General features: G+C 39.5%; 4 protein-coding genes and 3 long non-coding RNA genes across 7 annotated transcripts in view; 2 read left to right on the top strand and 5 right to left on the bottom strand.

Annotated features, from left to right (window-relative positions):
- The window catches only part of LOC126586785 (MDIS1-interacting receptor like kinase 2-like), a 29,592-nt gene extending 18,310 nt beyond the window's left edge, over positions 1-11,282 (bottom strand). Inside the window, exon 1 of the mRNA XM_050251737.1 lies at positions 9,452-11,282. Within this exon, the coding sequence (XP_050107694.1) occupies positions 9,452-11,252 (1,801 nt within the window). The 5' untranslated portion in view covers positions 11,253-11,282. The remainder of the gene's footprint in view (positions 1-9,451) is intronic.
- A 7,126-nt stretch (positions 11,283-18,408) lies between these two features.
- Positions 18,409-19,207, bottom strand: LOC126586793 (uncharacterized). The gene is made up of 2 exons (XR_007610900.1): positions 18,854-19,207; positions 18,409-18,727 (listed from the first exon to the last, which is right to left on the bottom strand). It is a non-coding gene; the product is annotated as an uncharacterized LOC126586793 (long non-coding RNA).
- A 1,458-nt stretch (positions 19,208-20,665) lies between these two features.
- Positions 20,666-22,778, top strand: LOC126584486 (uncharacterized). The gene is made up of 5 exons (XM_050248846.1): positions 20,666-20,702; positions 20,815-20,971; positions 21,107-21,227; positions 21,641-21,707; positions 22,518-22,778. The coding sequence occupies exons 1-5, from the start codon at positions 20,666-20,668 to the stop codon at positions 22,595-22,597; spliced, it is 462 nt and encodes a 153-aa protein (XP_050104803.1). The 3' UTR covers positions 22,598-22,778.
- Positions 22,779-55,905: 33,127 nt separating this feature from the next.
- On the top strand, positions 55,906-56,500 carry LOC126586797 (uncharacterized). The gene is made up of 2 exons (XR_007610904.1): positions 55,906-56,192; positions 56,296-56,500. It is a non-coding gene; the product is annotated as an uncharacterized LOC126586797 (long non-coding RNA).
- On the bottom strand, positions 56,074-58,321 carry LOC126586795 (uncharacterized). The gene is made up of 3 exons (XR_007610902.1): positions 58,240-58,321; positions 56,688-56,754; positions 56,074-56,368 (listed from the first exon to the last, which is right to left on the bottom strand). It is a non-coding gene; the product is annotated as an uncharacterized LOC126586795 (long non-coding RNA).
- A 6,518-nt stretch (positions 58,322-64,839) lies between these two features.
- LOC126586788 (inosine-5'-monophosphate dehydrogenase 2-like) lies at positions 64,840-68,842 on the bottom strand. The gene is made up of 4 exons (XM_050251739.1): positions 67,680-68,842; positions 67,032-67,211; positions 65,749-66,006; positions 64,840-65,252 (listed from the first exon to the last, which is right to left on the bottom strand). Exons 1-4 carry the CDS (start codon positions 68,673-68,675, stop codon positions 65,181-65,183), a joined length of 1,506 nt encoding a protein of 501 aa, XP_050107696.1. The 5' UTR covers positions 68,676-68,842; the 3' UTR covers positions 64,840-65,180.
- A 752-nt stretch (positions 68,843-69,594) lies between these two features.
- LOC126586789 (extensin-like) lies at positions 69,595-71,577 on the bottom strand. The gene is made up of 3 exons (XM_050251740.1): positions 71,172-71,577; positions 69,949-70,926; positions 69,595-69,826 (listed from the first exon to the last, which is right to left on the bottom strand). Exons 1-3 carry the CDS (start codon positions 71,251-71,253, stop codon positions 69,795-69,797), a joined length of 1,092 nt encoding a protein of 363 aa, XP_050107697.1. The 5' UTR covers positions 71,254-71,577; the 3' UTR covers positions 69,595-69,794.
- Positions 71,578-72,089: the final 512 nt, after the last annotated feature.

Here is a 72,089-nt window from a genome sequence, read left to right as displayed (position 1 = left end):
AGAATTTATAGAGCCCCATGGGATAGTTCAAAGGTCGTGAGAAGACCAAGGGGCACGGGGTTGCCTTCATCCTGTCTAGAAAACACGAAGTTCCAAAAGATTGAGATGCACTCATGCGGATATTCAATCAATGATGGCGCCTGGGATTCCAACCTTAGCATTGATTGAATGGGGCACTGTTTGGATTAAAAGTTAACTTTGGGCTCAAGAAAGAAGTTGGCCCAAAAGAAGGCCCGAAAGGGAAGATAGCCGAAGCCCAGTCGAAACCCAGAAGGCAGAAATGGCCTCTTCTGACTTGGTGCAGCTCATGAAGACCATTTGCTTACCTACCCAAAGGCCAAGTGGTATAGACTGATCAGCTACACAGCCCATAAAGTACTTTATGATGGCAGTCCATGTAAAAAAGCCGATGAGTCATCACCCTCAAACCGCATTCGAGCAAGGCTGCTGCTACGAGAAGCCAAGCCAAGTTGTCTATATAAGAAGAAGGAGAAACCAGGAATAGGGACACTCAATCAAACAAACAAATGCAAGCACAAACTCTGCCCAAAGCCAGATTTGCCTTCAAAACAAAGTTGTAGTCAGCCTTCATCCCTTTCGGGACAAACCTTCATCCCCCTCGGATAACCCTCTCTTCAACCCTTTGTAATAGCTCTGCTACCTTGTTCAACCTTACTGTAGTATCGATTCATCTTTTGTAATCTTTCTCTCTCCCTCTAAGCTTTCAGACCTTTGACAAAACTACAAAGATAGGAACCTACAAGACGAGCAACCTTACCCGATAAGGTTTAACCTTGCCCGAACTTCTTTGCTTTGTTTTTGTCTTTTCAATATGTTGTATACTTCCAGTTATATGCAAGTTATTTCTAGCAATATGACTATTAAAAGGCTTTCTTAGTACTTGAATCCGATTTGAATATATCGTCAGTGTTCAAACCAGATCCAAGTCCTAAACCCTCGGGCATGTAAATCTGATCAGTTAAAAGTCATTGGCCTCAAGGCATAAAAAAGAACCTTATGTGGACTTAACCCATCCACGACAGTCCTTGATAAACGAGAAGTCCGAAGTTACTTGGGGCGCAAGTAATCAACCTACCCTCTAGTTTTCTTTCTATTATATCATGATTACCATAGAACGCTTGAGCATGGAATGGATTCTAATGGAAAGCCTCAAGGCCTACACCTAAGGCCCCACAAAGGCATCTATTTGGATTCATTCCGTTCAGCGATCTAAATAGTCTAAGTATAAGAATGAACTCTGATGGGAAGCCTCAAGGCCTACACCTAAGGCCCCACAAAGGCACCTATTTGGGTTCATTCTACTTCTTGGACTCGGGTAATCAGAAGTATAATAGTTAGAAAACTCTGACAATCACGAGAACAAATATGATGTGTTCAAGCATCGATTTAGTTATTGATGGGAAGCCTCAAGGCCTACACCTAAGGCCCTACAAATGCACCTGTTATAACTAACACGGTTTCTTGGATACATACATATATGCAACTAAAGCGATATCCATTTTACATCTGCCATGCTAAAGATGGCAGTGGCACGCCTGAGCACCTAAATGTTAACCTTGATTGTGAACCTCAAGGCCTACACCTAAGGCCCCACAAAGGCACATCTCAAAGTTAACGATGTCCTTCTCTTTCAGCCTTGCCCGAAGAGCCTTGCCCGAAGAGTCTTGCCCGACGAGACTTGCCCGACAACGCCCGACAGCGAATTAGAAGCCCGACAGCAGCCATCAACCGACGCCAACCTCCAGGGGAGTTGTGTGCTCGTCGGCCAGGAGACATCCCCGACGGAAATTCCTGACGCGAACAACTGCATCCACCCCTGCCTTCACCAACTCCTCCAATCTCTCCTTATCCGACTCCCTTGTGCCGATCACCGCCCCGACCCGCCACGTCCCGTCCGGACCCACCGTCCCAACCCCCAACTTGGGGTACCCCTTGATCCTCTCCACCTCCTCCTTCGCCACCACATCCACAACCTCATTGTCCCTCACAGTCGCCACCACATCTCGCTTTTTCTCCTCCATGTACTCCCCAATCGCCCCCAAATCGTAACTCCACGGCACCGTGAAGTCCGTACAATTCACCATGTAATATTAAATCTTCACCTCCTTGTCCCCCAATTTCACCCAATCCTTGCCCGCCACGTACCCCAAAAGCTTCGAATTGGGGTTGCCACTCTCAGTAACCAGGACATAGGGATTCGAAGCGTCAAAAACGTCATCAGATTGGATTCGATCGCTTGGGGATTTGAAGACGGGGCTTGAAAGAAGAGGGACCTGGCGGGACTTACGGACCGGACCATGTGAGCTTGCTCGGACGACGTCAAGTTGGAGTGGATGATGCCTATGCCGCCGAGTGCGGCCATCGAAATGGCCATGTGGGACTCGGTGACTGTGTCCATCGGGGACGAGACGCAGGGAATCGAGAGAGGGACGCGGCGGCTGAGGTTGGAGGCTAGATGGACGGAGTCGGTGGGAAAATCGATGTAGTGAGGGAGGTAGATGTCGTCATCATACGTGTAGGAATAACCCTGGTTGAAGAGCCGGTCGGAGGAGAACCCGTCTTCGAAGATTGAGGCCGACATTCTGGTGGCTGTAGTGGGCGTTGAGGGTGGCGGCGCCGCCTAGAGAGGGAGAAATGGTTGGGAGGGAGGCGGAGGGTTCAGGGTTTTTGCGTGAGTTGTTTTGCTTGCTTCGGAGTATGGGAAGGAAGCGAAGTGGTGGACTTCTGCCAGTGAGTGAGGCGGGTAAGGTGGAGGGAAACGTCCAAATTTATTGGTTGGGTGCGGGCGGGTGCATAAGACCTAGCTCTATTGCTCTTTCTTTCACACTCTTTTATGCTCTTTTGTTTTCTAGTTTTTATCAGTTTTTGTTGAGTTCTTAACTAAATTTAGTATGATAATTATAAGACACAAACAAGTTCTCTAAAGATATTCAATGAGTACAAAGCCCGGTGGTGATCATCAATCTAAATATGCTGCTAACCTGACTTTATCTTAATTACTTGTTTCGGTTTCACCATGTCAAATATTATTAGTTGAAGTTTTTCTTTTTATTAAGTGGGGGCATAGATATGGATAATAATCCATAGGGAGTCATATCCTAGTAGATCAACCACATTAGAACATTATCATAATACTAAAAGATGTTTCCAGATCTTAGGATAATAATCCATGTTAATTAATAAGTGGATTGCAGCTGTTTGGCACTAACAAAAGCACATTTGTCATGATCAGTTGAGTCATTGGCTTTGAACCTAACAAAGTTTGCATAAAATACCAAAAAAAAAAAAAAAACAATTTATAACATGAGAAATTATTGAAGTTTGTATTCATGATTGAACAAGAAGTTATCTCTACATTGTACTTACAAAATTCCTGTTCAAATTAGGGTTAAATACATTGAAATTTTGTACTTTTCTTGTCGAAAAGTTGAAAAGAAAAAGAAAAAGAAAGAAAAAAGGATTTGCATTGTCATTGTGATTGAGTCTATTTTGATATCAATAATAAACAAATCGACATCGATCATAACCTGTAAAGATGTGACTAAGATAATGGATCAGTTTTTTATATAAACTAAAATGCAATACGGAAAAGTATTGGGACTAAACAAGAAATGAGTGTGAGTGAAATTATTGAAATATATACTCTCTTACTTGGATGAACAGTAACTAGCATGACAGTTCCTCCATAAGAACAGGTGCCACCAGCAACCTTAGTCCTTCGCCAGTGACCATTGAAGGCATAAGAAGCATGGGCAAACAATGTGTCGGGCATGAAGCATGACCCATTGGGTTGGATGGAAGCGCAATCCGCTCCCGACCCACATTCATAATTCATAGCTTCTTGGATGATGGGGTCGGGCACAAATGGCTTAGCTACGCACCACAAGGCCGCCGTCGGGCCTCGTCTTGGACTCGGCAGTGTAGTGGGCGGAAGGGAACACAATGGGAGGTAGGAACACCGGCGGGCTTGGTTGAAACCCAATAAGGGATGGAACCGAAGAAGGCGGGCTAGGCTCGAAATAAGGTGGGCTTGGGATGTAGATAGTGGGACTAGGTATAAAGCCCGGTGGGCTTGGAACACTTTCGGGCGGGCTTGGGACACTTTCGGGCGGGTTGGGAGTGGGGATGGATTGTGGTATGCCGGGTACCAAGCCCGTTGGGCTTGGGATGGTTTCGATGGATTAGGGGTGGAGATAGATTGTGGTGAACCTGGGACAATTCTTGTTGGGCTTGGAGGTGGACTTTGGATAGGAAGGGCTGGGGGAACGTAAACGAAAGGTGATGAGGGACTTGGTGGTGACAACACAATAGGTGTTGGGGCAAGGCCGGTCCAAACATTTTGTATACCCTGGGCAAAAATGAAAAAGGGCCCATAAACCCACAATACGCACAAGAACATTTATGTTTTCATGTGATTTTTTTCTCCTTTTCGATTAGGTATTTGAAGGTTTTTAAAAATTTTGAATAAGTATTTTTCTTTGTCGGACAATAAGTTCGTCATACATAAAAAAAAGTTCCACCATAATACTTGGTCAATTGGTCATAAAGAAAAGAACATTGTCATATCTAAAAGGTTTTTTATTCAAAATGGTCCATGAGATTTGCATCATTCATAATTTTTGTCCTTGAGATTTAAAATCAATAGAATTAGTCCCTGAGATTGTCCACCATCCATGATTTTGGTCATTCCGTTAAAAACTCCGTTAAGTGTCCCGGAGCTCTTGGCCGGAAGTTTGAGCAATTTTCAAAGCTTCGTAACTCAATCGGTTCTTAACCAAATTCGACCCATAATATATCAAAATGAAGATAGGAAAGTGTAGAATAAGATTATACCTATTTGGAAGCCCAATGATTGCCGGAGATGGCCGAAACATAGTCTGAAATGTGACTGGTCCGCGGGAAAACTGGAAAACTCGCCGGAAATTGGGTAAACTTTAAACATTCATAACTTCTTTAATACTCAATGAAATCAAGTGATTCAAAAACGAAAATCATACTTGTTGACAAGACGAAGATAATGATACCTTTTTGAAAGGCTAACTCGCCTTGGTTTGGGAGAAAAACGGCTCAAAAGTGGCTAACCATTTTCGAGTTAGTTACTTTCGAGCCGTTTTCCGGCCAAACCATGATTATTTAGCAGTCATGAAAGATACCATTCTCTTTGTCTCTTCAAGATGTATGATTTTCGTTTTTGAATCACTCAATTTCGTTGAGTATTGAAGAAGTTATGAACGTTTAAAGTTTACCCAATTTCCGACGAGTTTTCCAATTTTCCCGCGGACCAGTCACCTTTCAGGCTATTTTCCGGCCATCTACGGAAATTATTGGGCTTCAAAATAGGTATAATCTTATTCTACACTTTCTTATCTTCATTTTGATATATTATGGGTCGAATTTGGTTAAGAAACGATTGAGGTACGAAGCTTTCAAAATTGCCCAAACTTCCGGCCAAGAGTTCCGGGACACTTAACGGAGTTTTTAACGGAATGACCAAAATCATGGATGGTGGTCAATCTCAGAGACTACTTCTATTGATTTTAAATCTCAGAGACCAAAATTATGGATGATGCAAATCTCAGGGACTATTTTGAATAAAAAGCCTATCTAAAAAGTACTAGTCTTTCTGTTAATTCGTGTGATCGTCTTTTCCCACCTCTAAAAGAAGGTATAAATAAATTATATTCTTCATCCTTAATATTATTTCCAAAGATTATTTTATGTGTGAGTAACTTTTTCTTTCTCTTCCTTCACACAAAAAGAAAAAGCAAACCAGCAATCCAAGTAGGCAAAACACATAGCAACGAAACATAAACAAGCCACATAATAGATGCGTATCTGCATCGTTCTCTTCTTTTTTTGCTTCTTATTTTTCTTCTACATCTTCGTCTTCTTCCTCTACCTCTGTTGGTTGTGGTGTTCAAGTTCTAAATCACTTAGGAGTAATCCATCTCGAGAAATCCTAAACTCAATCGAGCAATACTTGATGTCTAAAGTGTCTTAGCATGAGACTTCGACAATGCAATTTTATGAGCAAAAGTCTTGTAGATTTGGTAGAGAAAGTTCCAATTTTTGCAGTTGCCTAAAAGTGATCTTATTTTCTGAATAATCTCTATACTGTGAAATATATTGCAGAAATATATCAATTATTTATATGATCAAATATATCAAATCAAATGTATAATTACTATCAGACTTATGAAATTTAAATTAGGAAAAAAGAATAAGAATATCTGGCATGTGAACCAAAGAGAGGCGCGATGTCGTTGCCCTAAAACTGTAGATGCCTCCCTACGTGTAGGTTATGACGGTGCCTACAACTCCAATATACAACCCAAAGCCTCACAGGATATCCGATCCGATATGCACGCCAATAGTAGACGGGATTGCCAATTAGTAATTGCCCAAGAATTATGAAGTAGGAATGTAAATAGACTAACAGAGATGTGAGAATTGAGGGAGACAGAAAAGTTTTAAGCGTATATATTTTATGTCTAAGGTTTCTTATTTAAAGAACTTCTCATACCCTTTTAGAAAAGGATTATGACTCTTCATATAAAACACAACTCTTAAATATTAAAATAAACAAAATAAAATAATAATAAGTTTTGAATCTTTAAAAATAAAATATTATTAAAATAATTAAAATAACCAACATATACTTGCCAAATTGAATTAGTAAAGACATACATACATTATTTTGTTGAAGGTTAAAGTTGAATTGGAATGAATATCAAAAACCTAGGCCGTTAGTTAACCTTCTTGATAAATAAACTAAATTTTAGTAGTTAATCAAAGGTAAAAGAAATTAACAATCAAACAAAAATTAGTAAAAAATTGGAAAGAAAAAGGCGTAGGGACTAGCTCGAACATGGGACCTCGTTATTACTGGCAACAAAGGAACCAACGTCTCCAGTTAACCTTCTTGATCAACCAACCAAATTCTAGTTATCATAATCAGATAAAAGAAATTAACAATCTAACAAAAATTAGTAAAAAAATTGAAAATAAAAAGATGCTGATAATAGTTCGACCACGGGACCTCATTATTACTAGAAAATAACACCACTAGCACCTCTAGTTAACATTCTTGATTAATTAACCAAACTCTTTAATTTATATGCTTATAGAATCATATATGAATACAATACTATAATAATTTTTGTGCCCCATTTTTGGGGCCCTAGACGGTCACCCAGCTGGTACTGGGTCAAGACCGGCCCTACCAATTTGGTTTTCAAAATAGGAATGTCAATTAGGCTACTGATCAGTCTTTAAATTTATGTAATGGAACTAAATTAGTTGTTATTCCATTATTCACTAAGATTATTGATCACACCTCTTCTGCTAAATCATTAAAACTTACATGTATTCTAACTTAAATTATGTCTTTCTCACAAACATACTTGATCAGAATTCCGGTTGTACATTTTACACTGCACAAACTTTTTTCTTTTAAAAGCATGAACTATTTGTTGTGATAGGAGGGAAGGTAGGTACAAAGTGATCAAATTGCTGAGAAAAGTTCCTCTCCAACTGATAGAAAACCAAATTCCTTTCCACCAATAAAACGCGAAGTAACCATACTTTACCATACCTTATCATTATTTTTTATATAATATAAATCGGTTGATGTCAAAATTCTTTGCAAGTATTTTAGTAATTAATTTTTTTTCCTTGCCTAGGCTGTTTTTTTTTTTTTGCAACGAGAGTATTGCTGGGAAATTTTTGGTGTTCCAATGAACAACTTTTGTCATATTTTATTAATGTAAATGAAACAATATTTCTTAATATTTTTGTTATGTAAATAGTCCCAACGTTTCATAATCTTTTGTATATCTCCATCTATTCGTTTTTTGCATGTAGATAGAAAAAATCTATGATCTTCTGTATGTAGACTGTATAATCTTTTGTATGTAAAAATCTTCATAACGTTTTCAATATAAATAGTATTAAATGACATAGTTTTTATTATATCTTTCAACATAATTTTTCATACAATTTTTAATCATGCAGCAATGCGCGTGCATCAATTTCTAGTAAATACTAAATAGGATATTTTGGTCTAACCATTTAAGTGATACTACATTTGGGACTTGCTGTTGAGCGAGTCCAGCTAGCACTCCTCTCTTATTCTCAATTTAACTACAAATATTACAGAGTACATATATGATACATTTAAACAAGACGATCTGAATTTCGTGCCAACTCAAACAATATCAAACGCAATTTAAATCTTAATGAGTTGTTCAAGTGTGATGTCTGGTCCTCCAGTGGAAGCTGCAGTTTGGAATGATAACGACTGAGAAACCATGTGCATTGTTGGCCTCGATTGCGGTCGCGAATCCCTGCATGTGATTGTTACCCTTGCAATGGTTATCAGTTCATCTTCAACTTCAAGTGTAGGAGGTGGAAGCCGTTGGTCCAATACGTCCTTCAGCAATTTGTTTTCACACGCAGATGGAGACGAAAAGGACGAGATTAAATCACCTAGTCTTTTTCCCGTGATCACTTCCAATGCCAGCACTCCGAAGCTATAAACGTCACATTTCTCAGTTACCTTCCTTGTGTAGGCCAACTCTGCATAAAAATTAAGGGAGAGCAAGCCATGAGTATATGTTTAAATTTATATTATCAAATTTCAACATTTTATATTTTAACTGTTTTACTTTACCTGGTGCTACATATCCATATGTGCCTGCAAGTGAGCTCCAATTCGATGAGTCTGGATTCAAAAGCTTAGCAGTACCGAAGTCTGAAACACAAGGCTCGTAGTCATAATCCAGCAAAATGTTGCTGCTTGATAAGTCTCGGTGTACAATTGGCGGCACGCAATCATGATGCAGGTAAGACAGTGCATGAGCTACGCCTTTTACAATTCTCACCCTCCTACTCCAATCCAATTCTTGTGCTTCGTCTTCTTTGCTCAAGATTGAAGCCAGACTACCCTTTTCTAGGTATTCATAGACCAGAAAGGAGTGCTGTGAATTCGAACAAAAACCACAAAGTTTCACAATGTTTCGATGTCGTATATTGATTAGTGCACTTATTTCGTTGTGGAACTCCTTCTGTAATGTCTCCTCGCCGTCAAGTTTTTGATGGAGTTTCTTCACTGCAACTATGCTGCCTGATGGTAGCTTTGCCTTGTAGACACTTCCAGATCCTCCCTTCCCAATGCAAAATATGGAGTCAAAACCATTGGTTGCTCTTATGATCTCTCAATACAATTTTTTTCCATCTAAAAGAGAGATTGAAAAAATTTCATCATGGATATCACTCTTTTCTGTTCCCGGCTTTTTCTTTCTTCTTGTTTTGATGAAGACAATTGCAAGGAGAGCAAGTAAAACTGTTCCCAAGATGGGGAAAACGATTGCAAACAAGAGTTTTCTTTTGGTTTTTCTTTTTGAGACATGCTTATTGCAGGATTCTAGACCTACAACATTTCCACACAATCCTTCATTCCCTTCAAAGCTGTGAGCATCTTGAAATGCTTTGTTGTTGGGGATGGGACCCTGCAAGTGATTGTAGGATACGTCTATGTACGACAAGCCACGCATTCCATCAAAAGTTGCTGGAATGAGACCGGAAAGATTATTGTGGGAAAGATTCAGCCCCTCCAAGCTCTGCATATTGCTGATTTCTGATGGTATCTTTCCGTCAAGTGAGTTACGACTTAAATCTAACTGTGACAGGTGAAATAACTTCCCCAACTGAAATGGAATTTCTTGACTGAAATTGTTGTTGCTCAAATTCAAGTAGTTTAAACCGATCAATTCGTCAAAAATGCTTGGAATTGAGCCATTCAACTTGTTGGTGGACAAGTCAAGATATTCGAGTTGAGTGAATGCTCCAAATTCTGAGGGTATAGAACCCAAAAGTTGATTGCCATTCAACTTTAGATTCACCAAAGTACTCAATCTCCCCAAATCCTTGGGAACCACCCCAACCAGATGATTCGAAGAAAAATCGAGATACTGAATTTTAGTTGCATTGGCAATCTCAGATGGTATGCTACCAGAAAGGTTGTTCCCCGCAAAACGTAGGGCTGTTAAGTTTGGACACTGCCCCCAGATGTCTGAGATTTCCCCATATAAGTTGTTGTTGCTTATGTCTACAAACCGAAGATTCGGATAGACACCGAAGTCTTCAGATATGTTGCTTTTGAGTTGGTTCCCTTGAAGACGAACTCTGACTAAGCTCTTGCAATCCTTCAAGCTTTTCGGGATTGGACCTGTAAATTCGTTGTTTTCTGCAGTAAACCTTTGTAGCAGTCCACCACTACAAATATCTCGAGGCAAATAACCAGAAAATCGGTTAGCAGCCAGGTGTACATCCTCAACAAATTTCAAGTTTCCAATCTCTTCGGGAATAGTGCCGGAAAGTTTATTACCGAAGACAGAGAGATAAACAAGGTTTGTCAAATTGCCAAAAGAAGTTGGGATAGAACCAGAAAGGGTATTGTTGTACAACATCATGATGGTTAGACTTTTCAAGTTTCCGAAACTCAGAGGGATTGGACCTGATAAATAGTTGTCAAACAGGTAAAGTTCAACCAATTTCGAAAGGTTTCCAATTTCGGGAGGAACAGAACCCGAAAGTTGGTTTCGGTGGAGAATCAAAGAAGTCAATTGGCTCAAATTACCCAAAGAAGCTGGAATTGAACCCTCTAAATTGTTAAAGTTTAGAGCTAGCTCATAGACAAATTTAAGTTGGCCTATTTCTTGAGGAATTGAGCCGTTGAACTTATTTGCATTTAGGTGAAGGACCTGAAGATTTGTTAAAAGACAGATTTCAGGTGGGATTTTTCCAGACATTTGATTGTAGGATACATCAAAATAGATAAGTTTGGTGAGGGAACTGATCTCAGGTGGGATTTGATCAAAAAGTTCATTGTAGCTTAGATCAACATATGCAAGATTGGGCAAGGACATGAATGGAAATTCAAGTAGAGTACCTTGTATACCAGAGTTGGTGAGGTTTAATCTGTTGACGCTTCCAGCTGAGTTGCATGAAACTCCAATCCAAGTATTGCATGGGGCTTCATTTGCATTCATCCATGAGGTCAGGTTGTTTTGGGTTTGGTTTTGAAAGCTAGCTTTCCATTTGAGAAGTGCTTCTGCTTCAGTGGAATTGGCAGAAGCAAAAGCACTTTTTTGTGATGAAGCTAGCTGAAGATACAAGATCAGGCAAGCTAGAAAGCATAGTTTATCACAATAAATTGAAACTCTAGTCATGGTTTTTGTGTATACCTTTTTCTTAAGCAATTCATGGCTTTATTGATAGTGAGATGTATTACTAATTTGCATCCAAATGGTTAATTTAAAATTACAACCCGATGATGTTTTTAAGTTTTTATTACTAAAGTTAAGGAAAACGGGAGAACCTTGAACTTTCTAGTGATTTTTAAGGGGTTTTTTTTTTATAATAAAAATATGTCAAATTTTAAGGTAAAAGATACAACCACGTAAATTAAAAAGTAGGATTAATTTCAATTTACTTTTCTAACACTTCTTGATTTTCAATATTGGTACAATAAGTTTTTTTTTCATTACAGAGTGGTACATGAAGTCGTAATTGCATATATTTATTAAGATTATTGTTAAATCAGCAGTCAACTGATGACGTGGCGCCTATGTGGAGAATTACTGAGGGTTATGTGTATATTAAAAACTAAAAACATTAAAATTAAGAAAAATTAAAATTTAAAAAAAAATCTGGCCTCTTCTAATCCCCTTCGGCCATCTTCCTTCTTCCCCTCGCTTTCTTCCTATCCACCATCCTCTACCTAGCTTTCCTTGATTTCTACACCATCCCCTTCTCAGTAACTCTATCAATTAAGTAAGGACTGTTTTTACAATCCTTCCTTCTTTTTCTCCTTATCTCCTTTCTCTGTGCAGTCGGGCTATCACCCACAACGCATATTACGGATTCCATGATTGGTCCATGGCAATTAACTCGGCGGCCAAGTCGGATCTAGCTTCCTTCTTTCATGGGTACTAAGCTTGTCAATTTCTGACACGACCCAATAACCCAACACGACACGAAATTAACAGGTTTTCGGATCGACACGATAACGAATTGGGTTGTTATCGGATAAGTCAATAAGCACATGTTAAGATAACGGGTTGGTTCAGGTATACGTGTGAGTAACTTATTACACGATAAGAAAAATATTGATTTAATAATTTTATACTACTAAAAAGAATCTGGGTTTTCTGGTTGTGGGAAGCAGGGAAGAAGGAAATGTGAAGGGCAAAGTAGAGCACAGGTAGTAGTGGAAGAGGTCAAGGAGGACGAAGCCTGAAGTCCTTGCCGTCGAAAATTAAGGTCTAGGAGGAAAGAGCCCAATCGGAGGGCACGACCGATGAGCTTGGTCGGATTAGAGGTGAATCAGATGACAAAGCTCGTGAGTTCTCAGATTGAAGTTCGAGTGGAAGTCTTTGTTCATGATTCAGAGTTGGGGACGAGGAGAGAGGGAGAGAACACGAGCAGAGAGGAGAATAGAGGACACGAGCAAAGGGCGATCGAAGGGATTAGCTAGTCTCATGGTTCGCGATGTCTCTTGCTAAGGCCATCTAGCACGGTCCTTAGTTGAGGTGAGTCCGGCTTACTCCCACTAAAGCTAGTCCTGTGAAGTAACAAACATGGGACTGGACTAACTATTAGTCTAGTCCAGTCCAATGATGGCTAGCGAAGGGAAACAAACACACCCTAATTATTTCTAGAATTGAACATTGACTATTTTTAGAACTCAACACAGACTATTTCTTAAACTAAACATTGATACTATTACTATTTGTTAAATTGAACACTGATTATTTTTAAAAATTAAACATTGGCACTTTCACTATTTCTTAAACTGAACACTAGAACTATTACTATTTCAAACTGAACATTGCTACTATTACTATTTTAAACTAAACACTGATTATTTCTAAAATTGAACACTTACACTATCATTATTTCTTAAACTGAAAACTGACTATTTTTTAAACTGAACAATACTACTACCAGCGCATATTTGTATTTACAAGTGGCAATTAAACTAAAAAACTAGGCAACTTGAAATAAATAAGACAAACACAAGTTTGATAATACTAAAATCAATAAATTAACCTACAATTAGCATTTCTCTTACATAGTTATCACTTTGGACTTTTTGACATTGAAAACCTCAACCATAATATAAGGAAGAAATTTTAATAATTGAGAAATGCTGAGGAGACTCTCTATAGATTTTTCGTCACCATTTCATGTTTTTTGGCACAATTCTTGTTTCAACATTATAAAATATCGTACAAAAAACATAAGATGCCGAAGTTCCACTTTAAAAGAGTCTCCTTAGCATTTCTCTCCACACTTTCATCAACACTTTGATTTTTCTCAAAATTGTGTGATGCAAGCGCAAGTCGTTTGGACATAAATTTGAGTGGGGTCGTTTATGGATGACTTAATAGGACATGCAAAAACCTTAAACCAATGTTTGAAATTTCTTCAATGTGATGAATATTTCTGTGAAAATATCCATATGATCAAATAAAGATATAGAAATGGGGTGAAGTTATATCGGAGAAACTCTTAACTTTCGACTGTCGATATTTCTCACATCGGTTAAATATCAGATAATTCTTATATTTCATCTAAAAATTTGTTTGACATTCCTTAAAGTTTTATTTTAATTTTTTTTTTTAAATTTTCATCATTTCCATAAAAAACAGCCGATATCAATATCGATACATCCACTGATATTCTCACAAATTTGCATGTTGACATTTTACTATGCCGATATTTTGAACACTATCTTGAACTAACCATAACATGCAATAATCAATTCCATGTCAAATAAAGATTAATAAAAATTGGATAAAACGCGCACAGATATGTGGTGTAGGTCTCATTATATTTATTCGTGATAAATATCACACAGTGTGTTTAAAAAAAAAAATTAAATACAGTTTTAATTGAATGAAAAATAAAATAAAAAGGTAATGAGTAGGAAATAGGGGAGAGAAAATGGAAGAGAAAAATTATGTTTATATGTGGAAGGAAAAAACAGTAATTTTTTAGGTTACAAAATAATGCAGTTTCAATTGTTTACCACATAATTTTTTTTTCTTTTCCTTTTTTTAATATAGGTTTTTACCTTTACATGACCACATAGAAAAGAGAGAAGCGAAAACAGCTGATGAATATTTGACTTTACAACAAGGAGATTGATTTATTAAATATATAAAAGACTACAAAATGGAGTAGTATGTGAAAGAGAAGTGAATGTGAAAATCACCTTTTAATAAGTAATCTACCAAGCTTATAAGTGTATTTTTTATAAGTAAAAGATGTGCAACTTGAAATTAGTATATAATATTAATCTTGAAGCTTTATAAGTAGTGTGTTCAATATTCAAGCAGTTATTTTATTATTATAAAATAAATAGAATGATATAAAAAAGAGGACTTTAACGAAAAGCTCTCGTTACTGTTTACTTTAACGAAAAACCACATTTTTATACTAAAAAGTCAATCCTGGTACTATTCACTTTACCATTTATTTTGTCCTTATCATTAAAACTCAAAGTTTTCAAACCCTTTTCATTAGTTTTCCTTATAAAAAATATATTATTTTCTCTACTTGTACTATTACATGAAGAGTACCACTCGAATAAGCTATTGAACAGTATTCATTAGGAATTGGTAAGTTGGGGTTGGAAGATTCAAAGTATGACATTAACAGGCTCTTATTTTCTGGTCCAATCAGACTTTTATTTTCTTCCATGCTATAGCCAAGGAAGAAAATATCGGTAATATCGGAAATATCGATAGTCCGAAAACACGGAAATATCAATGGAAATATCGGGATAATATTGATATCGATAAAAATTACATGGAAACCACAGAAATTGTAAGAAAAACTTGGAAATTTTTATTGAAACTTTGCAGGATGTTTATTTAGTCAATTATCTATTAGTTTATCACAAAAAATTGGAAGTAAATGCATTGCATGATGAATTTAACATTATCAAGTTGATTGTATAGCGAGCTGACAAACATTGTGCGTGTAGAAAACATGTAGTAATTAATGAAAGAAGTCTAAACACACCATAATCATTTATATATAATGAATTAGTACAATATTTTACACTTTATATATTGCATGGTAAGATACATGAGTGACTTAGTACCACATAGAGTTCCTATAGGTTCAAAATTTTCACCATCTTTATCATCTCTATGTGTAGAGTGAGTGTATTGTGAAGAGTAGTTATTAAATAATCCTAATATAAAACATGGTGATGAATAATAATCCAATTTGATAATAATCCAATATAATGAATAATAATCTAATTTGATAATAATCTAATTTAATGAATAATAATCCAATTTAATGAATAATATTTCAATTTGTTAATAATTTAATTTAATGAATAATATTCTAATTTGATAATAAAAAAAACTTAATATTAATGAATAATAATCCAATTTAATGTCAATCTTTTTTTCACACACACCCGGTTTTGAACTTTGGTAGTATGATACCACTCCACCTTTTTGTCTTGTCAATCTTTTTTTCACACACACACACACGGTTTTGAACTTTGGTAGTATGAAACCACTCTACCTTTTTGTCTTGTCAATCTTTTTTTCACACACACACGGTTTTGAACTTTGGTAGTATGAAACCACTCTACCTTTTTGTCTTGTCAATCTTTTTTTCACACACACACGGTTTTGAACTTTGGTAGTATGAAACCACTTCACCTTTTTGTCTTGTCAGTATGAAACCACTCTACCTTTTTGTCTTGTCAATCTTTTTTTCACACACACACGGTTTTGAACTTTGGTAGTATGAAACCACTTCACCTTTTTGTCTTGTCAATCTTTTTTTCACACACACACACGGTTTTGAACTTTGGTAGTATGAAACCACTTCACCTTTTTGTCTTGTCAATCTTTTTTTCACACACACACACACGGTTTTGAACTTTGGTAGTATCAATCTTTTTTTCACACACACACACGGTTTTGAACTTTGGTAGTATGAAACCACTCCACCTTTTTGTCTTGTCAATCTTTTTTTCACACACACACACCCGGTTTTGAACTTTGGTAGTATGAAACCACTCCACCTATCTTTTTTTCACACACACACACGGTTTTGAACTTTGGTAGTATGAAACCACTTCACCTTTTTCTCTTGTCAATTTTTTTTTCACACACACACAGTTTTGATAGTAAGAAACCACTCCACCATTACTTTTTATCTTGTCAGTGTTTTTTTCACACACACACCTTTTTCTCTCGGATAGATAACACACACACAGGCAACACACTTTTTGTCTTGTCAATGTTTTTTTTCACACACACACACACCTTTTTTCTCACACACGCAACACACACACACGCAGACCCTCAGTCTATCCTTCTCCCTCAGTCTCTCCACCCTCAGTCTCTCGGTCGATCCTTCTCCATCCTTCTTCCCTAAGTCTCTCCTTGTTTCTTCTTCGGTTCTTCCCCCCATCTCTTCTCTGCAACTCACCTTCCCAGAGCCTATCCTTCTCCCTCAGTCTCTCGATCGATCCTTCTCCATCCTTCTCCCTCAGTCTCTCCTTGTTTCTTCTTCGGTTCTCCCCCTATCTCTTCTCTGCAACTCACCTTCTCCCTCAGTCTCTCCTTGTTTCTTCTTCGGTTCTCACCCCCCCATTTCTTCTTCGGCTGCCGTTGCGATGACGACGGAGGATCCTCGGCGATATTATGGCTAATATCGATAATATTGATAATATCGCGATATTATTACGATAATTAAGTGTAAACGTTGAAAATATCGTTATGTAAAAATAACGATATTATCGGCGATATTTCACCAATAATATCGATATTTTCTTCCATTCTATAGCAGACATTGACATAGTGATCACTTTAGACATTTCGACATTGAAAACCTCACACATAATAACAAAGAAGATATTTCGTTTTGCATAATTTCGTCAGCAGGTGACTTTGACAGTTTTATTTTATTATCTCGAAATTATGTGCAAGTCCTTTCGATATAAATTTGAGTGGGAGGCGTTTATGGATGACTAAATGGGCATGCAGAAATCTTGACCTACCCCTAACATGCATAATCAGTTCCATGCCAAATAAGTATCAATAAAAATAAAACACGTTTAGATTTGTAGTGTAGGTAGCATACAGATATATATATATATATATATATGTGTGTGTATTATATTTATCAAGGAGGGTTTTTTTTTTTTTTTTTTTTTTAAGTCAATATTATTTACATTAAGGAAAATGGGATGAATTTAGTCTCAAAATAGACTAGCAATAATGTAGTTCAAATCCGTTTTTAGGGAGAGTCGAACCTAAAATCTCTCACTTACAAATGAAGAGGAATGCTACTCAATATATAAAAAAACTACAAAACGGAGGAGTATGTAAAATAGATAAGTTAATAAAATCACCTCTAAATAAGTAATCTACCAAACTTGTAATTGTATTTTCTACTAGTGATATGTGCGACTAGAAACTAGTATATGATATTAATCTTTAAACTTTATCTAGTATTCAAGTAGTTGCTCTACGGTTATAAAGTAAGCAAAAGGACACTAAAAATATATTATTTCTCTACTTGTATTATGATAGCTAATCGCTTGAATAAGTTATTGAACAGCCAATAGGATCCTTTCCGGATTCTTTTGGTGAGGATTCTAGGGATTCGTGAATTGTGTCCGTTCAACGTACATCTTGCGGTCAGTTTTTATCAGGTATTGTTTGTGTTTAATTTTAAATAAAAATATATAAAATAATAAGGTAAAAGACTATTTACTACCCTCATGTTTTGTGATTTTCAACATTTAGTACATCAAGTTTTTTTATCTCAGATTCATACCTAAAGTGTAAATTTTGGGACAGTCTCATACATCTGTGTACATTTTGGGACAGTCTCATACATCTGTTAATCAAACTATTAAATCTACCGTTAATTGTGACGTAGCGCCCATGTGAACAATGACTGGGGACCATGTGTCATCCACATTTTTTTTTTCACTTCTTCTTCTTCCTCCGAATCTAGGGAAGATGAAGGTTTTTTTTTTTTTTTTTTTTGTGAGGAAGATGAAGATGAAGAAGGAAGAAGGAGAAGAAGGAGAAGAAGAAGGAGGAAGAAGAAGGAGAAGAAGACGGAGGAAGGAGGAAGAAGAAGAAGAAAGAAAAAAAAAAGTTGCAGTCGGAGGAAGAAGACTTTCTTTGCCTGAATAATTTCCATTTGCAGACGCGACCGATGACCTTCTCTGGTTCATCTTCTTTGTTTTTCGTCTGGTGAAAGGTTTTTTTTTATTGAATAATGATTTAATTGTACACTTTGAAAGAAAAAAAAATGATAAACAAACTGATATCGAACAAGAGCAGATTGATCTAAAATGATCGAATCCATTATATGATTCTTATTCATAGACACAAGGTAAAGAAGAAGACTACAAATTGCAAACGACTATAATCCAAAAGATCACATCTTGCTAAAAACTTCGAAATTACAAAAGGTATATTTATAAATTATCCCAACATAAAAAGAAACCAAATTACTACCTAGTTATTGTCTTTAGCTTACGGAAGAACAGGACCAGGCGAACCACCTCCTATTGGTACCCCTACTTTCTTTCCCCGAAAAATCTCCTTTTGCAGACGCGACCTCCTCATCATCTTCTCTGCATCATCTGCAATGACAAGATCAGGAACCTCATCATTAGTAACCAGACATACATATACATATACACACGAGAGAGAGAGAGAGAGAGAGAGAGAGAGATTTAATGTATACATTAGCCACCAAAATTACGTACTGTGTTTTGGATTTTCAGAAGCATTGGCATAGACTATTTCGGATGAAAACAATAGCAATATAATTATGAGAATCATGTAAGCAACGCTGGCCTTGCGAACCATATTGTATCAGATCGATATACAAATCTCCTTCGTTCCCATATAACTACTAATATATATATCATGTCTAAGATGCATTTTATAGGTTCAATTCTCGTCAAAAACGAATTCGAATCACATTATTGCAAGTTCATTGTAAGAATTAGCTCACTCCCGCTAATGTAGATAAAATCGTTTGTTCAAAAAAAGAAAAAGAAAAAAACGCATTTTAGGTGTTTTTTTTTGTACAATTAGGTATTTGACTAACAACTGAGTATTGCATGCTAAGTCAAGGGTTGCCCATTAATTAATTATCATTTTATGAGAGTCTTCCATTGTTCCATGTGAAATTTCTTATATGTGTGTGATCCCAGGCCATGTCAAAGATGTGTGCGAAATTTGTTATGTTATAACTCCCCATCTCAATTTAATTATCCATTATATTGATGGTGATGTGTAGACTGGATATTCGGGTCGTGTTTTTCGTGTTTGTATCGTTTTTGTGTCATATTTGACATCTGAACGGGTTGTGTCGTGTAACACTCATTAAAATGAACGGATAATATGACCCGACTCGAATTCGACTCATTATTATTAATACGTAATATGATCCGACCTGTTATTATTAATAAGTAATACGATTCAACCCATTACTTGTTAAAGAAAATATATTTTAACCAATAAATAATCAAATGAAAAACACAATACTAAAATAGTATATACATAGCACATTGTCACATAAATATTACTCCAAAACATAAAAACACATTTGTATCTCAAGTATCAAATAAATATTAATATAGAAGTGTGAAAAATATAAAAATATATATAAATGCTCGTAATGACAAGCTTTACAACTTCTTCGAGGGGCTCAACTTCGAAATTTGCTACTATAATCACATAAACTATAGATCAAAATTTATTGTTGATTACATTTGCGCTCCATTCTTCTTACCAAAATTTTTTTTCTTCAGATTTTCTTTTTAGAAAACATGATTTTTTAGATGATGCAAGAAGATGAATGCCTAAGATTGTTGATGTTACGTACAGACTTTACCGTTGGTGAACATATTGCTCATAGTTTATATAGTCTTTAGAAACTATATGACATCGCCTCATATTTCAATTAACCGTAAATATCAAAACGTGATATCAATGATCTGAATCGTTCATTTTTCTACATCCGCTAAAATATCATGTTTTCAAAAAAGAAAATCTGAAAAAACGAAATTTGGTGAGAAAAATAAAGCGTAAACGACAATCGACATTTGAATATAAATCTAAGGTTTATGGATTATGATGTCAGATTTCGGAGTTGTTCCCTTCATGAAAGTTGTAAAGCTTGTCATTGTATATTTTCTATTACATTTTTTTCACACTTCTATAATAATCATTATGAATTTTATTAATTTTGCACTCAAATAAAAAATAGGTTAAAGCACAGGACTAAAGGCACCAAAGGTGATAGTGATTCGAACTCACTCCCAAATGGCATAGGAAATTACAAAAAGAACAGAAGAAAGGATTTTGGCTTATCATTAACAACAAGTATTGAGCCCTTAGGCCATCTCCAACCGAATGGTCCAGAGGGCCAGAGGGCCGAAAATAGCCCTAAAATCGTCTCCAACCGAGGGCTAGGCCAAAGGGCTCTGGAATCTGGAAGGGCCCCACGGGATCGGAGAGGGCTGGAGTGTCACAGCCCGTCCCGGAGGTACTGTTGACGGGAATGTGAAATGACGGAAGTGCCCTTGGCGTTATTAAGGTGCGTATGTTTGTGGCGTTATTTTGGTCCAAATATTAATTTAGCTAGAAGAAATATTAGTGAGTTGGAAATATTGAAGGTTTGATTTCTTTTGTTATGTATGGCTAGGATGAAATGGAGGGTGTGGGTTAATCTGGACCACACAAGACCTTTCCTTCCCTCTCCTTCCCCCGTGCCTTCCCTGTCTCTCCCTCTCCCTCACGAACTCACGCACACACACCCATTGTACGGCACACACCCAAAATCCTTCAAAACTCGACGGATCGAGGCAAATAAGGTATGTATCTTCATCCTTTTGACGTCCTGAGTTCATTGGTGCTAGTTTTAGGAAGTGAAACCTTCGATTTCACGTGGAATCCGAAACCTCCATTTTTGGGTACTGTTCATGCGAACGTAAAATGTTGTGTTTCAGGGGAATTCAAGCTTATAGCAAGCTTAGTGAGGTCCTAAGGAAGCTCGGGGACGTTCGTTTGAAGGATTTGGACGTCGGGATCGTGGGTTTCAAAGTTGGCCGAATTCTTGGATTTTGCTCGGTGAGATTTCTTGATTTTTAGACCCTAAGACTAGTCCAACGTGATAGTGCACTCTTAGGGCTTCAATTTGGTATAAAATACGAAGAAATTGGGTGAAAAACGAAGGAGAACAAGAAGTTTGAAAACTGGCCGGAATTGGGTCGCCGGAAAAACCAGTCCGGCGAACCCTGGGGAAGACGATGACACGTGCCGCGCGTGGCTGCGCGTGGCCTGCGCGTAGGGCCGAGCCCTAGCCGGCGCGTGAGGGCGCGTGGGGAGTCCAAATCAGTTTCTAAAAATTTCTCGACGCTCGTGACGTCGAGTAGGTCGATGTGGTATATTCATATACCCAAATTGAGCATCTTATGAGAAGTTATTTCGAAATATTGGTGATGTGTTTAAAATTAACGTTTTTATAGTTATTTCGCATATAGGTGAGACGTATCCCGAGGATGACCGCATCCAGGGACGCCACGGGGGTTACGACCCGTCGACTTACCAGTGAGTGGGCAGTTTTGTTTTCGTATTACCTTTATACTATTAATTTTTCCCAGAAAATTGAATTTATACGAATTTATGTTTTAAAAATGCCATGCATAGAATTATTTGATAAATATGAATTTCACATGAGATATATGATTGATATATGATGCATACATGTTGCATGGTGCTGTGGAGGCACAGGTAAGTCAGGTGAGTTCATTTATTCATTGAATTGTTGTTGTTGAGATGTTTTGAGCTCATAACCTGCACCCTAGGTGTTAGTGCTTATATTATTCACCACACCGCACGCTCGCCTTGGATCCAAGTAGGTGGATGTCGTATAGACCATGTGAGGGTTCCGACATGCTAGTCGTATAGATCACTAGGCGTGATTCCGACTAGTGGGTGATCTTAGTTATGCGCGCTGATGATATGATGAGAGAAGCACTAGAGCGTATTTTTACACCTTTCATCGTATAGACTACCTTACGTAGTTCCGAGTGATGTGCAGAGTAGGGACGTACAGGTCACTGTGGTGACTCCGGCTTAGTGGGATTTTGAGCTATTGAATTAATCGTATAGGACCAACTGCAGGGTCTCCGATTGATTCCTCATTTCACCTGATTTATATTTTGATTTATGGCATGGCATGTTTTCTTGAAAATGTTAAAGATTTGGGATTTAAGTTTTGAGATTTTATATGGTTATATATATATTTCTGGGAAAGTATACAGGTTTTTACGGCGAGGGGATATAATTGTTTTAATGAACTGTTTGGAAAACTAATTTGTTTTACTGACCCACTCATTTTGTTTTGCGCCCCTCCAGGTTCTAGTTTAGCGGTGGTTGGCTCACGAGGTCCTTTTTCCGGCTTTCTGACAGACCTTGGACATGTAGGACTCACCTGAAGGTGATGTATTCTTATTTTAGTCCTACTTGACTGCAGTTAACCTATGCTCTGAACTTATGTGTTTACTTGTCAACTCGTATGGTTATGTTCGTAGGTGGTTATGTTTGAATTTGGTTTGAAATTCTGCTGATTTATGTTGCTTTTCCGCTTCCGTGTCGTGCTTATGGCTACGTCACGCCCACGTGACGGCCAGCACACCTGGATCCTCCGGATCGGGGTGTGTCATGGAGGGCTGGAGGACTGGCTGCTTTCGGCCAGCCAGCCAGCCCCGGGCTGGCTATTTTTTTTTTAATGTTTTCCTATTGCTGTCGGTTATAACCGACAACATTAAAGAGTTTTTTTATTTTTTTAATAGTTCTACTATTAGTGTCGGTTATAACCGACACTAATAGTTTGAATGTTTTTTAATATAACGGCTAGTAGCCGTTGTATTATTAGGCCTTTTTTTTTAATGAATTTAAACTTTTTTTTTCCCTTTTTTTTTCCTTTTCATATGAATCAAATTTTATTTCATATTTTATTTCAATTCTATTTTACAAAATTTTGTTTCATATTTTTTTTTAAATTCTATTTTTTTCCTATAACTTCTATTTTACAAAATTTGATTCATATTTTTTTTCTTATAACTTCTATTTCACAAAATTAGTTTCATAATTTTTTTTCAATTCTATTTTTTTCCTAGGCCATTTATACAACATTAAATTAAATTAAGTAACATGAAACAACATTAAACAATATGAAATAACATTAAATAACATTAACCAACATACAAATTATACAACATAAAAAAACATTTAACAACATGAAACTTAAACAACATTTTTAAAAACATTTAACAACATAAAACTTAAAAGCTGAGGTGCTTTACCTTCCGTCAAGTTATTGAAGAGGGGTGAACGCCCAAGAACTGTAATGTCATTTTGGGATCCAGGGACTCCAAAGAAAGCATGCCAGATCCATGTGTCATATGAGGCAACTGCCTCTAACACAACAGTTGGCTTTCTCGACCTTCCGCTAAAGCTTCCTTGCCATCCAGTGGGACAGTTCCTCCAATCCCAATGCATGCAGTCTAATGACCCTATCATGCCCAGAAACCCACAGTCTTCAGCTTTGTGAAGGAGCCGATTCAGATCTTCTTGATTTGGCTCTCGGACTCGTCTTTGTAAACCTGAACAATTGTGTTACAAAATTCTTCAAGAGTATCAAGGCATGTAGACTCAGACATACCATGGGTTTCATCCATCGAATCAGCTGAGGAGCCATATGCCATCATTCGGAGTGCAACAGTAACCTTCTGATAAGGTGAGAAACCAGGGCGGCCTGCTCTGTCCCGCTTCTGTCGAAAGTATGGATTGACCTGCTGGACATCATGAAGTAAACGCTCGAAGACATGACGCCTCATCCGGAAGCGACGTCTGAAATCCTCTTCTGTGTACACCGAGTCGGGGTTGAAGTAGTTGTTCATCAGATTGGCATGGGCCATCGCTCTGTTTCGTGGTTTGTAAGAGCGACCAGCAATAGAGCCACCCCATTGAGGTTGTTCCTCAGTTGGCTGACACACCATGGCCGTAGCCATGGCTGCTGCCATGTTTTGTGTGTTGCGCCTTACTTGAACTTCTTCATCTGACTCCTCATCTTCTCGTCTCATTTGCGCCCATTTTGCTTCCAATTTGGAATTGGATAAGGACCCCCAATTGGAATTGGATGAAGATCCAAAGTTGGAATTCATTGCAAACTTGAATTGAAAGAGATTGAATTGCAAGAGATTGAATTGAAATAGATTGAATTTAAAGTTGTGTGAATTATAGCCCAATATCCACCCTATTTATAGCAAAAAAAATTCAAATCCAACGGCTAGCTGACGTCAGCATGATGTCAGCTACCAACGGCTAGCTGACATCATGTTGACGTCACCTAGCCGTTAGATTTGAATTTAAATTGTAGTTTTTAAATAATAAATTATGTTTGGCCCTATGGCCCTTTGGCCCTCGGTTGGAGACGGTTTTTTGTGACAGGGCTAAAACGAGCCATTTGGCCCTCTGGCCCTCGGTTGGAGACGGAGGCAAATATGGCCCTGTACTGTTCATTAAAATATTAATATCTTGAGGAATCTTGGAGGGCTAGAGGGCTCAAACGAGCCCTCTGGCCAGCCCTCGGTTGGAGATGGCCTTATCTCCCATGATCAATCCAAAAGAGCATAATGATGAAAATAAGTCATTTAAAGCTATGTCTGCACCGGCCTCTAGAAGCACACAAATAACTACTATTCATGAGCATTTGAAGGGTATTAAAAATTTAAACAAGGATGGAAGCAACGTCTACACGTGGGGGATGCAATCGCGACTGTTTATAGATTCTTTCACATTTTTCACACTTGTACATTAATTATTATGATTTTTTTAAATATTGAACTGCCTTATAAATACTATTCATGAGATTTTGTAGCTCTTTAAAAAATTTAATGATGATGTACCCATCTCAAAACTTAAAGGATGTGATCACAAGCATTTGCATATTTTTTTACATTTTTTCGCACTTGTAAATTAATTATTATAATTTTTTTAATGTGTTTAGTATTTTTATTTTTTAATGTGTTTTATTATGTTTTATCTTACTTTTAAGAGGATAAAACATTTATGAGTATGACTGTATGACATAGAGTAAAAAACTTTCTTAGATCGTTAACTTTAAAATTGAAAATCTATCATTTTGTCTATACAATTATTATACTAGTTGATTTGAATTTTGAACAACATGCCAATTAAAATTTATCCTAGTAATGATAATAAGAAACTCTGATAATAGAAATACATAAATAAACAAAAATTAAAATTTTTTAATTATACTATAAAATACAATAATACACATTTAATAGACAATATATATATAATATAGCTACGGTATTTATAGTAATTTTTTTATAGTTCAACTTTAAAATTATCAAAATAATTTTTTTCTTAACGGATTGAAATAGGTTACTCACGGGTTATCCGTGCGTAAACCCGTTAATGTGCTCTTAACGGGTGATCATATAACGACTCGATTAGTTATCGTATTGCCTCGAAACTCTTTATTTTTATGTCGTATTAACAAGTCGTGTAAGAAAGTGTCAAATTTAATGATGAGTAATGACTATATAATTAAATATAGTTTAACGTGTTCCACAAATAACCCTCTTTTATGAAATCTCAATCATAGTTAAGAATTCGAAAATTTCATAATTTAACCGAAAATAAAAGTATTCAGTAAAAAAATAAAAACTTTACTATTTAATCATATATCAATGACCTTTTTTTAGGCCTGATTAATGATATGTTTTTATTAATTAGGAATATATGAATGATGAATGCTATCCACTTAGTACTACGGTCTAATGGTATTCCTCTTCACTTGTAAGTGAAATGTCTTAAGTTCGATTCTCACCAAAGACGAATTTAAAATCGCATTATTGCTAGCTCATTACATTTTCCTCAGTATAAATAATATCGACTATTAAAAAAAAAACTCATTTATAAATATATATATACTTTGAATATTCCAAACCCCACTTAACCCATTCCTAATGAATGCTTTCCTAATGAATGCTGTTCAACAACTTATTCGACCGAGGTCCGAGACTCTACATGTAATAATACAAATAGAAAACATGAAATATTTTTCGTGTCATTTTATTTATTTCATAATAGTAGAGTAACTGCTCGAATACTGAACACTCTACTTTCAAAGTTTAAAAACTAATATCATGTATTAATTTTGAATCGTATCTCTCATTTATAGAAAATACACTTACAAGTTTTGTAGAAACTCTGAACTTAGTCGAAAGTTCAGAGTTTCTCCGATATAACTTCACCACCCCCCCTTTCTATATCTTTATCTGGTCATATGGATATTTTCACAGAAATATTGATCGCATCAAAAAAAATTCAAACACTAGTTTAAGGTTTCTGCATGTCCTCTCAAATTTATGTCCAAACAACTTGCATTTGCACCATACAATTTCGAGAAAAATCAAAGTGTTGATGAAAGAATAGAGAGAAATGCTAAGCAGATTCTCTTAAAGTTGGATTCTCTATAGAACTCTCTGTTATCTCATGTTCTTTGTATGATATTTTATAATGTTGACACATGAATTGTGCAAAAAACTTGAAATGGGGGTGGAAAATCTATAAAGAATCTCACTTTTTGAGAAAGTCTCCTTAACATTTTCAAATTATGCAAATTTCTTCTTGTTATTATGGTTGAGGTTTTCAATGTCGAAATGTCCAAAGTGATGATAACTATTTAAGAGAAATGGTAATTGTAGGTTTGATTGATTTAGTATTATTAAACTTATGTTTGTCTTACTTATTTCAAGGTGCCTAGTTTTTTAGTTTATTTGCCACTTGTAAGTATAAATATCATATGTGTTGGTAGTAGTAATATTCAGTTTAAGAAATTGTCAGTGTTTATTTTTAAAATAGTCTGTGTTTAGTTTAAGAAATATTGATAGTACATGTGTTCACCAAAAACGCTTTCAGTTATTTTAAAATTACATCCAAACGAGCTCTAAAATAGTAATAGTATTAGTGTCCAGTTTAAAACGGTAATAGTACCAGTGTTCAGTTTAAGAAATGGTGAGGGTACAAGTGTCACATCCTGGCCTGGGCCCCCACCACATCCCGGGCTCGACTTCACCGTAGCACGATATTGTCCGCTTTGGGCCCCCACCACACCCTCACGGTTTTGTTTCTGGGAACTCACACGAGAACTTCCCAATGGGTCACCCATTCTGGGATTGCTCTCACGCGAACTCGCTTAACTTCAGAGTTCCAATGGAAATCAAAGCCAGTGAGCTCCTAAAAAGCCTCGTGCTAGGTAGAGATGAGAATATACATATAAGGCTTACATGATCCACTCCCCTAGGTGATGTGGGATGTTACAACAAGTGTTTAATATTTTAAAATAACTAGTGTTCAATTTAACAAATAGTAATAGTATCAGTTTTTAGTTTAAGAAATAATCGGTGTTTTGTTCTAGAAATAATCAATGTTCAGTTCTAGAAATAATCAATATTCAGTAAAAAAAATTATATAATACCAATATTCAGTTTAAAAGATAATTAGTGTTCAGAGTTTAGGAGAAGCCCCACACAAAGTGGTGTTCAATATTTATTATAGATATTGCAACAATGGAATGTAAAATGTCTTAAGGAACAACTTAATTGCTTTAATTTGTCCTTATTCCAAGCACCTGCTAATATAAGTACCATTTCTAACTATTCATATGATTGGTCACTTAGTATTACGATATGGTGATATTTTTTTTATTTGTAATGAGAGGTATTATGTTCGATTCTCGCCCAATATGAGTTTGAACCACAATATTGATAGTCCATTATGAGATGTAACCCACTTTCGCACATTCTTAGTGTAGATAATATCGTTTTCAAAAACAAAATATCCATCTAATTGCTTTAAGTAGATACATCCATTTTTAAGGATTCCTTTCCATGTTGATGATTTTTTAACAATTGGAAGAAAGAAGCATTTTTACACTTGGATCCATTTAGTTTCTGGCTCAGTAGTTATCTTCCATCCAAGTTTAGCAAAAGCAACATTATTAAAATCAAAATGATTCATTCATCATATAGACTTAATCCTTCCATGTTTTTAGATTTACCTACTCGAGACATTTTTTGCATTATTTGTGCCCCAAAAGCATTAACGAGACAATAATGATTAGACATTTTTCACCCATTACACCAGACACATATAGATATAGACACAATCAAACAAATATTTTAAGAAAATGTTAAGAAGACTCTTTTAAAGTGCAACTCTCCCTCACATCATTTTTTTCACGATAATATTGATCCGAAAATTGTATTAAAAACATAACATGACAGAAGGTTCATATAAAGTCTCATTTTCAAAAGAAATCCCTTTAGCATTCTCATATTTTAATGGAAATGTGGCCCCGACAAACTTTTCAATCAAAGCGTACGGGGAAAATTCAACTTTCTAACTCCAAGAAGTCTAGCTTAGTTCAGGCTGCATATAGGTAAGGTAATCTATAAAGTCCTACGCATGAAATAAAATTTAAAATATAAGTTTTAAAATCCTGCAAAATCATTTCTAACAATTGGGCTAAAATAAACTTTAGGAGAAAATATATCTTTGGGCAAGATTTCTTTCAGAAATTAAGGCTGGCTTAAATTATTCTAAATTCACCAAATTGTAATATTTCAAATCTTTTTTTGTTTTTCACATATAACCTGATCAAATAAGTCAAATCTAATAGTTAAAAAGAAAAAAGATTTGATGACTCAAACTAAATTTAATGTCAAATCTTATTATATTGTATTTTCTGCTTTCCATTAAATTTGAAACTCTTTACGTTAAATAAATTAAGTTATTACATGATTTTTTGTTAAACAAAACTTAATCTAAGTCATTTTCATTAAAGCTAGACCTGACAATTTCTTATACGACTTATGTTATATGACACAAAAATAACGGGTTTCAGGCCAACATAATACCTAATCGGGTAACCCGTTAATAACGGATCATTAACGGGTTTACATTCAGACAGTCTGTGGATACTCCGTTTCAATCCATTAAGAAACAAATTATTTGATTATTTTAAAGTTAAACTAACTTACTATAAAATATAATAGTCATAATGTATGTAATGTGTATTAAATATGTATTATTATTCTATATAAGTTAAAATTTTAAGTTTTATTCATTTATTTATTTTATTATGAGAGTTTCTTCTTATCATTACTGATATAAATTTTACTTGACAAGCTGTCCAAAATTTAAATCAACTAGTATAGTATTACTGTATGCAAAAAAAACAAACATTCCACAGTCAACAACGTAACAAAGTTCTTTACTCTCTCTCGTACAGTCATACTCATGAATGTTTTATCCTCTTAAAAGTGAAATTAATACATTATAAAACACATTAAAAAAAATGAAAGTATGAAAGTTGTTGATGCACAAAATCAGTGAGGACTTTGGTACAACAGAAAGTGTTAAGTTTGTGACATTTGCTAGATTGATCCGGTCACTAGTGTGGATAAGTATGTAAATGATAGAGACAGGGAAGCAAACACAAGATGTACGTGGTTCACCCAGATTGGGTATGTCCACGGAGTAGAGGAGTTCTCATTAATTGTGAAAGGTTTACACAAGTACATATGTTCAAGCTCTCCTTTAGTGAGTACTAGTGAATGATTTAGTACAAATGACATTAGGAAATATTGTGAGAGAATAATCTCTATTTATAGAAGAGAGTTTCTAGTTTCATTTTGACATTGACACGTGTCGTGTTGTGATTGGTTTATAATGTTGACACGTGTCGCGCTATGATTGGCTTCTGATGTCGACACGTGTCGCGTTGTGATTGGCCTCCTGGTTGGAGGGAAACTCTTCTGGGTCCTTAACGGTATAACGTTGATCGGTGCTCAGTAGTTTTGGGATTGGTCAAGCATGGTATAAACAAAAGTAATTTAAATATCCAAACACACTAAAAAATTATAATAATTAATTAACAATTGCAAAAAAATGTGAAAAAAATATGCAAATGCTCATGATCACATCCTTTACGCTTTGAGACAAGTACATCGTTGTTTGAATTTTTAAAACCCTACAAAACCTCGTGTATAGTATTTTAGGGGAGTTCAAAATAAATAAAATTTCATAATTATCAATGTCCAAGTGTAAAAAATGTGAAATAATACATAAACACTCGTGATTCATCCTCCACGCATAGACGATAGTTACATCGTTGTTCAGATTTTTAAAACCCTCCAAACCCTCATGGATAATGTTTTTATAGTGAAAAACTAATAATAATTATTGTAGAAGTGTGAAAAAATGTAAAAACAAAATTATAATCAATTGTAATGACATGCTTTACAACTTTTTTGAAGAAGTCAACTCCGAAATCAGATACCATACTCCATAAACCTTAGATTTATATTTAATCATCGATTGTCGTTTACGTTTTATTATTTTCACCGAATTTCGTTTCTCAAATTTTCTTTTTTGAAAATATTATCTTTTAGCAGACGTAGAAAATGAAAATTCATTCTCTTAAAAGCTTCTTATATAATATATATATATATAATGTGACCTACACCAAATATCTAAACGCGTTTTATCTTTATTTATACTTATTTCTGCATGCCCATTTAGTCATCCATAAAACCCCCACTCAAATTTATACTGAAACCACTTGCACATAATTTCGAGATATTAAAATAAAACTGTCAGAATCACCTGCTGACGACATTATGCATGACGAAATATCTTCTCTGTTATTATGGATTCTTTTCGAATTTCTTCCTCCTAATTCATCAAGTTTAGAGATTCAGAATATTGAAATTTGATCCGCCAATTAAAGTTATTATATTTTTAAAATAAACCTCTGTTTATAACCATTGAATTAAATTTTAATAGTCCAAATTTCCGAACTAGATGGTTTAGGAGGAAAGGATCCCGGATCCCTTTTCATTTTGTATGAGGTTTTCAATGTCGAAATGTCTAAAGTGATCGCTATGTCAATGTCTGCTACAGCATGAAAGAAAATAAAAGTATGATTGAACCAGAAAATAAGAGCCTGTCAATGTCATACTTTGCATCTGCCAAACCCAACTAACTTATTATTCATAATTGATACTGTTCAATAACTTATTCAAACAGTATTTCACAGATCATAATACAAGTAAAAAAAAAGATATATTTTTGCTGTCCTTTTACTTGTTTTATAACTTTGAACACTCCACTTATAAAGTTTAAAGATTAATATCATATACTAATTTTGAGTCGCACATCTCTTACTTATAAAAAAATATACTTACAAACTTGGTAGTTTACTTATTAAAAGGTGATTTTCGCATTCGCTTATCTCTTTGACATGCTCCTGCATTTTGTAGTCTTTTATATATTAATAAATCAATTTCTTTGTTGTAATATCAAATATTCAAGGGTAAAGTACAAAAAATTATCTCAACTATTGGTGTCACGACACTTTCATACCTCATGTTTTAAAATTGACAATGTCATACCTCATCTTTAGAATTTGTGTCAATGTTATACCTTCCGTTAACTTGGCCGTTTATTTCTCAGTTAAATGCTGACGTGGTTTGATTCGAAGCCCACTTTCTATTAAAAAATTAATAAAATATTTTTTTTAAAAATTATTTAATATTTTTAAAATATTAAAACAAAGGTTAAAAAAAAAAGCCCTCACTTTGTCCCTTCCCCCCTCTCTCTTCTCCCCCATCTTCATCTTCCTGCTCAATCTTCAACAGAAAAAAAAACATTGAAAACCCATCAACCCCCCCCCCCCACCTGAAGAAGAAGAAGAACGAAAAAAAAAACGCAACCCAGAAAGAAGAAGAACAGGAAGAAGGAAAAAAAAAATCCAAACCAAACGTAGTTCATCCCCCCCAAAACCCAACCCCCTGTCAACCCCAAATCCACCACTCCCACCCCATCACGAAGGTTTCTCGATTCCACCTCAATGGGATCTGGGTTTTTTTCCTGGGTTTTTTTTTTTGGGTTGCAGGTAGTGGGTGCGGGTTTAGGGAAGACGGGAGGGGGGAAGAAAGGAAGGGGTGTCAGGGAAAATCGCGAGTGTGGGGGGGGGGGGGAAGATAAATTGGTTTTTTTTCTTCTTCTTCTTCTTCTTTTTTCTGGGTCGCAAGAAGGGCGCTGGAAGGGGAAGAAGATGAAGATGAGGGAGAAGAGAGAGAAGGGGGGGGGTGGGGAAAGGGGACGTGAGGGTTTTTTTTTTAATTTTTTAAAACTTTTGTTTTAATATTTAAAAAATATTAAATAATTTTTTTTTAGTTTTTAATAATATTTATTAATTTTTTAATAGAAAATGGATCCGGATCAAGCCACGTCAACATTTAACTGAGAAATAAACGGCCAAGCTAACGGAAGGTATAACATTGGCACAAATTCTAAAGATGAGATATGACATTGTCAATTTTAAAAGATGAGGTATGAAAGTGTCGTGACACCAATAGTTGAGGTAGTTTTTTGTACTTTACCCAATATTGAATGTCTATCTTTGCATTTTGTAGTCTTTTATATATTAATAAATCAATTTGCTTGTTGTAATATCAAATATTCTGTGTTTCTCTCTTTTCTTTTTTGTGATGTAAAGGTACAAATTTATATTTAAAAAAAAAGGATTGTGCTAAAATATGAGATTTTTTTTTGGTGGGGGGGGGGGGGGGGGGGGGAGGGGAGGGTAAGAGAGTATCTTTTGCATTTCTCAATTATGAAAATTTCTTTTTGTTATTATGGTACCAAAGTGATAAGTATGCAAGAGAAATGCTAATTTAAGTTTTATTGATTTAAGTATTATTGTCTTATTTATTTCAAGTTGCCTAGTATTTTTTTTTGGTTTAATTGTCACGTGTAAATAAAAATATGCGCTGGTAGTAGCATTGTTCAGTTTAAGAAATAGTCAGTGTGTAATTTAAGAAATAATGAAAGTATATGTGTTCAATTTTAGAAATAAATCAACGTTCAATTTAAAATAGTAATAGTAGAAGTGTTCAATTTAAGAAATAGTAAGAGTACCAGTGCTTAACTTTTTGACATAATTAGTGTTCAGTTTAAAAAATATTAATAGTATCGGTGTTCAGTTTAAGAAATAGTAATACAACATATGTTCAATTTTAGAAATAATGAGTATTCAGTTTAAAATAGTAGTAATAGTACTATTGTTTAATTTTTTGAAATTGTCTGTGTTTAGTTTAAAAAAAAAATAATGATAGTATCAATATTCAGTTTAAGAAATAGTGGTTCAGTTTTTGAAATAGTTAATATTTAGTTCTAGAAATAATTAGTATTCAATTTAAAAAATAGTATAATACTCGTGTTCAGTTTAAAGAATAATCAGTATTCAATTCTAGAATTAATATGTGTTTGTCAAGATTTCTGCATGAAACAACGTGGAACGGTCCCTCGCAAGGAGGGTTTGTGTTAGGGTTTTTGGCTGGTCCTGAGCTGCCGCAGATTTTACATATCCCCACCGACTCCGCCGAGCCCCGCGTGGACTAGTGGGATCGTCGAGCTCACTCTCCTGTAAACAAAACTGAGGCATGATGGAAAGGAGGTTTTGGGTGCGATGAAGCGTGCGGTGCGATTGCGCGGCCGGCCACGGAGGAGCCTAACTACCTCTGATTAGGAGATCGGCTAGGGTCATCTCGGAGCTTCTGGCCGGCAGGGGTGAAGGAAAGGGCATAGGGTAATCGAGAGGGTAGCTAGGGTTTGGACCTCGGGCTACGGTGGAAGTAAAAGGGTGCGACGTGGTGGCCTCCTGGTAGGGAGTGGGGGCGAGGAGTGCGGAGTGGTGAGGAGGGGTGGGCAGGGTGGTTTTTTATTAGATCTGGAATAGTAGGTTCCATCCGAGAGTTGGGCGGTCTTTTCCATGGCTGAGCGAGATGAAAAACGAGATCTAGAGGAGCTGGGAGCAAGGTTTGGCTCAAGACTAAGGCTGTCTGAAAAGGAACGGGAAGGGATAAAAATCGACAGAAAGGCAGTCGAGGGAGCTCTGGTAGGGTTCCAGTTTACCCTAATTGCGGAAGTACTAACATCCAAAGAGGTGTGTAGTGAGGTCTTCATTGACTGTTTCTCGTCGTTATGGAGGGGGCAGGAAGGAGTATCAATCCGAGATATTGGAGAGCGCAGATTCTTAGTACGATTTGCAGGATTAAGAGATCTACAAAGGGTGTTAGAGGCGGACCAGCCATGGACCTTCAAAAGCGATATGATACTGGTGGCGGACCGAACGGGAAAGGGACAGAATAGATGGGCATCGCTATCCAGCGGGGCTCTATGGGTCCAGATCCATAATGTCCCACCGCTGAGCATGACGGCGGTGGTAGCGGAAACCATTGGAGGCCTAATGGGCGTTGTTCGGAAGGTTGATGCATCGGGCAGCCGAGATTGTATCGGGAGATTCCTGCGAGTCAAAATTTGTTTTAATATGCGAGAACCACTCATGAGAGGGACATTCGTGAAGTTCCCGGATGAAGGGACTGTGTGGGTGGATTTCAAGTATGAATTCCTACCAAGATACTGCCTTATTTGTGGAATATTGGGGCATGCTACCCGGGTGTGCAAGGAACTGCAGGTGGATCGAAGACCAGATGGGGATGGTAAGGGGGACATCGATGATACCCCCGCATACCGTGGGCTGGATGCAGAAACTGATATCCGAGGAAAACCTTTGGGATCTAATTCACGTAGTAAAGCCTCAGTCGGGTCTAATGGAGGGAGGACAAGCGAAGGAAGATGGAGGAGAGAGCGGATTGACGACGGAGATGGGAACCGAAGAAGCTCTCGGTCATCCTTGGATTCAGGCACAGAAGATCTGGAAAAAACCAGGGACATGAGCATCCTAAGTGGCAAGGGCAGTGGAGCTCGGGGGGAAGAATAGGTGGTTGATACGGCATCCTCGCCAAGTAAAACACGAGCCTCCTGGACGCCAAAAGGGAGCGGGGGTAAATCTCTAGCTGGGGAAATTAGATGCCAAAGGATGAGGGCCGAGGATGCAAGAAGGGAAAGAGAGGCCGCTTTCGATGCAGGGCTAATAGGACCGGGGGGCGTAATGGCGGAGGAGGCAAGGCACATTATCCTGAAGGAATTGCCGGAATAGGAAGATAGACCATACGAGGCTAACAGACCAAAGGAATTGGGCATAGGAATTGATTTAAATGTGGAACTACAAAATGCAGATACTACCGAAGGAAACGTGGTGAACGGAAAGGGAAGGCTGAACCAACAGGGAACAGAGAAGGACGAGACCACGGCTACGGGGACTATGGATGAGGACCCTTTTGAGCTAAATCAAATTATAGAAGCTGTAATGCGGGAAACCAAAAGGACAAAAAGGCAGTTTACAGATGTGGAGCAGGAGGATACAGGGGAAGTTGGGTTTCAGAAAAGTAGAAAACAAAGATTGATTGTGCTTTCGGAGGCGGAGGAGACCAGCCGTGAGGGGTCTCCCAGGAATCCATGAAGCTAATCTGCTGGAACTGTCAGGGTATCGGGGGTGACCTGACAGTTGACAATTTAATGGAGCAAAACAAACTCCACACCCCTGACATAGTGATACTCCTAGAAACAAAAAATCGGAGTTATCGCTATGCTTACCTAAAGAAGCGACTTGGGATGGATTTCATGCACGCGGTTGAACCAAGAGGTATTGCGGGAGGTATGTGTATATTTTGGAGAACCTATGACCTGGTGATGCTTGTTAAATACTCGGAGTTTTTCATTGAGGTCGGTATCAGTGACAAGCTCAAGGATGAGGAGTGGAGGTTAGTTGCGGTCTATGCAAGCACGGATGATAAGAAAAGAAGGGACCAGTGGCACATTTTATCTCAACGGTTGGGGGTTGCGGGAGAGAAATGCGTGGTCATTGGGGACTTTAATGATATTCTGGAGGAATCGGAGAAGGAAGGGGGGAACTACCGATCGGTGGCAAGTAGGAAAGACTTTCGGGATTTCGTATCTGGCAATGAGCTGCTTGATTTGGGCTTTACAGGCTATCCTTTTACCTGGAGGAACCAAAGGGAGGATGGACCCATCCAGCAAAGGCTTGATCGGGGTTTGGCTTCTGAATGGTGGATCTCGACCTACCCGGAGGCTAAAGTCCTGTATGAAGTTGTGGAAGGATCTGACCATGCTATGCTAATCTTGGACACTGATTTTGTTTCCGTTAAGAGGCGGAAACGGTTTATATACGATTCCCGATGGAATAGGGAAAATGAGTGCCATGGTATTGTGGGCACAAACTGGAAGTACAACTTTGTGGGATCCAAAGCATTCAGAGTGGTGGAGAAGTTGAAATGGGTCCGGAAAGGGCTGCAAAAATGGAGTAGAGCAAGTGGAAGAAACTCACAACTGCGGATTGCAATTCTGAAAAATGACTTGAGGAACACCTACAAGTCGGACAAGTTTGCTAGTGAGGCTGTTAGGAATATGGAGGGGGAACTTAAACACTTGCTTAGGGAGGAAGAAAGATACTGGAAACTCAAGTCCAGAAACCAATGGATGAAAGAGGGGGATAAAAATACTAAGTTTTTTCATGCTCAAACTATGAAGCGACGCAGGTGCAATAAAATTGTGGGATTGGAGGATGAGCAGGGAAATTGGTGCACGGGACCCGGCGAGGTGGATGAGATAGCAGTGAGGTATTTCAGGAACCTATTCCGCACCTGTAACCCAAGAGGTACTAAGGAAATCACGGAATGTGTGGAAGCCCAGATCAGACCGGAAAAGGCTCATTGGCTGATGCAAACGATAACGGCGGAAGAAGTGCGGAGCTCTATGTTCCAAATTCCGGCGGATAAAGCTCCGGGGCCGGATGGGTTCACAGGGAGTTTCTACCACGAATTCTGGGATGTGGTTGGCAGCGATATTGTTGCTATGGTTCAGGCCTTTTGGGCCTCTGGAAAAATGTTGAGAAAATTAAACCATACACATCTGGTGCTTATTCCTAAAGTATCCAGTCCGAGGAATATGTCTCAGCTACGCCCAATTTCCTTATGTAATGTTGTGTATAAGGTGATTGCCAAAATTCTCACTAACCGCATGAAAACTGTCAGTCCACATCTGATCAGTGCAAACCAATCAGCCTTTATGGCAGGTCGACAAATCCAGGATAATATTTTGGTTGTGCATGAGATTCTCCACTCACTGAATCAGCAAAAAAACGGGGATGAGAATTGCGTCGCCATGAAGCTTGATATGGCAAAGGCTTACGATCGGGTTGAATGGAGCTTTCTTCTGGAAATGATGAGGGCTCTGGGGTTCCCTCATGAGTTCTGCAAGAGAATTGAGGCGTGTATAACTACGGTGTCGTACAGTGTGTTACTGAATGGCTCTGCAACTGGATTTATACAGCCAAAGCGCGGACTGCGACAAGGAGACCCCATGTCCACATTTCTATTCCTAATTTGTGCCGAGGGGTTATCAGCAGTGCTTAGGAAAAGGGAGGAGCAAGGCTCTCTACACGGGATAAGAGTCACGCCTGATGGGATGCAAATTTCCCACCTATTTTTCGCTGATGACGCTGTCATCTTCTGTAAGGCAACTGAGGTAGAGGTCAGAGGAATATTGGAGGTTTTGCAATGCTACGCTGTTGCCTCGGGACAAATCATCAATAGAGAAAAAAGCTCCCTGTATTTTGGCAACCAGTGTACACGGCAACAACGGCAGTTGATTGTGTCATGCACCAATTTTGTTGGTAAGGAGGCCTTCGGTAGGTACTTGGGCCTTAGTGCAGATTTTGGTGCGTCAAAGAAGGCTGTTTTCGAAGGAGTTCGTGAAGCACTAGAGGGAAGAATAAATGGATGGGCGGAGCAATTTTTGTCTCCGGCTGGGAAGGAAGTGATGATTAAAGCGGTGGCTATGGCTTTACCAAATTATGCGATGTCGTGTTTTAAACTCCCAGTGAACCTCTGCCAAGAAATGGAATCAACTATTGCAAAATTCTGGTGGCGGGGAAGTAAGGAGAAAAATGGGATGCATTGGCTCAGTTGGGAAAAATGAAGAGAAGGAAGAAAGTGGGAGGGCTGGGGTTCCGGGATCTTATATCCTTTAACTTGGCCTACTTGGCAAAGATTGGATGGAGGATTCTATCCAACCCCTCTAGCTTGCTGGGCAAGATTCTAAAAGAAAAGTACTTTCCTGAATGCTCCTTCATGGAGGCAAAGGTGGGGAGAAGGTCTTCGTGGGGATGGAAAGGAATTATGCAAGGCAAAATGATCTTGGAAAGAGGGAGAAGATGGAGGGTGGGTGATGGGAGCAGCATTCGAGTGCAAGATGACCCTTGGCTTCCAAGACCTCGTACCTTTCGGGTTCTCTCAAAACACCCAGATTTGCCGGTGATGGTAAAGGATCTAATCAATCCGGTGACGGGCTCTTGGATGGTTGATTTAGTTAAGGGGTGCTTTGAGAACGAGGAAAGTAATATTATCCTTGGCATCCCAACTAGTCTGGCGGGGTGCAAGGACAGAATAATATGGCACCACACCAGTAACGGTGATTACACTGTGAGGACTGGTTATGGTATTGCAATGGAAATGCAGGAAAATGGTGAGCTAGGGCGGAAAGGAACCGGGGGGTGTAGTCGGAGGGACGAACCAGACAAACGTTGGATGGAGATTTGGAGACTGGAAGTTCCAAATAAAATGAAGTATTTCATTTGGCGGTGCTGTACTTCCTCCTTGGCGGTCAGGGGTAACCTCCACCGACGAATAATGAGGGTGAATACGGCGTGTGCTCTGTGTAGGGAAACTGAGCATCACCTCTTCTTTGATTGTGAATTTAGCAGGGTATTATGGTTTAGCTGCTCCCTGCAACTAGACATAAAGCTTGCCACGGGGAGGGATTTTGGGGAATGTTGGCACAACCTTTGTAATCGATTCCGGAAGGAGAAGAACCATGAACTAATACTGCAGGAATGCGTGTTCATTCTGTGGAGAATCTGGAAATGTCGAAACGAACTGCTGTTTAAGGGTGCAGAAGCCAATCCCATGGGAAGTGTGAATGTGGTGCGAAGCCAGATTATAGAGTATAGGGCATCCCGTGTCCCTGCCCAAACGTCTACTACCGTGGGTGTGGTGGGGGAGGATATCTCTTACGCTGGGCAACCTATTCGGTGGAGAAAACCCAATTTCGGGGTGATCAAGGTAAATTGTGACGGCGCCTGGTGTGCATCAACACTCCGTGGAGGCTTTGGATGGGTGGTGCGCGACTTCGCTGGAATGCTTCTTGCGGCTGGCGGGGAGGGGGGTCTTTTGTTCAATACGGCGGCTATGGCTGAGGCTAGTGCTGTGCGTGCAGCCTTATTGGTTTGCAGGGAGCGGGGTTTTGCGGAGGTGGAAATCGAGTCTGATTCCCAGGGGCTGATTAGCATGCTCAACGAAGTGTATGTCATTGATGCAACTCTTGAATGTTTTCTCCATGATATTAGGGTCCTGGCGTCACAAGTTGGCAGGGTGAGCTTCGTGTTTGCTAAGAGGAAAGGAAATGCTGCGGCCCACGCTGTGGCCTCATATGTAACCTTAAAAAGAGGCTCATTCTGTTGGGATGCCCACGGACCTGAGTTTCTATTTAATATTCTAGCTGAAGATGTAAACATTCCTATTCGTATTTAGTTAAGTAAAATCTACCTTTGACAAAAAAAAAAAAAAAAGATTTCTGCATGCCGGTCATCCATAAACGCCCCCACGCAAATTTATATCGAAAACGACTTGCACTTAATTTCGAGGAAATAAAATAAAACTGTCAAAGTCACCTGCCGACAAAATTGTGCAAAACGAAATATCTTCTTCCCTTGTTATTTGTATGAGGTTTTCAAAGTTGAAATGTCTCAAGTGATCACTAATGTCAATGTCTGCTATATAGCATGGAAGAAAATAAACGCATGATTGGACCAGAAAATAGAAGCCTGTCAATGTCATACTTTGAATCTTCCAAACCCCCAACTAACTCATTACTAATGCATGTTCCTCGCATTATTTGTGAGGGTGTGAGGAATGTCTTAGTGAGAGAATTTTTTTAAAGGATAAGGTTAGAGAAATCAAAATTGTAAATCGAATAATGTGGTAGTGAATGATTGGATTATCACTTAAATATTTTTTTACAAACGATATTATCTACATTAAGACCATCTCCAACCTTTGGCCTAAAACCTAAAATTTTTAGCCCATAAAATTTAGGTTTTAACCCAGAAACAGCTTTTCTGCTCCAACCCTTCTGACCTAAACTTTTAGCCCCAGATTATTAAAGAATGAATTTAGGCTAATTTTTTTCTTAAAGTAATTTTTTTAAAAGAAAAAATTATGTAGAGTATCCTAATTTAATTTGATGATATTTTAACCTAAAAATATTTAGATTCTGACAAATATTGAAAAATCACAAATCGACACCATGAAACTCATTAAATACTATGAAAAAAATATGAAACACATAAAAGATTTTTTTAATTACTTTAGCTGTTAGATTTAAATTTGGACCGTTAAATATTTTTTTTTTACCGTTGATTTCATCAAGTTAGATCTTAACTATTGGATTCAATGAATTTATAAATATAAAACAAAATAAAATACACATATATGGTGGGTCAACCCCATTAATCCTGGGCTAATTTAGGTTATAAGCCCTGGAGTTGGCCTAAGACCAAACCCAACCCAGGGCTAAATGCTATTTTTTAGGTTTTATTCCCCCCCCCCCCCAAACCCAACCCATGCTAAATATATGGGCTAAAAGTTAAAAATCTAAAAAGGCCAGATTTGGCCCAGGATTAGTGGGGCTGGCCCACCATATATGTGTATTTTATTTAGTTTTATATTTATAAATTCATTGAATTCAACGGTAAAAAAAATATTTAACAATCCAAATTTAAATCTAACGGCTAAAGTAATTAAATCTAACGTCCAAATTTAAATATCGGATACTCGAAAAAAACTTCTCCTAACTAAGAAAGTTCAAAGATTAACATCAAGTACTAATTATAAGTCGCGCATTTGTCACTTATAGAGAATACACTTGCAAGCGTGGTAGACTATTGATTAAGAGGTGATTTCCTCATTAACTTTTATCTTCCACATACTCCTTTTTTTATAGTCTTTTATATATTTAATAAATCAAATCGACAAAGAGAAAACGGCAGTGCGAATATATACTACTTGTAATTAGGGGTGGTTTGGTTTAGGATAACGAACCTAAATGGTCAGTTAAAAAACTGAATCGAAATTGTTCGGAAAAAAAGGGCGAAAAACCGAAACCAAACCAATATTTTGGTTTTCTCAAAATTCAGTAATATCGAAATAGTTTCGGTTCGAGCTCGAGAATGGGCCTTCAGGTCAAATTTTTGGCTTTTGATTCAAGACCAGCAAAACCCAATTTTGCCCAAACTTTTTCAGCCCCAAATGTTAAGCTATGGGCCTATGCTCATGTGCTCTATTCCTCTCCATTTCCTGAGCAAAAATACTTGTGATTATTAGAATTACATCAATTTAATGAAAAAGTTTGTATCTTACTACCATCACATCAATTTGAAAATTCTTATAGAAAGGAAACAAATTGCTGCAATTGCATTAGTACACCATTACAGTACAGACCTCAACAATCCCTAATCTCAACAATCCCCTCAACCATTACACAAAAGGTCTAACCTCAACAATCTTATAATCTCAAATCAAAATTCGAAACCCAAATCGGAACTCTAATCCCCATTTCAAAATCTCAAATCGAAATCCTAATTTAAATATGACGAATTAAAGGGAAAACTTCTTACATTGAGCGAGACTTGACCGAGAGAGAGAGAGAGAGAGAGTTGGAGAGGAGTGGAGAGAGAGACGTGTGGTGTTGTGGGTGTGATGTGTCGGAGTTGAGATCGACCGAGAGAGAGTCGGCGGAGGTGAAACACAAAGAAAGGTCGAGAGAGAGAGGGTAGGTGGGGCCAGAGTCGAGATCAAGTGGTTTGGGCTCAAGTGGGCCGAGTTGAGAGAGACAAAAATCTGATTACCGGGTTAAGGAAGAAGAGAAGATGAACTGAAGAGAAAAGAGTCAAGAGAGAGAAACAGACCTAGGGACAAAGAGAGGAGCTTCAAAAGAGAGAGATAGTTGTGGAGGTGTTGACCCTAGAAACTACCAAGCCTACGTGGCGCGCAGGCCGAGTAATCTATAAGCTAACTACGTCCTTCGGTGAATGCGGGGCGTGCCAACTCGTCGGCCCAGCCCGGCCGAGGAGTAAATTTTGCTGATGTTGCGTTGGGTGCGCGGCTGACTTCTGCGTCTTGCGATTGCGGCCGAGAAAGGAACACGTCTCGGCCTCTTGGGCTCTTGAACCTGAAGACAAGGTTACTATTCTTACGAAGTTCAATATCAAATTCGGCTCTCAATGTGCCGAATGTAATAACTGTAACACCTCACTTTGCCGAGAAGGCTGATGAGATGACCTCGACCAATAAGGATTCAGAAATCCTTCTCGACCGAGACTTGGATAGGTAATCAACCGTCCTCACCGCAGTGCTGTTGATGCCAACGGAAGATGCTACGAGACCGACTGATTCTACGGTGACAGAGCTATCTATGCCGACTTAAGATATCACCGGTTGCTTTCACAGTGCTGTTGATGCCAACGGATGATGTGTCAGCGAAAAAGAAAGATAAAATCTCAAGTTGTTGAGTTTGCGCAGGGCAGTTTTGTATTGATTTGCAGGGGGCTTGAATGATGCGCAACCTCTTCTATTTATAGCAACGGCTCCCCCCAAGGTCGAGTTAAAATCCTACTCGGACTAGGTCTTCTTCTCCTGATCAGCACCAACTCAACCAGTCCTACTTTCACTAGGATTGTGAACCTAGTCCTTAACTAAGCCGGATTCGCTTCCGGGTCCTGCCGAGACTCCTTATTGCACTAGGACTCGACTTCTTATGTTATGACCTAGCCGACCTAGGTTTGGAGGCCCACGTATTGAACGATCCATGGTATTCTTGTCGCAAGGCCTTCCGGGCCGAGAATGATTCTATACTCGGCCCAAACTATTATTTTGGGCCCAAACATTGCCCCCTCGCTTCTGAGGTCCTCGGCCTGAATTCGTTGGCCGAGGTTCGGCCTTGAAGAAGCGAATGTAATCCTCAGAACCCTAGTGCTCTATTTCCAAGGCGTATTTATTGAGCATGATTGCACGATCTTGATCCTGCTAACCAACTCGCCACGTGGCATCTTTTAACACGACCAATCCCCAATAATGACGTCTACGGCGTGCGGCTACCTGAACCGTCGTGCCATCATGACCTTATGGCTGAACCTAGCCACTCTACCTCAATCCGCGAGCCGCTTGTCATCGTGCAGACGTCGAAACGTCTTTCGCCATCACACGTAATCATGCGCCCCCAAAACCTGAGACCCTCGGTCTTCTCAACTGCATTTCCTAAATGTTCATCATGATTAGCGATTCCTTCGGTCGATTTTGCCCTTTGTTTCGAAATCCGAACGATTGCCCTTCCTTCCAAAATCCTATAAATACTGAGAATCCCTCATTCATACTTTACGCTTTCAAAATCTCTCTGAAATTTCTTGCCCTTGTTCTCCAGCGTAGTTTTTTTTCCAGGTCTTTGTCTCCTAATCTCCCAACCCAGAAAAACCCTTTTTTCCACCGTACCTTTTAAACCTCCTATAATGGCCTCCTTCATCTCCAAGCTTTCCAGGGAATGTGATCAGTGTCAGAAGATTCTTGATCGAAGCTCAATCAAAACCATACGGTTTAAAAGTGACATGAGCACTTCTCACCAAATCTTGGGTCCTCTTTTCAAAGCGGCAGTACCGTCAGCCATTACTGGACTTTTCCAGGAGCATTGCCTATCACCCTTGCTCCAAGGGTTTGAATGGTCGAGATGGGATGCGGCGAAACCTCAAGGCTCCTGGCCTTCGACCACTACAACCTGGGCAGCTTGGGTTGTTCGAATGGAAAAGCTCTTCGGCGAGCAATAGAAGGCCCTCGGCATCTACGACGCCATCATCCTCTCATTTATGGATGTCGTTCTCGACAAGGAGCTTCTTCTAGCCGCCCTGTGCTTCTGGTGTTCGGCCACCAACACCATGGTTCTCCCCCTTGGTCCCATCGGCCCCACCATTCTTGATGTCACCGCCATCTTGGGCACCTCGGCAACTGGACTCTCCATCGATGCGGCCCTCTCCGGGTACCCGTCAAATCTTGACCTGAAGATGCTTTTTGATCGACGGGCTTTTGAGACGTTGAGCCGTGAGGGTCAAATCCCGTTGAAAAAAGACGTTCAGAAACTCCACAATAACTTCTTCAATTACAACACCCTCTATCTCCATTTCACCGGCCGAGGAGAAGAGGCCCTGCAAGAAGGGGAACATGAAGCTTTCCTCTTCTATTGGTACAACAAGTACATTTGTTGTACCAAGTCGAACAAATGCTTGGTCGAGAACATGCCGGTAGCCGAGGCCCTGGCTAGTGGTCACGTCCTGTCACTTAGCTCCAACATTCTTGCCCATCTCCTCCGCTGCCTAGCCGAGACGACCCTTCATAAGATCGACCCACACCAGAATGGTCCCCTCTGGGTCTTCCAACTCTGGCTGCAAGTTTACTTCGCCTCCCTTCGGCCGGCCATCGTCGATTTCTCGCCAACGGAAGCGCTCGGACCTCAGTTGGCCTCCCGACCGACACCCCCTCACCAAGCCGAAGAGGTATTTAAGTACTTTTTCGCCCTTGATGACCTTTCCAACGACGAATTCCTGATATGTCGTCGTCGAGACTATCCTTCCTCCATCAGGCTACCCACATCCATGTGGGGCGCGGACGAAGATGCCGACCTTCGTCAGTCCTGGGGGTCGTTCGTGCTCGCTCGCGACCTTCCTCTCAGCTGTGATGGGAAACGAGCGGGTTGGGAAGTGTACCATCCTAACTTCCTTGCTCGACAGCTCGGCTACCTCCAAGGCTACCCGATCCCCCTTCTCTCCTCCCGAACCGTCCTAAGCCGTGGACGTGAACCTGGTTCTTCGGAGAAGGAATGCAATACCGCCACGAGGGAGTTCCAAGAGCAATGCCAAAATTTCCACCTTCGACCGGCCACCCCAGAAACCTTTTGCACTGACACCTTCGGTGATTGGTGGGAGTAGTATACCCATAAGTTCTTTGGTGCTCCGGTCGAAGGTGTGTTAAACAAACTCTTTGGTGATCGACCTAGGAAGACCTCGGCCCCCCAAGCTCAAGGTAACTGTTCATTTCTCCCATTTTCTTTCAACTTTGCACATTGATTTGCCTTGCTGATTTGCTTTTACTCTCTCAGGTAGTCGGCCGTTGAGAAAGGTGGAGGTAGTTGCTGCGGCTGCGGCCGAGAAAAAATCGGTCGTTGCTAAGAAGGCTAAGACTGCTGGTCGAGCCGTACTGAACAAACGGCCTCGCCAAAAGGCCCAGTCGGCTGTCGCACCTCCGCCGCCTACCAAGCGGGTCAAAAAGCTGGCAAAGAAAGGAGCACGGGAGATCCACGTCATCTCCAGTCAAACCACGGGGGCGACGACTCCCAGTGTTTCCCCTTCTCCCGCCGTCGGCCAACCCTTGGTCAAGAAACAGCCAACTCCGACCGCAGAAAAAGTCCAAGCCCGGCCTGTTTCTGAGGTCGGGGTACCCGTTGTAGCTCCATCGGTCGAGACTGAGCCTGTCCTAGAAAAGGCAGTCCCTGCGACCGAGGGGACTTCTCCCGTACATCCAAAACCTTCGATTTTCATTCTGGAAGAGAGCGAGGGGAGCGATGAAATTCCATTGGCGAGTCGCCCTCATCTCCACCGTCGACCTCTTCCTGCGTCCAAGGCGGCCGTTCCAGTCGGTCCTTCCACGACCGATCGTGGCAAACGACCGGTCGGAGAGCCAACAACGGCGGTGGAAACGCCTGCTCCTCCGCAGGACCAGGACCTCAATCCCGCACTCGAAGCGACTGTCTCGGTCGGCCCTTCCACGACCGACCGTGGCAAGCGCCCTGCCGAGGAGCCAGAGGCGACGGCGGAAACGCCCGTTCATCCTCAGGACCAGGACCTCAATATTCCTTCCCAAGAAGCCACTTCGACCTTCGTAAGTACTTTCCACCGTATTTCCTTGATAACTTTTCTGCTTTAGAATTCTAAACGAGGAAAATACTAAATGTCAGGTGCCTATACACTCTTTTCATCGAAAATTCTATGCACCGAAAGGCGTTATCTATATTTCTTGGCCGCCTCAGTGGACATCGAACGTAGATAACCTCCATCGGCCGCGTGAACTGAGAAGCAGTCTAAGACACTGGGCTCGGCCATTGAGTTCTTTAGGTTCGAGCAACGATCCTGGAGACATGGCCGAGGTCTCCTCTCGGCAGGATTAAAAAATGAAACCTTCTTGCTATCTTTTTCATGACTTCTTTTGAGCTTAACCTGATTTGTGTGTGCAGGCTTCGTGGGAGGTCGAATTCAAAGCCCTCTTCTCCAGCATAACTGCAGGGTCTGGTCCTTCGGCAGCCGCGACTGAAGCTGCCGATTCAACTGCTCTAACTCAGTTGCGAGAAGTCTTGTCGCTTTCGGCGTCGCAAGTACTCGAGCGCAACGGTCTTGATTTGCTTGGCGCATGTCTGAACGACCTCGGAGTTGACGGCTGTCTGAGCGGAGATGCTATCGTTCGGGCATCGTCTACCTTGGAGCGGGTTCGGGAGACATTTAGTATCTTCCAGACTGCTCTAAAGGCCGAACAAAACCTGCAAGCTGCCACGGCCGTCCAAGACACTTTTCGTCTGAAAATCGACGCTTTAAAGGCAAAAGGTGAAGCATTGGCCGAGCTCGACCGTCAAATGGCCGAACTAACGAAACGTAGGTCAGCCATTGCCTTCGAGCTTGCTAAGGACTTCGAGTCGGGCGGAAAAGATTGCCTAACCGAGTATGTGGCGAACACAAAACGGGTCGAGCGGTTGAAGCTGGATAAGAGGAACCGGCAAGCTGAGGTTATCATGGGCGAGGTGCGGTGGTTGAAGTTGAAGGCCCTGCTCGGCACTCTTCTACCCTCTTCACCTTGAATGTACTTGAATGTAAACCGATTGACTTACTCATTTTGTACATGCTTATCAATCTTAATGAATTGGTTTTCTATTCCCGCATTTCCCATGTGACCGGATAGTATTTCTTTAAAAACTTCCCATTGATTGGTAATATGTGCACTACACCGGTCCGGTCTTTAAGATGATACGCCCATTTTCCGTATACTTTATGCACAACGAACGGCCCCTCCCAATTTGGCGACCACTTGCCGAACCTAGGGTCTTTTAGTCCTACGGGTAACACCATTTGCCAAACCAATTCACCCTCGCCGAATGTTTTCTGACGCACCTTTTGATTATAGGCTCGCTCGGCAATCCATTTTTGTGCCACCAGTAAGTTATAAGCGTCAAGTCGTGCTTCTTCCAAATCTTTTAATTCATGTCTCATGGACTGATTATATTCGGCGCTAAACAAACTACTTTGTTCAATTAATCGCAACGAATTTATGCTTAACTCGACTGGTAACATTGCATCGTGTCCGTAGGTTAATGCATACGGGGTTGTCGCAGTCGCCGATCGGGGCGATGTTCGATATGCCCATAATGCCTCGTTCAACTTCAAATGCCATATGTTGGGTCTTTCTTTTATTATTTTTTCGAGGATGCCGATTAACACTTTATTACTTACCTCGGCCTGCCCATTCGCTTGTGGATAATACGGTGTAAACTGTTCGAGCCGAATTTTTAAATTTGCCGTATACTCTTTAAACCTTTCGGCTGTGAAGATTGTTCCATTGTCAATTATGATCGTTTCTGGTACGCCAAATCTGGTCACAATGTGTTCCTCCACGAAGTCGCAAACTTCTTTAAACGTTAGCTCGGCATATGATTTTGCTTCGACCCACTTAGTAAAGTAATCGGTTGCGACTATTATCTATGCGTGCTTGGCAGCTCTGGAGGATGGCGTGATTTTGCCAATTACGTCCATGGCCCATCATCTAAACGGCCATGGTTTAATGACGAATGCAACGATTCGGCCGGGACCCTTTGTATAGGCCCGTGGATTTGGCACTGTACGCATCCTCGTGCAAACTCGATACAATCCTTTAGTATTCTTGGCAAAAAATAACCGTGTCGTCGAAGTAGCCATCGCATTTTTCATCCGGATTGATGAGCTCCGCAAACCCCTTCATGGACCTCTATGATCGCCCGAGCACCCTCTTGGGGGCCGAGGCATAGCAGTAGCAATCCATCCTCCCTTTTTCGGTATAACTCGTTTTGGTACGTGACATAGTTCGTGGCGTGGACTCATGTCTTGCGACTATGTTTTCCATTTGGATTGTCAAGGTACTGCATAATGGGTTTTCTCCAATCATCTGGTGTTGCCTCGACGGTACAAACCTCTATAGTATCTTGTCGGTCTAGCAACGAAGGTAAAGACATGACTCGAGTGCGTATTACATCGTCGCGCCGGAGGATTTGCTGGTTGACCAAGGCCGGGTATAATTGTCGTAACACCGGTATTTCTCGGCCTAGCTTGCCCCTCAGGAGTTGTGCACCAGAGGCAATTTGAGCCAACTCGTCTGCGTCGGTATTATGGATCCGGGAAATATGTTCGAACGTAATACCGTCGAAGGACTCGGCCAAATAGCTGGCAACCATGTGGTAGGGTGCTAGGGTACAACTCATGCAGCGGAAAGACCCATTAAGTTGGTTAATCACAAGCTCAGAGTCACCGAGGACGAGGGCACGGGTGGCCCGCAAGTCATGAAGGAGGCCAAGGCCGATGATTAGGGCTTCATATTCGGCCTGATTATTGGTGCAGTCAAAATCCAACTTAAGCGAAAAATACCAACGATCGTGATTAGGAGATTGAATGACAACTCCAACGCCGGCCGAGGATGAAGTACTGGACCCGTCAAAATACATCGTCCAACAGTTGTCGCGTGTTTCAACCATGCCGATTTCGACATCAGTGTCCCCAAAACCATAGGGGGAGGGGTGGTGAGCAAGGAAATCAACCAATGTTTGGCCTTTGACAGCTTTCTGGGGCACGTATTGCAGGCTAAACTCGGACAACGCCATCGTCCACTTCCCAATTCTCCCTTTTACGATTGGCCGGGTAAGCATGTACCGGATAACGTCGGTCTGGGCAATGACTTGTGTGACCGACGGAAGCATGTAATGCCGGAGCTTGGAGGCGGCGAAGAACACGGCAAGACAGAGCTTCTCAACGGCGGAATAATTGATCTCCGGTGGATTAAGATTTCGACTGAGGTAAAAAATAGCCTGCTCTCGCCCGGCATCATTGTCTTGGGCAAGGAGGTAGCCGATGGACTCTTCAGCCGCCGAGATATATAGTTTAAGGGGTTTACCGCGCCGAGGTGGAATAAGGACAGGTGGTGTCGTGAGGGAGACTTTGATTTGTGTAAACGCCGCCTAATGCTCGTTCGTCCACGCAAATGTATCCGAGTCCTTAAGTTTCAAAAGCGTTGAAAATGCTTTCATTTTCCCTGCCGAGTTAGCTATAAACCGGCGGAGAAAATTTATCTTGCCGAGTAAGGACTACAGCTGTTTCTTCGTAGTCGGTGGTGGAGCACTGATGATTGCACGTGCTTTATTTTCGTCCACTTCAATCCCACGGTGATGTACCAGGAAATCGAGAAAATTACCGGCCGACACACCGAATGCACATTTGGCAGGATTCATTTTGAGATTGTGTTGGCGCATACGAAGGAAAGCCTGTCGGAGATCATCCACATGAGTCCGCCGTTGTTTGGATTTAATTACAACATCGTCAATATAGACTTCGACGATGGTTCCAATTAAGTCATGAAATATGGTGTTCATTGCCCGTTGGTATGTGGTGCCGGCATTTTTGAGGCCAAATGGCATAACAACCCATTCGTAAGTGTCGAGTGCCCCCGGGCAGCGGAAAGCAGTTTTGTGCACATCGGCTTCGGCAATGAAAATTTGGTTGTACCCGGCATGTCCATCCATAAAGGATAAGATCGCATGATTCGCCGCGGCATCGATTAATAGATCTGAAATCGGCATTGTATACTCATCTTTGGGAGTTGCCAGATTCAGATTTCTGAAATCGATGCAGATACGCAGTGCACCATTCTTCTTTAAGACAGGAACGATATTCGCCAACCATTCCACATATCAAGCTGTCTGAATGAACCCGGCTTTCAAAAGTCGAACCAGTTCATCCTTGATGCCGAGTTGCACTTCGGTCGAGAATCGACGAGGTGGTTGCCGGAAAGGTTTACATCCGGGCTTAATACGTAATTCATGCTCGACAAGAGTGCGATCTAAGCCGGGCATTTCATGGTAGCTCCAAGCAAAACAATCTTTGAACTCTGTAAGCAAGGCACGAAGTTCGTCCTTCATTTGTTGGGGAAGTAATGCACTAATAAACAAAGGTCGTGGGTCGTCGGCCGTCCCAACATTAATCTCTTCCAGGGGGTCCTTAACTTGGGACTGATGATCTTCGAGCTCGGCCGGGGCGGCTCGAACTTTGTCAAGGGATAAGACAGGACCATTATTTCATTCGGCAAGGAACTCGACGAGGTTAACGCCCGAATTTGGTTGTTGAGATATAGTATACCAATGGGCCAGCAGTCGTTCCATAGTAGACGAAACCGCGGCCCTACGTTCCTCCCGATCAGTGTCAAACATCGGCTTCGGGGAGAAAGTTGGCTAATCCGAGTCTTGCCGAATCCTGATGGACAGTCTCGGCGCCAACCTCGATAGCTTTCTGAACAGAAATCTGAGTCGGCCGTCCTTCATCATTGAAGCCTTGCAAAGTAATGTAGCCGACGTGGTCATCATAGTACCGTGCTTGGATCATGTTGGTTTCGAAGGGTTGGCTATCGGTCGGGTGAACAGTGACCGATTTGCCGTCCCACAAAACGAGCACTTGATACAATGAGGAAGGAATACAGCTGGTTTGGTGAATCCAATCTCGACCGAGTAGTGCATTATACTCGGTTTTAGAATCGACCACGAAAAAGGCGGTCATGTGAATGCAACCGGTAATATTCACTGTTAGCGGAATGACACCTTTGGTTTGGGATTTGTCGCCGACGAAACTACTCATTGTGATCCCTGACGGAATAAGTTCGTCATTAGAGCGACATAAGGCCTTCATGATGTTCATAGGCATGATATTGACGGTAGCTCCACAGTCGACAAAAACTTTAGAAACTGGATATCCCTCGATATGTGCCGTCACATACAATGGCTTTAAATGATGGAGGTTGGCCGATGGTGAACGAGGAAATAATTCGGCCAAAGCTGCTTTGATATTGTCATCTTTTGTTGTAGAGTCAACTTCAGCAACAGATACGAAATCAACATGGCCGGCTTCCTCGGCGACTACATCACCATCGAGGAAATTTGGCTGAGCTGTGCTGGATTGAAAAGTAACGGGTAACACATGGACCATACTGATTTCCATGTTATCCAAGACGGATGGGCCCATCGGGTTAGGATCCTCCTTGTTAACCTCATCTCTCATCTGGTCGGTGACTACAGCTTCCGTTGTTGTCAGAGTTGGACAAAGAGACTCTTCTGCTCCTTCTTCAAGGGTTTGATCCTGTGTTGTTGCTTCGGCAGCTTGTTGGTTCTGCGTGATTGCCTCAAGTGAGGTTGAGGTCGACAGTGTGCTTGGGGTCAAGATCCGAGCCTGCTCCTGGTAGTGTATCCGGGCATCCCTGGTGTTGAGATAAGCATCCAATCGCGCAACACGTGCTATTTCATCGGTCGTAAGGCCGAAGAGAGAAACAGCCGAAAATACTTCGAAGTGATATCGTAAATACTGAAGGTCCTTCATTGAGAAAGGAAGGTCGGCTGCATCGATATCAGTGTATGGGTCGACTTCAAATCCAAGGACACGAGCTTCTCGTATGTGCTGGAATCTTGCTTTCAATCTTAGGTCTGAGGTCTTCTGAATGATTCGCTCGGCATCAGGACAAATCAGGACTAGATCAATTGTATCTTGACATGCCTTCGGCAAGCCATACAGATCATTGGCCGAATGTTTCTTATGGAATTCTCGCATGTACTCCAAAGCCTCCCCGAGGAACGGTGGGTGTAAATTTCGTCGAATTTTAATCAAAGGTTCTTGTATGGCCGGCGGGGCTAATTTGCTTTCGGCCTCTTGCCTGAAATGCTCGAGGCGTGCCTTCATCTCCCCCGGCCGAAGAAGAAGTTTGATCCCTTTATCAACCTCTTCGAACGTGGTTTCGATATCTCGGTTGACCAGCCGTTTCCCTTGAACCAACTCTATCATAATAGCTGGAGGTGGTCGTTCATCATCAGTAACAATTGTGTCCTTCGGCCGCCATTGAGGAGCCGAAGTTTCTTGGGCCGCTTGTCGGTGGGCCACAATCTATCCTTTGGTGCCGGCGTTTCTGGGATTTGGATAGTGCGGTGTAAACGCCTTTCGAAGAATGATATGTATACCAACGTTGATCGTTAGGTTTGGGAGGTTTGAAAGTTTTTTGGCTCCGCGATGACTCCGAACTGCTAGAATTACGTTTATAATAGTCCTCGTCGTAAAATGAAGCATTAAAATCAAGACGCCGCTTGACTGAGGGTGCCTCTTCCATCCTCACTTTGGGACCGAGCCTATCAAAAACCCCTTGATGTTGGCCTACGTCGGCAACCTTCTGCTGGGTTGCGGCCGTAGGTCGTTCCGTTATAAGCGAAGAGGGCTTCTCATCTGGCTCACTGCCGACCTTTGCTCTACATTTACTGCACAAAACCGTTGTCCCACTGTCTTCATCGGTGGTATAATCTATCATAGGTTTGACAATAGCGGGTCCCGTTAAAGCTGTAGGCGGTTTGTTTGAACGAAAATCGGCCATGAAACGTGGCCGAGAATTCTGATTCCGAAAGCGTTGCGTCGCAACATCTTCGGCCTTCCCTTTCCCTTTGTCTTTAGGTAGGCACACATCGACCATATTTACTGTTGCCGTGGGGAACGAGTCAGTATCAACACTCATCTTCTTCTCTGGAAATTTCAGTTTGCCATTATCAATCCAGCTTTGGACATTGTCTCGAAACACGACACAATTGTTTGTCGTGTGTTTGCTTGAATTGTGGTATTTGCAATATATCTTCCCTTTAAGCTCTTCGGCCTTGGGAATGTTGTGCCCAGGCCGAAGTTTGATGATCCTTGCTGATAATAGTTGATCAAAAATTGCATCGGCTTTTGAAATATCAAAAGTATAAACTTTCGACGGTTTCAGTGCTCCTTCAGTAGCCGAGCGGGTTTTGACTTCCTTAGAATCAACTTGAGTCAGTGCCTTGCAGACGTATGGCTTATCTATCACTATCTCAGCTGCATCCACACTAACGCATTCATCCTCGGTTGATGCATAACTGACAGTAGGATTCTTGTAAATCGTCCCCCGAGATGGAGCTTTCGAAATCTTTTCCTCGCGGAGCAAATAATCTTACTGCTCGACATGCTGGGCTAATTCGTACATATCCTGAAAGTTTGCCCCCAAGAATTTCTTTTTGTATTCGACGTCAAGACCGTTCAGAGCAAGTCTGACGAATTCAACTTCGGGGAGAGGCACTCGGCACCAATTCCTAACTGATTTGAATCTAGTAAGATAATCCATTGGTGACTCGTCGGACGCCTGAGCCATCCTTGCTAGTGAGGATACTGACATTTCCATTCCCGGCCGATAAAACTGCTCATGAAATTTCTCGACCAACTCCTCCCAACTCTGGACGGAGTTCGGTGGGAGGTTAATATACCAAGCGAACGCTGAGCCGGTCAACGAAAAATTGAAAAGTCGCAGCTTGTGAAAGTTACTATTAACGTCTCCGCACTGTGCGGTGAAACGAGCTACATGTTCCAACGAGGATAAAGATGATTCTCCGGCAAAAAGGCTAAAATCCGGGATCTTGAAACCTCTAGGGTATTCGACCTGTTCCACGTAAGCTGGATACGGGTGTATAAACTTAGGGAACTTCGGCCCTTTCTTCATGGCCGAATCGATCATCCGTTGAACTTCGGTCATATCGACGGGCGTTACTTCCGCTCTCTGGTCGGATCCGTCTGACCTACTATTCGACCCTCCTCCTCTTTCCAATTGAAGTGGCCTGAGCCGAGCAGGAATTGGCTCAGCCGGTGCACTTGATAATAGATTATTCCTCAGCGGCAAATGCTGGGCAAGATCGAAAATTCTACCATCGCTGACCTTACTAACTAGTATTTCGAGTAATCTGGTTTGTGTTTCACTGGAATTACGTATCACGTCATGAAGCTTATCGATTCCTCGACTCAATATCTGTTCAACTGTCCGAGATTGCTCGTCAAGCCGTTTTCGAAGAAACGACCTTGTGGGTGGATCGGATCCTTCGCCACCATCTTCATCACAATCTTCTATTACTCCTTCATTGAGAACGCAAGTGTTCCTGTCGGGAATTTCAAGACTGCGAACCTGACCGCCGAGATTAACTTCCCTCTCTCGGCGAGTTGCGCTCGTGGACTCAGGTGTCACGGCGCTGATGGGATTCTGCGCTTGTGGCACATGGTGTCCTGCGTTCTGATTTGGTAGATCAGCTGTCGACTTTCCCATAGCTGTTTTCTTTTTTACCGATCGTGTTTCAATTGGCATGAACTTCGTAGTCTAGCACTGGGTCCTACTGGGCGTGCCAAAATGTTGACCCTAGAAACTACCAAGCCTACGTGGCGCGCAGGCCGAGTAATGTATAAGCTAAAGGGGGTGTAATCAAATTAGGATTCGATAGGACTTGATAGTATTTTAATGGACTTTAAAATCTGGGTGTAGTCAATTAGATTTTAAAAGAGGATTTTAAAAGATTTTGAAATCATGCTGTAGTTAAATTAGGATTTTAAAGGATTTTAAAGAATATATCCAAATCCATGGGTAGTCGATTATGATTTTAAAAAGTCCACAAGAATCTAAGTGTAGTGAAAATATCAAAGATATGCTAGGATTTTAATGAACTAGGGATTTTGATGAATTTGAGAGTAGATGGTATAAATACCAAACACTTTAAACAATTCAACCTCCACCCCTAGGATTTCTTTTCTTCTCTCTGGAGAGGAAGACGAACCATCTCTCAGAAAAAAAAGAAGAGGACGAACCATCTCTCAAGAAAAGAAGACGACATACAAAGTTCCTTTATTTCTTAAAAATATATCCACCAAATCCAAATCCAAAATCTCACCACAAATTCAACCCCCACAAAATCTCCATTCCCTATTCTGCTATGTGTATATTACTTCTCTACCTTTTTTCGTCACTATTTGTTTAGTTGTGTGTTTTAACTATGTTTGGTAGCCTAGAAAATGTCGGAAACTGTGGGAAAATGGAGGGGTTGGAGGGATTGGAGTATGGGATGTTGGGGTTTTGAGTAACTTGGGTGCTGAAGTGAAAAATGGTGAGTTGGGTTGAGTTTTTCAGTTTTGGAAGCTACAACAACAAAAAGATGAGCTTTAGGATTCAATAGTATTTTTGTCTTGTACTTGGAGTTGTTAGCTACTGGAGCAAAGATTTAATTTTGTATGCTTTTGTTGGATTCGATTAGTTGGAAATTAGCTTGATCTAGATGTCACGAGAAAATATGTCCGCGCGTTGCTGCGGGAACCTATTGTTTCAGGTGTAATCGGATGAATAAAACATATTTAAGTCGAATAAATTCAACACAATTATAAACAAACAGTTTTTTTTATACATTCAAGTGAGCTGGCATATAAACACATTGTACAATGAGTGGGAAGAAACTGAACGTCTTTGATTAGAAAGAGATGGTTTCCAAAAAAGTTGTTTCTTATGAAACATTAGTTTACACAAAATTTCAGTTACCAAATCCAAAAAATAAAAAATGTGACTCTCTATATGGCTTTCTTACTACATAAAAATATCCCTTAGTTAAAGCATGCCACACATCATAACATTGCTATTATATGAAGTATATTCCTCAATGGCAAGTAATATACTCTCCTTAGCATGACCTCTCAATCCCCTCTTTTATCTCCCTAGAATCGTACAACAACCCATAAATACGGTGCCCCTTTAAAATCCAAGCATACATTAAAAATTCAACAATACAGTTACAAAATCTCTATAAATGAACATACCTCAAAAAGCCAACGGCCCAAGTGACACACTGCACACACTGCATGCACTCACATACACTGCATACACATACGCTCACACACACTGAAGAATGAACGCATTATATTCAGTTAGCACCATTCAACTTTAAAAGCAGTGAGACCTTCCAAAGGCACAACCTAACTGGCCTCAGTTCAAATAACCAAATTGAGAACAACAGTTGAATTTTGGAAAAGCTGTACAGAGGGGGAAAAAAGAAAAGAAAAAAAAGAGAAAACAATCCTATAATCACAACTGAAAAACAAAATCAAAATGAAAAGAATAAAATATCAGCAGAGCTTGAACACTAACATCCTTTGAAAACATGTAAAAACCATCCCAAATCAGCAAGAATAAAGCGAAAAGAAAAAAACACATCATATACCTTTAACACAGCAGCTTGAAAAAACCCCAACAAAAAATTACAAACTCTGAAAGGCACCGTTTCTTAACTGAAAGAAAAAAAACGTATCACCCATCCGCAACAACAAATCGACCAAACACAGAAAACTCAGTTAAAACAGCATTTAGAAGCACTATAAACCCAAATTACATAGACATCACCGTGATCAATTGTTTGTTTATGACAACTATCTATTTTTGAAGCTCTCACTAATCAGTCCTTGGTTGTAGACCAAGAAAGACACTATGGGCACACACAATTAGAAGCTCTAGGCAAACTTGAATTCAGGAGACGGTTTCTGATATTAAATTACGCCGGAGGGTGTACGAAAGTTGAACTGTGGCTTATTTGGTTCTACTTCTGAATTGCTTCTTGATTAAATTGTTTACTTAGCTGCTTTTAGGTGTCTTTACTTATGAATCAATTTTTTTAGAATGAAGTTAGAAGATGTTCTAGCACCAAAGACCATTAGAAGTTGGAAAGATATGCCGATGCAGCGGTTTGAGAACACAGTTTGGGAAACTTTGGGTAGGAAATATGCACGCAAGGAAAACCAACAATGGGTGAGCATGACTCTCAAAGCTAGTTTTAAATTAGTGAATCACCATAATAATCTTTGCTGGTTGGTTTTCACTCATGGCCTACTTTTTATTCAAGTTCCTGTAAAGAAAATTGGTCTTTTAACATGCTCTTTTCTAAATTTTAAAAAGGATCGTAATTTTGTAAATAAATTCAAATCCCAAATTGAAATTGCAATGTAACCAAGCCACATTTTATGACATGGTTTTTTATCCTAGCCATAATTAGACTAATGTGATTTATGCCTAGAGACTAATGTGGTTTTTCACATGCTTTTTTCTCTCAAAATTTATAGAAATATGAAAATGATCATCACAAATTTCAAAACCTGCATTAACCGAAATTAAAAGGAAATGGACACCATGAGTGCTTGCAAGATGAGAGAAGGGAAACAAAACGGAAATGGTGCATTTGAACAAAATGATGACAATTTAAAACTTTAATTATGAAAATGCACAATTTTCATGTGTTAAATGAATGAGTTATTTTAGGATTACAATGCCAAGTTTTCGGATTTCGAACTTGCGAAAGAAAGTCCTGAGGGTGATAAAACTCATGTTCCGACGCAAGTCATGGGAACCTATGGTTATGCAGCCCCAGAGTATGTGATGACTGGTGAGTGTGTGCGTGTGTGTTCTGTAACCATCAGTTCATCATATATCAATATAGCACACTCCAATTCAACCTATCCAATTCAAAGTAGCACATCTCTAATTCAACATATCCAATTCAAATTAGCACATATCCAAATTCCAATTCAATAAACCACATATCCAAATCAATTCAAACTAAATACCTAATATTCAATCACATATCCAATTCAAACTACATGGCTAATATTCAATAACATGTCCAATCTTTTAGCACATTTACAATACAGATTTAGAACACTATGAAGTCTACTGAGCAGCAGAACCTAAACATCAAAATCCAACACAAAGACAAAGTAGCATACCAGTTCTCTATCTTGTATGCTCTTTTCAGCTGGATCTTCTTAACTCGTTTGAAAACTTGTCCTATGTGCTCTGTTGCATCCTGCAAATTTGTTAACTCAACTTACTAAGTAACACTCTAATTCTTTTTTAGCCAAAACTAAGCCGAAAATTGTCAATCCCATAAAAAAAGCTGCATTTTTTCACTGTATTTTTCCAGACTTTAATCACAGAGAATCGGTTAAAGCGAGGGAAATTATGTTGATGTTTCATCTAATCGCCAAATACTGAATAAGGTTCTCAAGGTTTTTCATTGAAAAATTGACACAGTTTAAAGGCATTACTCTAAAGATGCTTTGCAAGTAATGAAAACCTGACCAAGTTGATATCAATCACAAATCCAAATGAATGTTAATAATGAAGCAAAACATTAAATCAAACAGGGTTTAAGAGGTTTAAAAACTGTGCGCTAAAACTAATCATGAAAAGAGAGAATGATGCGGAAAAAAAATGAAAAAATAGGTTAAAACTAAGGAAAAGCAGAAAAAAAAACAGGTAAATACGTTTGTTTTCCACGTGAGGTTTTTGGGTTGATGGAATTTTTGTGTACAGAACAATGGGATCAATTAAATTTTGGTTCCTGTGTTTTAAGACCAATCCCACCTCAAAAAATAAGAGTAAATTTGTATTGATACCACAATGACAAAAATGGATAAGTTCTATACGTGGATGGTTACAGAGTTATGGGCTGACCTAGTTCATGAAGAAAAATAAAAAAAACTTAAATATTGACAAAAAAGATGAAGTTTTGTTCTGCTATAAGTGACCATATCAATATATATTGAATAAAGGTTTTTTTTTTTTAGGAATGCAAAAGGAAAAAATGTTGAAAAAGAAATTTGAGAGTGATCAATGTTATACCTTGAAGACCGCGAATAGACCCAGTTCTTTCAGATTGATTCCAATTTGGCTGTAGGAAGATGAAACAGATTCAAATTGTAAACATTTTGCACCAAGGATTGGATATGGAGAGACACAAATACTGTTTCCAATAAATAAAAGTGAGTGCAAATATAATCGTTTCACATACGATAAGGTAGGGAAAACGACGGTCGACATATTGGGATCTGATGATCATATGTTAAGAACAATCGATAACGGTGATTAATACAAAATTGTAGCTGCTAGTGGTTGAGATTGAAACAGAGAGGTAAAACATACTGATGCTAAATTTGATTTTAAAGGTTGGTAACAATCATGGAACGATGCTGGATATGATTATAGCCCATGACAAAGTTACTTTTATAATTATTTATTGGCTGACATTGCATTCATGGTATAGTTAAAGGCTCTGTACGTTTTTAGCACCAATTAAATTTGGTTCCAATGCGTACAGAATGAAAATAAAATGTTGGGGTTAACATTGAACAGTTTAAAGATTAAATTGTTTAGAACAGTTTAAAACCAAAGATATCACTTGAGAATACATTAGGCGATCAAATTATCCAACGAAAGATTATAAACTGAGGACAATGGGTTGCACAAAAGTAAAAGAGAAGCGGATAAAAATGAAAAAAAATAGAAAAAAAAGGCAGGCAGCAACAAAAGTAACAGAAAACTAACAGCGCAAAATACTTGATACATTGAAAACTAAATGTCTAAACGGATTATATACCTTCAATAAACACCGGTGCTTCTTGAAAGTGAAGAAGAACGAAATCAGACATCGATATCAACCATCTGATTACAGAGACAAAATCCGCACGATCACAAAAAGAGAATTTAAATGTTGAATTTATCTGTAAATCAAAAACTCCAAAAAGAAAAACAATAAATAAAAAAATGAGGTGCATCAAGAAAAGAAACCTTACCAAGCTCAAAGCCCTAATGTCTAATCTAAATTAGAGAACACTAACCCAGAAGACAAAGTACTACACATTTCTTAGGAAATTACTTTGTGGTGGAGGTTATATATATAAGTGATAATTTCAGTAACCTGTTGCTGAACCTCCGTTTATCAAAACATAATAAAGTAAAGTACATAGAAAAAGCATCATTAAATCTTCCCAACTATAAAGTACCTGAACATTTTTTTCACTCACAATAGGGACACCACAAAGTAAAGGAACTAATAGCCCAACTAATTGGTTAATGTCCTGTAAACCTTCCACTTGTTGTTCATATGAGGATATGGCTGCACCAAAAATAAATATAGTTAAAATAAATTCAACCAATATGGCATGGAAACCATGGGAATTAATCATATGAACCCAGTCAATTGACCGAAAAACACTACACAAAACGCATCAAACCATCAAGAAAACAGAACCAAATTGATGTGTAAAGTCTGGGGTAAACAACACACACAGAGACTTGAAGTGGCAGATATTTGAAAATGTATGCTCACTGTTGGGATGTATACCAATATTTCAGTACCATTGCAGACAAAGTAATATGCGTTGGGTGAGTGATATATAAGACTTATAAGTTGCTTTATTTGACATTTGCAGATTGAGTGGCTTTATTAGGACCCTCCGGTGTCTCTATAGAATCAAGTTATTAATAGCTTATGGAGTCGATTAATCTTTTGAAATCCAAAACTTTAAAAGTTGAATGGTACTCTTCAACTTCTCAGGAACAGTTGTTCCTGACAATACATTGGAACAAAACATGCTAACTGATCTACAGAACCTGTGTCCGCTGACCAGTGATGGAAACAATCAATGCAAATAATTTTTTTGGGGGTGATTAATTGTGGCAAAGATATCCTATAGAGATGGGAGAAAACGACACTGAAATAGGAATCCTAACCCAAATATCATCACAGAAGCAAAACAGAAACGGTGAATCATAAAAAGCTCCTAAAGTCACAATTCTAGAAGAGGAAAACAGAATGCCCGCAACTCAAGCAACGGTATCAATATTGTTCTACTAAATTACCCGTCATATGATGAGCATTATTTTTATGGAGATATCTCACATCTCAAAAAGTTCAGAAATTCCAACGAAGGTGACAACCACATTATATAAAGAAGAAACCTAGACGTAATTGAACACACATAAACAAGCTCGCTTTAATATCATAAAGATACAACTAAGATATTTCATGCCAACTCAGGCAAACTAAGTAGACGCAATAACAACTCCAGAAAGGTGGAGGGAGGCAGGAGCACCAAACACCTTAGAGGTTCTAGATAAACGCAACACAATTAGTAGCATCTAATGTCCCTATGCTGGGTTTGAAATTACATGAATATCACAAATAAACAGAATGGAGAAGAACAAACTTTTGGCAACTCTAATATGGATAGCTGCATCTGGAGTGGAGATGGTTGTGTTACTGTTGAAAGCTGAGAACGATCAGTGACACCATCAATGTCCTCCTCATTGATGTCATACAGACTCAATATCCTGCATGGTAAATCACATGAAGATCCAAATTTCTCAATATTCAAAATCTAAGACTAAACCACACGAAGTTAAGAATTAGACGAATCAGATAGATCTGGTTCAGGCAAAAAAAATCGAGAAAATACAGGAAACAGCGGAGGTGGTGGCAAGTAATCATGCAGATAAGATGAAATAAAACCCCGAAATGCTTCTAACATGGAAGGAACAAATACCATCATTCATCAGCTCTTCCCAAAAACTACAGATATGTTTTATTCCGACAACTATGAATACATATTCAAATTGGGAAAAAGTAGGACAGAAAACATACCCAAAAAGTAACAGTGGCATTCTAGCTACTGTCAAATCTCAGGTTTATCAACTGAGGAGACAAAACGCAAAATCCCCTTTTAGCTGGGAAAGCCCTGACAAAGCACCACAACTCACCGCAAAACCAAACTGTTAGGGTGTCGTCCAAATTAACAAAAATCCAAAATTAAAACTCAAATACAGTACTTGAGTTGAATAAAACTTGCTTCACTATGATCTGAAGACAGGCCGCGCACAAACTGGGCTGGAAATTCGTCGGAAATCCGGCAACAACTTCAGAATCCCAGACGGCAAAGCCATCGATCTCATCGATTCAATCTGCTACTCCTAAGGACACTCCAAGGAACCAAATCCCTAATTACTCAAGCAGCCGAATTCAAAAGATCTCAACAAATTAAATGCAAGTAAAATACAAAAAAATTATAAAAATCAAATGAAAATAATAAAGCTGCAAAATGAAGTAGCAATAGTATACCATTTCAAATCGAAGGGATCCATCGGCGCGAGATTAACATCAACTAAAAAAAAGAGGAAAGGAAGTTAGAGAGAACCAAAGATTTCGGTTTTGTATGGAGAGCTAGAACGGAAGATTTCGAGACAAAAGTAATCGTTGAATAGGACACCAGCACAACTGAATACAACATAAATCATCTAAAATATAACGCAACTACATGTATATATTAAATTCACAAAAATAAATAAATAAGGAAAAGTGAGAAAAAAAAATTGGCCTCTATTGAGAGCACCAGCTACCGTACACTTTTTGGTGAGGTTGGCGGATAGCTCACTGTAGTAGCGCTCATACCCTTCGAATACGTCGCTCATTTTTCCCTAAGTTTCTCTCTGCATTCAACCCATCACACAATTTCAGCAATAATTCAGATACAAAGCCCTAAATCCAACAAATTTGGGAGATTGATTGCGAATTATGATGAAAATTTGAACGATCTGAAATCAATGGAATCGGAAGTAAATACCTGTTTCGATCGGAGATTTGAATGGATCGCAGGAGACGACAGCTGAAAAGCAGTGGCGGGTGTTTATTTTTTGTTCTAGGTGGTGGTGGCTTAACATACAAAATTTCACTTTTCACTTCACATAATTTGTTTGAAATCACTAATTAGCATTAGAACAACTTCATAATGAAAAAAGATTACACTAAAATTTTAGAAATTGTTGCTTACATATCTTCAGAAGCATCTTTATGATTTCTACACATTTTTCCAAAAACAGTGGAAAGATGAATACAAACCTCCTCAGAAGGACACGCTAATAGGATCATCCAGTCAACCATCAAATACTTCCAAAGATAATGACAGAAGTGGTGTCTCCATTACATGCTTCTCCGATAGCCCCCTGTGAGAAAAAAGAAAAGTAAAAATCAAAACTTGCCTCTGCCAAATAGGAAAACCCCTACAAACCACACAATCAGAAAAATTAAATACTTTTTTTCTAAAATTAGGAGAGGAAAATAGAATGAGTGGAAAATCCTAAAAAATAAGAAAGAAAAAAAGCCAAAATTATAGATCTAGAGAAAAAAATTACCCAAAGTTCCACTCAACACAAACATAAGGGCCAATGCGAAGGTGAGCATAAAGCCCTTCCTTCTGCATGGTCTTGAGAAACCTCACCAGATTATACCTCCCTTTAAAATTGTACTAAAACCCAGCGTAAACCCAAAAGGTGAAATTAACTACAAAACCAAATATACAAAGGTATTCGTTTCAGATCCAAATTCATACCCCTTTATACTGGCTCCAAGGTGGTTTTTGTCGTAGCGGCGACTGAAGGATAGGATGGAGGCGAGACCGTCGTTCTCGCAGGGTGTGGGAGACGGAAGAGGCAATAAGGGTTTGAGAAGGAAATGGAAAAGGCCAGCTTTACCATCGTTCTTCCCTTCCCACAATCATCAACACGTGTGCATCAAGATTAGCGGCAGAGAGAGCCTGGCAGAGCACCTACCTAAATATCTCTCTCACTCAGTCCAAACCCGTAGCTCCCATCTCTCTCCAATCTGTCAGGCCCTGTGTCTCCCTCCTCTGTAGTCGCTCTATCCCCCTCTCTCCGCTCGCTAGAGGCACACCCAGCTGTTGTCTCTCTCCAATTTGTCAGGCTCCCCTCTCTCTCTCTCTCTCGCCGAGTCAAACGTGAAATGTAGCCAACGGCTAAAAATAGGTTTTTAAGCCTGAGTGGCAATTTTGTAAATTAAGTGAAAATTGGTTAAAAGCATCCGAGTGGCAATCTTGTAAATAAACTGAAATGTGGTTCAAAACACTGTTCATTAGTACAGTGCAATTGAAAAGCCTTCTTTAGACTAAAGTAATATGAAACCATCAATGATCTATGTTTTGGTTTGTTACAAATTTCATAAAAAAATTATAATTCAAATGAGAAAAGTTAAAATATATTGTATTGGTTTGTATTTTGATATCATATATCTTGTAGATTGTGTATTGAGAAAGAAATTCATTTTATGTTGTAGAAGTCAAATAAAAATCCTAAGAAATCCATGAAAAAAGTTCATACAAATCCATAGAAATCTAAAATATAAATCCATACAAATCTTCCAAAATCCATACAGAATTATAAAATCAATTAAAATCATTTGAAATCTGTCACTTAAAACAGTCCATTAAAATCCTATGAAATCTAAATTGACTACGCCCTTATAAATTTCATGCCAAATCTTTTACCGAAATTTTCGATTTCGGTTCAGCTTCGGGTACAAAATTTTTGGTATTGTCCATTCGTTTCAGTTCGGCTTCGGTAGGTTTGGTTTCTTTGGTATTTTGCTCCACCCCTAGTTGTAACATCAAATATTCAGCGGCGTCTCTGCTTTTCTCTCCCTTTTCTTTTTGGTCATGTGCCTACAAATTTATATTAAAAAAAAAAAAACAACCATGTGGTAAACAATTGAAACCGCATTATTTAATAATAATTCCTAATGAAAACTAGTAACAAACATAACTAGATAAATTCTAAATAGTCATATGTCACAATTTAAATGCAGATTCAAACAAATGCAAGCAGATGGAAGCTCTCATGGCAACCAACAAAATGCCAGAGAACCGTTTGAGACCAAAACTTTCGCTGCTTAGAAAGACCCTGTAGCAGTTTGACAGGCTCGCCCTTGTTACTCATGCTAAATTGGCGATATCAGATGCAACATGGAACACGGAAGAGTTCCCAATTCCCCAAGACAGCAGTCACTGGCAGGAATGAGAAAAGCTGAAAAATATAACCATCAAAACGATTTCTTCTCGTAAGAAACCAGACCATGAACTCCACCTTCTACTTGTGCTGCTCCTGTTCTTACCTGCATAGTAAAAATACATTGTCAACTGATTGAGAAACCATATTAGTTCTTGATACGACCATCATTACATCTCAGATTCCTTGAGCAATAACAAGGTAATCGTGGAGTGCGCTTTTCCTTGAGGTAATATATGGGGATGGAAAACTATCTAAGAAGTAAGCGGGGTCAGTGAAAACCCCGAGAGGTTACAGGTTTATTTTCTGTAAGTAAATAAGTGTCTGAATATGAGTGACACAGAATGACAATACTCTAGATTATAGAATGACAATACTCTAGATTAATAGGTTTCTTCCCAACTCCTTTTGGTAGTTTAACCTGATATTGTTGAACAAGAATACAACATGGTATGGAACAGACTACGAAAGAGTAAGAAGTAAGTTATCGAAAGAAACATTGGCTACAATATCAAATCTCATTTAAAGCATAAAACTAAAATGACATCCTTAATAATGATGTTAAGAGTATCACAACAACGTCTGCAAAATGGTCGACTTACCTCTAGCCTTAAAACGCTTGATTTTAAGAGGTCATGACCGGACTGCAATGAAGAAGCACCAAGATCTTGGAAACCTTGTTTCACAGCTTGCATTGTGTATGGTATGAACTTCAAAACAGAACCTTTGTCTGCAACCGCCCCAACTACCCCCTGTGCAATTTTCAGCTTAGCTGTATCCCCCAAGTACCTCTGATCACTTCCTTTTGTCATTGCTTCAAGAGATCCCATGCCTCGATATTTTTTGACTCGGCGACCATTCTAATAGAAAACATGAAATCACTTATATGAAACTGTTTCCTTAATAGAGGTTAAGCACGCATAAATCTAATTAACAATGACAAAGAAATAACAAACAGCAAGTTGCTTATAAAAGACAAGTATATTGAAAATCTAGTGCCATTTATATAGACAACTTTTACTTTTAGTTCAGAAATAAAGCAAGATACATCATTTGGGTCGTAGGTTAGATAGCAAAGACCCTCTGTTCAAATTGCTTAATAGGCTAATTACCATAAAAATAAAAAAGGGAACTTTAACGAAAAGCTTCCGGTACTGTTCACTTTAACGAAAAACCACATTTTTACACTAAAAAGTCAATCCTGGTACTATTCACTTTACCCTTTATTTTGTCCTTATCGTTAAAACTCAAAGTTTTCAAGCCCTTTTCATTAGTTTTCCTAATAAAAAAAGGGAAAGACAGAAATGAAATACTATGTCCAATACAGTTCCGCATAAGTTTAGCTTTGACAAGCATCCATGAAAAACCCAATCACAATTGCAGGGAAGTGGACCCTTATTTAGCCTAATCCTAACCCATTTTGCCACTTACCCTCACCACTTGGGTTAACCCCTTACTGTATGTAGGCTTCAAACTTATTAAGTTCAGGCCATCAGAGAGAGAGTCCATGCAAACATACCAATGGCACTCCTAATGATGTAAAAGCATTAAATTTTGATGGCAAATCATAACACATCAATGACTGATCCGTCGAACGATATTGATGCAGTCCAAAAAGGATGAGAAATAACTCAGGATGTATAACAAACTTAGAAACACATATCTTCTAAGTAAGTTTCTTTACCAATCACATCTGCAATTCAGTATTCATAATTCTGCCTAATAAACTCCTTAAACCGCTCAAAAAGTTGTCAAAGAACTAGAAAAGACATATGTAGCAAGCACTCATACAAATGAGAAGAAATGTTCAAGTAGATTTAATATCTGATGGTATGAGCAGTATACCTGTTCCAGCAATAAAAACATGAGTAAGTCCTAGACATACCTGATACACAAAAACCCCGGGAGCCTCAGTGCTTCCAGCTAAGAAGCTTCCCATCATGACAGTAGAAGCCCCAAGGACCAAAGCCTTGACAATGTGTCCAGAATTGGAAATTCCACCATCAGCAATCACAGGCACACCACTTTGTGAAGCAATAGATGCAACCTTGTAAACAGCAGTTGCCTGAAACATATCACCAAAACCAAAACAACTTTGGTCATAAAATGGTATAGCATTGAGCAACCTGAGGAACAAAACGTCAAACAAAGTATTCAACATGTTCCAAAATGTAATTATGCATTTTTTCACGCCAGAAACTACACTGTTTTAGTCCATCAAAGGGTTGTCACTGCCAGAAGCTAAAGTCGAATCTTTGTTTTCTATGCTCTATGTTCCGAAGAATCTAGTAACTAAATAGTAAAACACCCATCCGAACAACGGTTGTTAGGCACAATGTCATAGATTAACAAATCCTTAATCAAATATTTTTCATCCACAAAGAATTCAAGAAATTAAACCGATCACTAAAAATATGATAACTTTCAACACCTCCAGATTCTACAAATCCTTAAATTAGCCGCAACAATGAGAACACAAACTAAAGCATCAATCACAAAAGCAACAACTAACGAAAAGAAGGCATCTTTATACCTGCCCGCGACCAACAGCGCAAACCTCTTGAGTGGTACAAATTGAGCCAGACCCCATTCCAACCCTCAACCCGTCAACACCAGCCTGAATCAAATTCTGCGCCTGACTCACCGTCACCACATTCCCGCCAACTACATCCAAACTCGAGTACATTTTCTTCACATACTTTATCATCTCAATCTGATAAATGGAGTTCCCCTGAGAGCTATCCAACACCACTACATCCACCCCTGCCTTCACCAACTCCTCCAATCTCTCCTTATCCGACTCCCTTGTGCCGATCGCCGCCCCGACCCGCCACGTCCCGTCCGGACCCACCGTCCCAACCCCCAACTTGGGGTACCCTTTGATCCTCTCCACCTCCTCCTTCGCCACCACATCCACAACCTCATTGTCCCTCACAGTCGCCACCACATCTCGCTTTTTCTCCTCCATGTACTCCCCAATCGCCCCCAAATCGTAACTCCACGGCACCGTGAAGTCCGTACAGTTCACCATGTAATCGTAAATCTTCACCTCCTTGTCCCCCAATTTCACCCAATCCTTGCCCGCCACGTACCCCAAAAGCTTCGAATTGGGGCTGCCACTCTCAGTAACCAGGACATAGGGATTCGAAGCGTCGAAAACGTCGTCAGATTGGATTCGATTGCTTGGGGATTTGAAGACGGGGCTCGAAAGAAGCGGGACCCGGCGGGACTTGACGGACCGGACCATGTGGGCTTGCTCGGACGACGTCAAGTTGGAGTGGATGATGCCTATGCCGCCGAGTGCGGCCATCGAAATGGCCATGTGGGACTCGGTGACTGTGTCCATCGGCGACGAGACGCAGGGAATCGAGAGAGGGACGCGGCGGCTGAGGTTGGAGGCTAGATGGACGGAGTCGGTGGGGAAGTCGATGTAGTGAGGGAGGAAGATGACGTCATCGTATGTGTAGGAGTAGCCCTGGTTGAAGAGCCGGTCGGAGGAGAAGCCGTCTTCGAAGATTGAGGCCGACATTACGGTGGCTGTAGTGGGCGTTGAGGGTGGCGGCGCCGCCTAGAGAGTGAGAAATGGTTGGGAGAGAGGCGGCGGGTTCAGGGCTTTTGCGTGAGTTGTTTTGCTTGCTTCGGAGTTTGGGAAGGAAGCGGAGTAGTGGACTTCTGTCGGTGAGTGAGGCGGGTAATGTGGAGGGAAACGTCCAAATTTATTGGTTGGGTGTGGGCGGGTGCATGAGACATAACCCTATTGCTTCTTTCTTTCACTCTCTTTTATCCTCTTTTGTTTTCTAGTTTTTATCAGTTATTGTTGAGTTCTTAACTAAATTTAGTATGATACTTATAAGACACAAACAAGTTCTCTAAAGATATTCACTAAGTACAAGGCCCAGTGGTGATCATCAAATGTTTGATGAAATGTCTTATCGGCAAATGTAGGTAGGGATCGACAGTTTCATTAGATATCAATAGACCCACTAAGTATTCGACAAAATGCTTCGCTGATAGAACTATGCATTAAATCAACTGAAGTCAAAAAATTTGCACACCAAACATTGTTTTTATCGTAAAAAGTTTTGAACTTTACATTAAGAACTCATACGATGTGATTTCTAAATATGTTGCTAACCCGACTTTATCTTAATTACTTGTTTTGGTTTCACCATGTCAAATATTATTAGTTGAAGTTTTTTCTTTCTATTAAGTGGGGGCCATAGATATGGATAAAGGAGTATACAATTCCAAACATAGGGAGTCATATCCTAGTAGATCAACCACATTAGAACATTATCATAATACTAAAAGATGTTTCCAAATCTATGTTAATTAATAAGTGGATTGCAGCTGTTTGGCACTAACAAAAGCACATTTGTTATGATCAGTTGAGTCATTGGCTTTGAACCTAACAAAGTTTGCATAAAATACCCAAAAAAAAAATACAATTTATAACATGAGAAATTATTGAAGTTTGTATTCATGATTGAACAAGAAGTTATCTCTACATTGTACTTACAAAATTCTTGTTCAAATTAGGGTTACATATACTGAAATTTTGTATTTTTCTTGTCGAAAAGTTGAAAAGAAAAGGAAAAAGAAAGAAAAAAGGATCCGCATTGTCATTTTGATCGAGTCTATTTTGATATCAATAATAAACAAATCGACACCCATCATAACCTGTGAAGACGTCACCAAGATAACGGATCAGTTTTCTATATAAACTAAAATGCAATACGGAAAAGTATTGGGACTAAACAAGAAATGAGTGAGTGAAATTATTGAAATATGTACTCTCTTACTTGGATCAACAGTAACTAGCATTGCAGTTCCTCCAAAAGAACAAGTGCCACCAGCAACCTTAGTCCTTTGCCAGTAACTATTGAAGGCATAGGAAGCATGGGCAAACAATGTGTCGGGCATGAAGCATGACCCATTGGGTTGGATGGAAGCGCAATCCGCTCCAGAGCCACACGCATAATTCATAGCTTCTTGGATGATGGGGTCGGGCACAGATGGCTTAGCCACGCACCACAAGGCCGCCGTCGGGCCTCGTCTTGGACTCGGCGGTGTAGTGGGCGGAGGGAACACAATGGGAGGTAGGAACACCAGCGGGCTTGGTTGAAACCCAATAGGGGATGGTACCGAAGAAGGCGGACTTGGAACAAGACCGGGCGGGCTAGGCTCGAAATAAGGTGGGCTTGGGATGTAGATAGCGGGACTAGGTATAAAGCCCGGCGGGTTTGGGACGCTTTCCGGTGGGCTTGGAACGCTTTCAGGCGGGCTTGGGACGCTTTCGGGCGGGTTGGGAGTGGGGATGGATTGTGGTGTGCCGGGTACAAAGCCCGTTGGGCTTGGGACGGTTTCCGGTGGATTAGGGGTGGAGATAGATTGTGGTGAACCTGGGACAATGCTTGTTGGGCTTGGAGGTGGACTTTGGAGAGGAAGGGTTGGGGGAACGTAAACGAAGGGTGATGAGGGAGTTGGTGGTGATAATACAATAGGTGTTGGGGCAGTTGTAGAGGGAGTTTGTGGGGTATTGGGTGGAGTTGTACAATATGGAGGTGCATTTTCAGGCATGGAAATTGGAGGTAAAGAATCATAAGGTGGCAATGTGAATGGTGAATCCACAGCATATGGTTGGATGTCCTTTGATCCCTCCAGTGGAAAATCAATGCGGTTGATTAAGTTCAATTGGTTTGCAGCTCTGAAAAATAGACTTTGGTGCTGTGTTGGACTTGGAAGACTAGCTTTTAGCAATCTCATTGATCTTCTCGCCTCTACCAAAACATATGGATTACTGTCAACAAATAAAATTAACTGTCTCATAGTTGTATTGAAATGTTATTCGATCACCTCTTACTATATCTCTCATTACGTGACTTAGCCACCTGACGAGAAATATAGTAATTAAAAGGGGATATATCACCGGTCATCCCTAAGAATCCACCCTCAACTTGAGGTTAAGCACTGTATATATAATGTGGTTAAGTACTAAAATGATATAATCAAGGAAGAAGCTTACCACATTGAGTGAAGGAAATAGTTGTCAAAGTTAAATACAGAAAAACAATGCAAACTCTTGTGTTATTTCTACTTGTTTCCATGACTTGCAACAAAACCCAAAACTCCAATTTAAGCTTCTTCTTCTCCTCTTCTGCTTTTGCTACAGTTCCCACAAAAAACTCAAAAACCAGAAGCAGCAAGGCATGCAGAAGGAAGCATTTGCATATTTAAGCAGCAGCCTTGGACCTCACCTCCCCAGAATTGCCCACAAGAAAGGGCAAATGTAGACAAGTGGTTAGTTAACTCGGGTGGCCTTAGAGATTGCTTCTTTAGCAGTCCAACTTTCATTCACTTTGCTCAGATACGTGTGTTTGAAGGAATACAAAAAGGGTTCAAAGAGAAGGTGTATGTTATAGGAAGGTGAATTATAACATCTCTTTTGCCTCCTCACTAATATTATTTTTGCGTGCAACAAACTGGAATATATGCTTGCTTGCGGGAAAAATCGAAGTGTGATTTTCTCTGCCCTTTTCTGTTGCTTCCTTTCTACTCAAAGCTCTCTCTCTCTCCTCTCAATTCTCTTTCTAAGTGGGGGGAAAACCAAACCAAGAGACAAGGTGGATATGCATTTTTCAAATGAAAAATTGGTTGTTTGTTATACGAAGTTGCAGGGTCAGAAATTCATATTAGGGGGGAAGCGGCAGAGTTAGAAGTTCATGTTAGGAGGGACACACTTTATACCGAGATGGACATAATATAAATAAAAGTAGATGTCTCGTTCGTTTTGGTTACCTTGATATTAAATTCAAAAGTGAGTAACCATGCATGCATTTATTATTCATTATACAAGGTCAACTATATCAAGTCCATTTATTCTTCACTCTTTATACCAATCACAATGGTGAGTGACCAGATATTCGTTTTCTCGTGGAGACCA

Source organism: Malus sylvestris, chromosome 10, assembly GCF_916048215.2.
Source record: "Malus sylvestris chromosome 10, drMalSylv7.2, whole genome shotgun sequence".
Taxonomy (NCBI): domain Eukaryota; kingdom Viridiplantae; phylum Streptophyta; class Magnoliopsida; order Rosales; family Rosaceae; genus Malus; species Malus sylvestris.
This window is presented reverse-complemented; position numbering and strand designations above follow the sequence as displayed.

Coding starts and splice junctions, on each gene's coding strand:
- LOC126584486 (XM_050248846.1), top strand. CDS start 20,666: ATGACGGAAGTGCCCTTGGCGTTATTAAGGTGCGTAT. Junction 20,703..20,814: donor GGCGTTATTAAGGTGCGTAT/GTTTGTGGCGTT, acceptor GATGAAATGGAG/GGTGTGGGTTAATCTGGACC. Junction 21,708..22,517: donor TACGACCCGTCGACTTACCA/GTGAGTGGGCAG, acceptor GCGCCCCTCCAG/GTTCTAGTTTAGCGGTGGTT.
- LOC126586788 (XM_050251739.1), bottom strand. CDS start 68,675: ATGTCGGCCTCAATCTTCGAAGACGGCTTCTCCTCCGACCGGCTCTTC. Junction 66,007..67,031: donor CCGGGGTTTTTGTGTATCAG/GTATGTCTAGGA, acceptor GTTTTCTATTAG/AATGGTCGCCGAGTCAAAAA. Junction 65,253..65,748: donor CAAGCGTTTTAAGGCTAGAG/GTAAGTCGACCA, acceptor TTTACTATGCAG/GTAAGAACAGGAGCAGCACA.
- LOC126586789 (XM_050251740.1), bottom strand. CDS start 71,253: ATGGAAACAAGTAGAAATAACACAAGAGTTTGCATTGTTTTTCTGTAT. Junction 70,927..71,171: donor TATTTCCTTCACTCAATGTG/GTAAGCTTCTTC, acceptor ATGTTTTGGTAG/AGGCGAGAAGATCAATGAGA. Junction 69,827..69,948: donor GCTAGTTACTGTTGATCCAA/GTAAGAGAGTAC, acceptor ACGTCTTCACAG/GTTATGATGGGTGTCGATTT.